The sequence below is a fragment of the Ochotona princeps genome, chromosome 4, assembly GCF_030435755.1.
Source record: "Ochotona princeps isolate mOchPri1 chromosome 4, mOchPri1.hap1, whole genome shotgun sequence".
Classification (NCBI taxonomy): Eukaryota; Metazoa; Chordata; class Mammalia; order Lagomorpha; family Ochotonidae; genus Ochotona; species Ochotona princeps.
In genome coordinates, this window is record NC_080835.1 from 101,252,423 (window position 1) to 101,324,511 (window position 72,089).

Below are 72,089 nucleotides of genomic sequence, written 5' to 3' on the forward strand. Positions count from 1 at the left end.
CACATATGTCTGAAAGTGGATATGACACCTAGGGAACTCAGGGCGGTGGTGAATTGCAACTGCCCGAAGCAGCAGCACAACTCTTCCAGTGCCAAAACAACGCCACCTGCCTAATTCACTTCACATACCATCAGCTGTGCTAGCAGCTATCTAGGAAACCCTGTTTCGTCACTTCCGGTCCAATGCCCTTTGAGCCCAGTGGGATGGAATCAAGCCGGTTGAGCACCCGCACTAAACTAACATGGAGCTCCTCACTCAAGGCGCTCAAAACTCCACAGCCAAACACAGGTTCAGTGCAAAAGCCATTTCCCGCTGCCATGGAAACCAAGTGCTCTGGCACCACATATGTCTGAAAGTGGATATGACACCTAGGGAACTCAGGGCGGTGGTGAATGGCAACTGCCCGAAGCAGCAGCACAGCTCTTCCAGTGCCAAAACAACTCCACCTGCCTCATTCACTTCACATACCATCAGCTGTGCTACCAGCTATCTAGGAAACCCTGTTTGGTCACTTCCGGTCCAATGCCCATTGAGCCCAGTGGAATGGAATCAAGCAGGTTGAGCACCCACACTAAACTAACATGGAGCTCCTCACTCAAGGCGCTCAAAACTCCACAGCCAAACACAAGTTCAGCGCCCAAGCCATTTCCCGCTGCCATGGAAACCAAGTGCTCTGGCACCACATATGTCTGAAAGTGGATATGACACATAGGGATCAGTGAGTTGGTGAATGGTAACTGCCCGAAGCAGCAGCACAGCTCCTCCAGTGAAAAAACAACTCCACCTGCCTCATGAACTTCACATACCATCAGCTGTGCTAGCAGCTATCTAGGAAACCCTGTTTGGTCACTTCCGGTCCAATGCCCATTGAGCCCAGTGGGATGGAATCAAGCAGGTGGAGCACCCACACTAAACTAACATGGAGCTCTTCACTCAAGGCACTCAAAACTCCACAGAGAAGCACAAGTTCAGTGCAACAGCCATTTCCCGCTGCCATGGAAACCAAGTGCTCTGGCACCACATATGTCTGAAAGTGGATATGACACCTAGGGAACTCAGGGCGGTGGTGAATGGCAACTCTCCCAAGCAGCAGCACAGCTCCTCCAGTGCCAAAACAACTCCACCTGCCTCATTCACTTCACATACCATCAGCTGTGCTAGCAGCTATCTAGGAAACCCTGTTTGGTCACTTCCGGTCCAATGCCCTTTGAGCCCAGTGGGATGGAATCAAGCAGGTTGAGCACCCACACTAAACTAACATGGGCTCCTCACTCAAGGCGCTCAAAACTCCACAGCCAAACACAAGTTCAGCGCCCAAGCCATTTCCCGCTGCCATGGAAACCAAGTGCTCTGGCACCACATATGTCTGAAAGTGGATATGACACCTAGGGAACTCAGGGCGGTGGTGAATGGCAACTGACCGAAGCAGCACAGCTCCTCCAGTGCCAAAACAAATCCACCTGCCTCATTCATTTCACATACCATCAGCTGTGGTAGCAGCTATCTAGGAAACCCTGTTTGGTCACTTCCGGTCCAATGCCCATTGAGTCCAGTGTGATGGAATCAAGCAGGTTGAGCACACACTAAACTAACATGGGCTCATCACTCAAGGTGCTCAAAACTCCACAGCCAAACACAAGTTCATCGCCCAAGCCATTTCCCGCTGCCATGGAAACCAAGTGCTCTGGCAGAACATATGTCTGAAAGTGGATATGACAACTAGGGAACTCAGGGCGGTGGTGAATGTCAACTGCCCGAAGCAGCAGCACAGCTCCTCCATGGCCAAAACAACTCCACCTGCCTCATGAACTTCACATACCATCAGCTGTGCTAGCAGCTATCTAGGAAACCCTGTTTGGTCACTTCCGGTCCAATGCCCATTGAGCCCAGTGGGATGGAATCAAGCAGGTGGAGCACCCACACTAAACTAACATGGGCTCCTCACTCAAGGCGCTCAAAACTCCACAGCCAAACACGAGTTCAGCGCCCAAGCCATTTCCCGCTGCCATGGAAACCAAGTACTCTGGCACCACATATGTCTGAAAGTGGATATGACACCTAGGGAACTCAGGGCGGTGGTGAATTACAACTGCCCGAAGCAGCAGCACAGCTCTTCCAGTGCCAAAACAACTCCACCTGCCTCATTCACTTCACATACCATCAGCTGTGCTAGCAGCTATCTAGGAAACCCTGTTTGGTCACTTCCGGTCCAATGCCCTTTGAGCCCAGTGGGATGGAATCAAGCAGGTTGAGCACCCACACTAAACTAACATGGAGCTCCTCATTCAAGGCGCTCAAAACTCCACAGCCAAACACAAGTTCAGTGCAAAAGCCATTTCCCGCTGCCATGGAAACCAACTGCTCTGGCACCACATATGTCTGAAATTGGATATGACACATAGGGATTAGTGAGGTGGTGAATGGAAACTGCCTGAAGCAGCAGCACAGCTCTTCCAGTGCCAAAACAACTCCACCTGCCTCATTCACTTCACATACCATCAGCTGTGCTAGCAGCTATCTAGGAAACCCTGTTTGGTCACTTCCGGTCCAATGCCCATTGAGCCCAGTGGGATGGAATCAAGCAGGTTGAGCACCCACACTAAACTAACATGGAGCTCCTCACTCAAGGCACTCAAAACTCCACAGCCAAACACAAGTTCAGTGTAAAAGCCATTTCCTGCTGCCATGGAAACCAAGTGCTCTGGCAGCACATATGTCTGAAAGTGGATATGACACCTAGGGAACTCAGGGCGGTGGTGAATGGCAACTGCCCGAAGCAGCAGCACAGCTCCTCCAGTGCCAAAACAAATCCACCTGCCTCATTCATTTCACATACCATCAGCTGTGCTAGCAGCTATCTAGGAAACCCTGTTTGGTCACTTCCGGTCCAATGCCCATTGAGCCCAGTGGGATGGAATCAAGCAGGTTGAGCACCCACACTAAACTAACATGGGCTCCTCACTCAAGGCACTCAAAACTCCACAGCCAAACACAAGTTCAGTGCAACAGCCATTTCCCACTGCCATGGAAACCAAGTGCTCTGGCACCACATATGTCTGAAAGTGGATATGACACCTAGGGAACTCAGGGCGGTGGTGAATTGCAACTGCCCGAAGCAGCAGCACAACTCTTCCAGTGCCAAAACAACGCCACCTGCCTAATTCACTTCACATACCATCAGCTGTGCTAGCAGCTATCTAGGAAACCCTGTTTGGTCACTTCCGGTCCAAAGTCCATTGAGCCCAGTGGGATGGAATCAAGCAGGTTGAGCACCCACACTAAACTAACATGGAGCTCCTCACTCAAGGCGCTCAAAACTCCACAGCCAAACACAAGTTAAGCACCCAAGCCATTTCCCGCTGCCATGGAAACCAAGTGCTCTGGCACCACATATGTCTGAAAGTGGATATGACACCTAGGGAACTCACGGCGGTGGTGAATGGCAACTGCCCGAAGCAGCAGCACAGCTCTTCCAGTGCCAAAACAACTCCACCTGCCTCATGAACTTCACATACCATCAGCTGTGCTAGCAGCTATCTAGGAAACCCTGTTTGGTCACTTCCTGTCCAATGCCCATTGAGCCCAGTGGGATGGAATCAAGCAGGTTGAGCACCCACACTAAACTAACATGGAGCTCCTCACTCAAGGCACTCAAAACTCCACAGCCAAGCACAAGTTCAGTGCAAAAGCCATTTCCCGCTGCCATGGAAACCAAGTGCTCTGGCACCACATATGTCTGAAAGTGGATTAGACAACTAGGGAACTCACGGCGGTGGTGAATGGCAACTGCCCGAAGCAGCAGCACAGCTCTTCCAGTGCCAAAACAACTCCACCTGCCTCATTCACTTCACATACCATCAGCTGTGCTAGCAGCTATCAAGGAAACCCTGTTTGGTCACTTCCGGTCCAATGCCCATTGAGCCCAGTGGGATGGAATCAAGCAGGTTGAGCACCCACACTAATCTCACATGGAGTTCGTCACTCAAGGCACTCAAAACTCCAGAGCCAAACACAAGTTCAGCGCCCCAGCCATTTCCCGCTGCCATGGAAACCAAGTGCTCTGGCACCACATATGTCTGAAAGTGGATAAGACACCTAGGGAACTCAGGGCGGTGGTGAATGGCAACTGCCCGAAGCAGCAGCACAGCTCTTCCAGTGCCAAAACAACTCCACCTGCCTCATTCACTTCACATACCATCAGCTGTGCTAGCAGCTATCTAGGAAACCCTGTTTGGTCACTTCCGGGCGAAAGTCCATTGAGCCCAGTGGGATGGAATCAAGCAGGTTGAGCACCCACACTAAATTAACATGGAGCTCCTCACTCAAGGCGCTCAAAACTCCACAGTCAAGCACAACTTCAGCGCCCAAGCGATTTCCCCCTGCCATGGAAACCAAGTGCTCTGGCACCACATATGTCTGAAAGTGGATATGACACCTAGGGAACTCAGGGCGGTGGTGAATGGCAACTGCCCGAAGCAGCAGCACAGCTCTTCCAGTGCCAAAACAACTCCACCTGCCTCATTTACTTCACATACCATCAGCTGTGCTAGCAGCTATCAAGGAAACCCTGTTTGGTCACTTCCGGTCCAATGCCCATTGAGCCCAGTGGGATGGAATCAAGCAGGTTGAGCACCCACACTAAACTAACATGGAGCTCCTCACTCAAGGCGCTCAAAACTCCACAGCCAAACACAAGTTAAGCACCCAAGCCATTTCCCGCTGCCATGGAAACCAAGTGCTCTGGCACCACATATGTCTGAAAGTGGATATGACACCTAGGGAACTCACGGCGGTGGTGAATGGCAACTGCCCGAAGCAGCAGCACAGCTCTTCCAGTGCCAAAACAACTCCACCTGCCTCATGAACTTCACATACCATCAGCTGTGCTAGCAGCTATCTAGGAAACCCTGTTTGGTCACTTCCGGTCCAATGCCCATTGAGCCCAGTCGGATGGAATCAAGCAGGTTGAGCACCCACACTAAACTAACATGGGCTCCTCACTCAAGGCACTCAAAACTCCACAGCCAAACACAAGTTCTTCGCCCAAGCCATTTCCCGCTGCCATGGAAACCAATTGCTCTGGCACCACATATGTCTGAAAGTGGATATGACACCTAGGGAACTCAGGGCGGTGGTGAATGGCAACTGCCCGAAGCAGCAGCACAGCTCTTCCAGTGCCAAAACAACTCCACCTGCCTCATTCACTTCACATACCATCAGCTGTGCTAGCAGCTATCTAGGAAACCCTGTTTGGTCACTTCCGGTCCAATGCCCATTGAGCCCAGTCGGATGGAATCAAGCAGGTGGAGCACCCACACTAAACTAACATGGAGCTCCTCACTCAAGGCGCTCAACACTCCACAGCCAAACACAAGTTCAGCACCCAAGCCATTTCCCGCTGCCATGGAAACCAAGTGCTCTGGCACCACATATGTCTGAAAGTGGATATGACACCTAGGGAACTCAGGGCGGTGGTGAATGGCAACTGCCCGAAGCAGCAGCACAGCTCTTCCAGTGCCAAAACAACTCCACCTGCCTCATGAACTTCACATACCATCAGCTGTGCTAGCAGCTATCAAGGAAACCCTGTTTGGTCACTTCCGGTCCAATGCCCATTGAGCCCAGTCGGATGGAATCAAGCAGGTGGAGCACCCACACTAAACTAACATGGAGCTCCTCACTCAAGGCGCTCAAAACTCCACAGCCAAACACAACTTCAGCGCCCAAGCGATTTCCCGCTGCCATGGAAACCAAGTGCTCTGGCACCACATATGTCTGAAAGTGGATATGACACCTAGGGAACTCACGGCGGTGGTGAATGGCAACTGCCCGAAGTAGCAGCAGCACAGCTCTTCCAGTGCCAAAACAACTCCACCTGCCTCATGAACTTCACATACCATCAGCTGTGCTAGCAGCTATCTAGGAAACCCTGTTTGGTCACTTCCGGTCCAATGCCCATTGAGCCCAGTCGGATGGAATCAAGCAGGTTGAGCACCCACACTAAACTAACATGGGCTCCTCACTCAAGGCACTCAAAACTCCACAGCCAAACACAAGTTCTTCGCCCAAGCCATTTCCCGCTGCCATGGAAACCAAGTGCTCTGGCACCACATATGTCTGAAAGTGGATATGGCACCTAGGGAACTCAGGGCGGTGGTGAATGGCAACTGCCCGAAGCAGCAGCACAGCTCTTCCAGTGCCAAAACAAATCCACCTGCCTCATTCACTTCACATACCATCAGCTGTGCTAGCAGCTATCTAGGAAACCCTGTTTGGTCACTTCCGGTCCAATGCCCATTAAGTCCAGTGGGATGGAATCAAGCAGGTTGAGCACCCACACTAAACTAACATGGAGCTCCTCATTCAAGGCGCTCAAAACTCCACAGCCAAACACAAGTTCAGTGCCCAAGCCATTTCCCGCTGCCATGGAAACCAATTGCTCTGGCACCACATATGTCTGAAAGTGGATATGACACCTAGGGAACTCAGGGCGGTGGTGAATGGCAACTGCCCGAAGCAGCAGCACAGCTCTTCCAGTGCCAAAACAACTCCACCTGCCTCATTCACTTCACATACCATCAGCTGTGCTAGCAGCTATCAAGGAAACCCTGTTTGGTCACTTCCGGTCCAATGCCCATTGAGCCCAGTGGGATGGAATCAAGCAGGTTGAGCACCCACACTAAACTAACATGGAGCTCCTCACTCAAGGCGCTCAAAACTCCACAGCCAAACACAAGTTAAGCACCCAAGCCATTTCCCGCTGCCATGGAAACCAAGTGCTCTGGCACCACATATGTCTGAAAGTGGATATGACACCTAGGGAACTCACGGCGGTGGTGAATGGCAACTGCCCGAAGCAGCAGCACAGCTCTTCCAGTGCCAAAACAACTCCACCTGCCTCATGAACTTCACATACCATCAGCTGTGCTAGCAGCTATCTAGGAAACCCTGTTTGGTCACTTCCTGTCCAATGCCCATTGAGCCCAGTGGGATGGAATCAAGCAGGTTGAGCACCCACACTAAACTAACATGGAGCTCCTCACTCAAGGCACTCAAAACTCCACAGCCAAGCACAAGTTCAGTGCAAAAGCCATTTCCCGCTGCCATGGAAACCAAGTGCTCTGGCACCACATATGTCTGAAAGTGGATTAGACAACTAGGGAACTCACGGCGGTGGTGAATGGCAACTGCCCGAAGCAGCAGCACAGCTCTTCCAGTGCCAAAACAACTCCACCTGCCTCATTCACTTCACATACCATCAGCTGTGCTAGCAGCTATCAAGGAAACCCTGTTTGGTCACTTCCGGTCCAATGCCCATTGAGCCCAGTGGGATGGAATCAAGCAGGTTGAGCACCCACACTAATCTCACATGGAGTTCGTCACTCAAGGCACTCAAAACTCCAGAGCCAAACACAAGTTCAGCGCCCCAGCCATTTCCCGCTGCCATGGAAACCAAGTGCTCTGGCACCACATATGTCTGAAAGTGGATAAGACACCTAGGGAACTCAGGGCGGTGGTGAATGGCAACTGCCCGAAGCAGCAGCACAGCTCTTCCAGTGCCAAAACAACTCCACCTGCCTCATTCACTTCACATACCATCAGCTGTGCTAGCAGCTATCTAGGAAACCCTGTTTGGTCACTTCCGGGCGAAAGTCCATTGAGCCCAGTGGGATGGAATCAAGCAGGTTGAGCACCCACACTAAATTAACATGGAGCTCCTCACTCAAGGCGCTCAAAACTCCACAGTCAAGCACAACTTCAGCGCCCAAGCGATTTCCCCCTGCCATGGAAACCAAGTGCTCTGGCACCACATATGTCTGAAAGTGGATATGACACCTAGGGAACTCAGGGCGGTGGTGAATGGCAACTGCCCGAAGCAGCAGCACAGCTCTTCCAGTGCCAAAACAACTCCACCTGCCTCATTTACTTCACATACCATCAGCTGTGCTAGCAGCTATCAAGGAAACCCTGTTTGGTCACTTCCGGTCCAATGCCCATTGAGCCCAGTGGGATGGAATCAAGCAGGTTGAGCACCCACACTAAACTAACATGGAGCTCCTCACTCAAGGCGCTCAAAACTCCACAGCCAAACACAAGTTAAGCACCCAAGCCATTTCCCGCTGCCATGGAAACCAAGTGCTCTGGCACCACATATGTCTGAAAGTGGATATGACACCTAGGGAACTCACGGCGGTGGTGAATGGCAACTGCCCGAAGCAGCAGCACAGCTCTTCCAGTGCCAAAACAACTCCACCTGCCTCATTCACTTCACATACCATCAGCTGTGCTAGCAGCTATCTAGGAAACCCTGTTTGGTCACTTCCTGTCCAATGCCCATTGAGCCCAGTGGGATGGAATCAAGCAGGTTGAGCACCCACACTAAACTAACATGGAGCTCCTCACTCAAGGTGCTCAAAACTCCACAGCCACACACAAGTTCAGCGCCCAAGCGATTTCCAGCTGCCATGGAAACCAAGTGCTCTGGCACCACATATGTCTGAAAGTGGATATGACACCTAGGGAACTCAGGGCGGTGGTGAATGGCAACTGCCCGAAGCAGCAGCACAGCTCCTCCAGTGCCAAAACAACTCCACCTGCCTCATTCACTTCACATACCATCAGCTGTGCTAGCAGCTATCTAGGAAACCAGGTTTGGTCACTTCCGGTCCAATGCCCATTGAGCCCAGTGGGATGGAATCAAGCAGGTGGAGCACCCACACTAAACTAACATGGGCTCCTCACTCAAGGCACTCAAAACTCCACAGCCAAACACAAGTTCTTCGCCCAAGCCATTTCCCGCTGCCATGGAAACCAAGTGCTCTGGCACCACATATGTCTGAAAGTGGTTATGACACCTAGGGAACTCACGGCGGTGGTGAATGGCAACTGCCCGAAGCAGCAGCACAGCTCTTCCAGTGCCAAAACAACTCCACCTGCCTCATTCACTTCACATACCATCAGCTGTGCTAGCAGCTATCTAGGAAACCCTGTTTGGTCACTTCCGGTCCAATGCCCATTGAGCCCAGTGGGATGGAATCAAGCAGGTGGAGCACCCACACTAAACTAACATGGAGCTCCTCACTCAAGGCGCTCAAAACTCCACAGCCAAACACAAGTTCAGCGCCCCAGCCATTTCCCGCTGCCATGGAAACCAAGTGCTCTGGCACCACATATGTCTGAAAGTGGATATGGCACCTAGGGAACTCAGGGCGGTGGTGAATGGCAACTGCCCGAAGCAGCAGCACAGCTCCTCCAGTGCCAAAACAAATCCACCTGCCTCATTCACTTCACATACCATCAGCTGTGCTAGCAGCTATCTAGGAAACCCTGTTTGGTCACTTCCGGTCCAATCCCCATTAAGTCCAGTGGGATGGAATCAAGCAGGTTGAGCACCCACACTAAACTAACATGGAGCTCCTCACTCAAGGCGCTCAAAACTCCACAGCCAAACACAAGTTCAGCGCAAAAGCCATTTCCCGCTGCCATGGAAACCAAGTGCTCTGTCACCACATATGTCTGAAAGTGGATATGACACCTAGGCAACTCACGGCGGTGGTGAATGGCAACTGCCCTAAGCAGCAGCACAGCTCTTCCAGTGCCAAAGCAACTCCACCTGCCTCATTCACTTCACATACCATCAGCTGTGCTAGCAGCTATCTAGGAAACCCTGTTTCGTCACTTCCGGTCCAATGCCCATTGAGCCCAGTGGGATGGAATCAAGCAGGTTGAGCACCCACACTAAACTAACATGGGCTCGTCACTCAAGGCGCTCAAAACTCCACAGCCAAACACAAGTTCAGCGCAAAAGCCATTTCCCGCTGCCATGGAAACCAAGTGCTCTGGCACCACATATGTCTGAAAGTGGATATGACACCTAGGGAACTCACGGCGGTGGTGAATGGCAACTGCCCGAAGCAGCAGCACAGCTCTTCCAGTGCCAAAACAACTCCACCTGCCTCATTCACTTCACATACCATCAGCTGTGCTAGCAGCTATCTAGGAAACCCTGTTTGGTCACTTCCGGTCCAATGCCCATTGAGCCCAGTGGGATGGAATCAAGCAGGTTGAGCACCCACACTAATCTCACATGGAGTTCGTCACTCAAGGCACTCAAACTCCAGAGCCAAGCACAAGTTCAGCGCCCAAGCCATTTCTCGCTGCCATGGAAACCAAGTGCTCTGGCACCACATATGTCTGAAAGTGGATATGACACCTAGGGAACTCAGGGCGGTGGTGAATGGCAACTGCCCGAAGCAGCAGCACAGCTCTTCCAGTGCCAAAACAACTCCACCTGCCTCATTCACTTCACATACCATCAGCTGTGCTAGCAGCTATCAAGGAAACCCTGTTTGGTCACTTCCGGTCCAATGCCCATTGAGCCCAGTGGGATGGAATCAAGCAGGTTGAGCACCCACACTAAACTAACATGGAGCTCCTCACTCAAGGCGCTCAAAACTCCACAGTCAAGCACAACTTCAGCGCCCAAGCGATTTCCAGCTGCCATGGAAACCAAGTGCTCTGGCACCACATATGTCTGAAAGTGGATATGACACCTAGGGAACTCAGGGCGGTGGTGAATGGCAACTGCCCGAAGCAGCAGCACAGCTCTTCCAGTGCCAAAACAACTCCACCTGCCTCATTCACTTCACATACCATCAGCTGTGCTAGCAGCTATCTAGGAAACCCTGTTTGGTCACTTCCTGTCCAATGCCCATTGAGCCCAGTGGGATGGAATCAAGCAGGTTGAGCACCCACACTAAACTCACATGGAGCTCCTAACTCAAGGCACTCCAAACTCCACAGCCAAACACAAGTGCAGTGCCAAAGCCATTTCCCGCTGCCATGTAAACCAAGTGCTCTGGCACCACATATGTCTGAAAGTGGATATGACACCTAGGGAACTCAGGGCGGTGGTGAATGGCAACTGCCCGAAGCAGCAGCACAGCTCCTCGAGTGCCAAAACAACTCCACCTGCCTCATTCACTTCACATACCATCAGCTGTGCTAGCAGCTATCTAGGAAACCCTGTTTGGTCACTTCCGGTCCAATGCCCATTGAGCCCAGTGGGATGGAATCAAGCAGGTGGAGCACCCATACTAAACTAACATGGGCTCGTCACTCAAGGCGCTCAAAACTCCACAGCCAAACACAAGTTCAGCGCCCAAGCGATTTCCAGCTGCCATGGAAACCAAGTGCTCTGGCACCACATATGTCTGAAAGTGGATATGACACCTAGGGAACTCAGGGCAGTGGTGAATGGCAACTGCCCGAAGCAGCAGCACAGCTCTTCCAGTGCCAAAACAACTCCACCTGCCTCATTCACTTCACATACCATCAGCTGTGCTAGCAGCTATCAAGGAAACGCTGTTTGGTCACTTCCGGTCCAATGCCCATTGAGCCCAGTGGGATGGAATCAAGCAGGTTGAGCACCCACACTAATCTCACATGGAGTTCGTCACTCAAGGCACTCAAAACTCCAGAGCCAAGCACAAGTTCAGCGCCCCAGCCATTTCTCGCTGCCATGGAAACCAAGTGCTCTGGCACCACATATGTCTGAAAGTGGCTATGACACCTAGGGAACTCAGGGCGGTGGTGAATGGCAACTGCCCGAAGCAGCAGCACAGCTCTTCCAGTGCCAAAACAACTCCACCTGCCTCATTCACTTCACATACCATCAGCTGTGCTAGCAGCAATCAAGGAAACCCTGTTTGGTCACTTCCGGTCCAATGCCCATTGAGCCCAGTGGGATGGAATCAAGCAGGTTGAGCACCCACACTAAACTAACATGGAGCTCCTCACTCAAGGCGCTCAAAACTCCACAGCCAAACACAAGTTCTTCGCCCCAGCCATTTCCCGCTGCCATGGAAACCAAGTGCTCTGGCACCACATATGTCTGAAAGTGGATATGACACCTAGGGAACTCACGGCGGTGGTGAATGGCAACTGCCCTAAGCAGCAGCACAGCTCTTCCAGTGCCAAAACAACTCCACCTGCCTCATTCACTTCACATACCATCAGCTGTGCTAGCAGCTATCTAGGAAACCCTGTTTGGTCACTTCCGGTCCAATGCACATTGAGCCCAGTGGGATGGAATCAAGCAGGTGGAGCACCCATACTAAACTAACATGGGCTCGTCACTCAAGGCGCTCAAAACTCCACAGCCAAACACAAGTTCAGCGCCCAAGCGATTTCCAGCTGCCATGGAAACCAAGTGCTCTGGCACCACATATGTCTGAAAGTGGATATGACACCTAGGGAACTCAGGGCGGTGGTGAATGGCAACTGCCCGAAGCAGCAGCACAGCTCTTCCAGTGCCAAAACAACTCCACCTGCCTCATTCACTTCACATACCATCAGCTGTGCTAGCAGCTATCAAGGAAACGCTGTTTGGTCACTTCCGGTCCAATGCCCATTGAGCCCAGTGGGATGGAATCAAGCAGGTTGAGCACCCACACTAAACTAACATGGAGCTCCTCACTCAAGGCACTCAAAACTCCAGAGCCAAGCACAAGTTCAGCGCCCAAGCCATTTCTCGCTGCCATGGAAACCAAGTGCTCTGGCACCACATATGTCTGAAAGTGGATATGACACCTAGGGAACTCACGGCGGTGGTGAATGGAAACTGCCCGAAGCAGCAGCACAGCTCTTCCAGTGCCAAAACAACTCCACCTGCCTCATTCACTTCACATACCATCAGCTGTGCTAGCAGCAATCAAGGAAACCCTGTTTGGTCACTTCCGGTCCAATGCCCATTGAGCCCAGTGGGATGGAATCAAGCAGGTTGAGCACCCACACTAAACTAACATGGAGCTCCTCACTCAAGGCGCTCAAAACTCCACAGCCAAGCACAACTTCAGCGCCGAAGCCATTTCCAGCTGCCATGGAAACCAAGTGCTCTGGCACCACATATGTCTGAAAGTGGATATGACACCTAGGGAACTCAGGGCAGTGGTGAATGGCAACTGCCCGAAGCAGCAGCACAGCTCTTCCAGTGCCAAAACAACTCCACCTGCCTCATTCACTTCACATACCATCAGCTGTGCTAGCAGCTATCTAGGAAACCCTGTTTGGTCACTTCCGGTCCAATGCCCATTGAGCCCAGTGGGATGGAATCAAGCAGGTTGAGCACCCACACTAATCTCACATGGAGTTCGTCACTCAAGGCACTCAAAACTCCAGAGCCAAGCACAAGTTCAGCGCCCCAGCCATTTCTCGCTGCCATGGAAACCAAGTGCTCTGGCACCACATATGTCTGAAAGTGGATATGACACCTAGGGAACTCAGGGCGGTGGTGAATGGCAACTGCCCGAAGCAGCAGCACAGCTCTTCCAGTGCCAAAACAACTCCACCTGCCTCATGAACTTCACATACCATCAGCTGTGCTAGCAGCTATCTAGGAAACCCTGTTTCGTCACTTCCGGACCAAAGTCCATTGAGCCCAGTGGGATGGAATCAAGCAGGTTAAGCACCCACACTAAACTAACATGGAGCTCCTCACTCAAGGCGCTCAAAACTCCACAGCCAAACACAAGTTCAGCGCCCAAGCCATTTCCCGCTGCCATGGAAACCAAGTGCTCTGGCACCACATATGTCTGAAAGTGGATATGACACCTAGGGAACTCAGGGCGGTGGTGAATGGCAACTGCCCGAAGCAGCAGCACAGCTCTTCCAGTGCCAAAACAACTCCACCTGCCTCATTCACTTCACATACCATCAGCTGTGCTAGCAGCTATCTAGGAAACCCTGTTTGGTCACTTCCGGACCAAAGTCCATTGAGCCCAGTGGGATGGAATCAAGCAGGTTGAGCACCCACACTAAACTAACATGGGTTGCTCACTCAAGGCACTCAAAACTCCACAGCCAAACACAAGTTCAGTGCTGAAGCCGTTTCCCGCTGCCATGGAAACCAAGTGCTCTGGCACCACATATGTCTGAAAGTGGATATGACACCTAGGGAACTCACGGCGGTGGTGAATGGCAACTGCCCGAAGCAGCAGCACAGCTCTTCCAGTGCCAAAACAACTCCACCTGCCTCATTCACTTCACATACCATCAGCTGTGCTAGCAGCTATCAAGGAAACCCTGTTTGGTCACTTCCGGTCCAATGCCCATTGAGCCCAGTCGGATGGAATCAAGCAGGTTGAGCACCCACACTAATCTCACATGGAGTTCGTCACTCAAGGCACTCAAAACTCCAGAGCCAAACACAAGTTCAGCGCCCCAGCCATTTCCCGCTGCCATGGAAACCAAGTGCTCTGGCACCACATATGTCTGAAAGTGGATAAGACACCTAGGGAACTCAGGGCGGTGGTGAATGGCAACTGCCCGAAGCAGCAGCACAGCTCTTCCAGTGCCAAAACAACTCCACCTGCCTCATTCACTTCACATACCATCAGCTGTGCTAGCAGCTATCTAGGAAACCCTGTTTGGTCACTTCCGGGCGAAAGTCCATTGAGCCCAGTGGGATGGAATCAAGCAGGTTGAGCACCCACACTAAATTAACATGGAGCTCCTCACTCAAGGCGCTCAAAACTCCACAGTCAAGCACAACTTCAGCGCCCAAGCGATTTCCCCCTGCCATGGAAACCAAGTGCTCTGGCACCACATATGTCTGAAAGTGGATATGACACCTAGGGAACTCAGGGCGGTGGTGAATGGCAACTGCCCGAAGCAGCAGCACAGCTCTTCCAGTGCCAAAACAACTCCACCTGCCTCATTTACTTCACATACCATCAGCTGTGCTAGCAGCTATCAAGGAAACCCTGTTTGGTCACTTCCGGTCCAATGCCCATTGAGCCCAGTGGGATGGAATCAAGCAGGTTGAGCACCCACACTAAACTAACATGGAGCTCCTCACTCAAGGCGCTCAAAACTCCACAGCCAAACACAAGTTCTTCGCCCAAGCCATTTCCCGCTGCCATGGAAACCAAGTGCTCTGGCACCACATATGTCTGAAAGTGGTTATGACACCTAGGGAACTCAGGGCGGTGGTGAATGGCAACTGCCCGAAGCAGCAGCACAGCTCTTCCAGTGCCAAAACAACTCCACCTGCCTCATGAACTTCACATACCATCAGCTGTGCTAGCAGCTATCTAGGAAACCCTGTTTGGTCACTTCCGGTCCAATGCCCATTGAGCCCAGTGGGATGGAATCAAGCAGGTGGAGCACCCACACTAAACTAACATGGAGCTCCTCACTCAAGGCGCTCAAAACTCCACAGCCAAACACAAGTTCAGCGCCCAAGCGATTTCCCGCTGCCATGGAAACCAAGTGCTCTGGCACCACATATGTCTGAAAGTGGATATGGCACCTAGGGAACTCAGGGCGGTGGTGAATGGCAACTGCCCGAAGCAGCAGCACAGCTCCTCCAGTGCCAAAACAAATCCACCTGCCTCATTCACTTCACATACCATCAGCTGTGCTAGCAGCTATCTAGGAAACCCTGTTTGGTCACTTCCGGTCCAATCCCCATTAAGTCCAGTGGGATGGAATCAAGCAGGTTGAGCACCCACACTAAACTAACATGGAGCTCCTCACTCAAGGCGCTCAAAACTCCACAGCCAAACACAAGTTCAGCGCAAAAGCCATTTCCCGCTGCCATGGAAACCAAGTGCTCTGTCACCACATATGTCTGAAAGTGGATATGACACCTAGGGAACTCACGGCGGTGGTGAATGGCAACTGCCCTAAGCAGCAGCACAGCTCTTCCAGTGCCAAAACAACTCCACCTGCCTCATTCACTTCACATACCATCAGCTGTGCTAGCAGCTATCTAGGAAACCCTGTTGGGTCACTTCCGGTCCAATGCCCATTGAGCCCAGTGGGATGGAATCAAGCAGGTTGAGCACCCACACTAAACTAACATGGGCTCGTCACTCAAGGCGCTCAAAACTCCACAGCCAAACACAAGTTCAGCGCCCAAGCCATTTCCCGCTGCCATGGAAACCAAGTGCTCTGGCACCACATATGTCTGAAAGTGGATATGACACCTAGGGAACTCACGGCGGTGGTGAATGGCAACTGCCCGAAGCAGCAGCACAGCTCTTCCAGTGCCAAAACAACTCCACCTGCCTCATTCACTTCACATACCATCAGCTGTGCTAGCAGCTATCAAGGAAACCCTGTTTGGTCACTTCCGGTCCAATGCCCATTGAGCCCAGTGGGATGGAATCAAGCAGGTTGAGCACCCACACTAATCTCACATGGAGTTCGTCACTCAAGGCACTCAAAACTCCAGAGCCAAGCACAAGTTCAGCGCCCAAGCCATTTCTCGCTGCCATGGAAACCAAGTGCTCTGGCACCACATATGTCTGAAAGTGGATATGACACCTAGGGAACTCAGGGCGGTGGTGAATGGCAACTGCCCGAAGCAGCAGCACAGCTCTTCCAGTGCCAAAACAACTCCACCTGCCTCATTCACTTCACATACCATCAGCTGTGCTAGCAGCTATCAAGGAAACCCTGTTTGGTCACTTCCGGTCCAATGCCCATTGAGCCCAGTGGGATGGAATCAAGCAGGTTGAGCACCCACACTAAACTAACATGGAGCTCCTCACTCAAGGCGCTCAAAACTCCACAGCCAAGCACAACTTCAGCGCCCAAGCGATTTCCAGCTGCCATGGAAACCAAGTGCTCTGGCACCACATATGTCTGAAAGTGGATATGACACCTAGGGAACTCAGGGCGGTGGTGAATGGCAACTGCCCGAAGCAGCAGCACAGCTCTTCCAGTGCCAAAACAACTCCACCTGCCTCATTCACTTCACATACCATCAGCTGTGCTAGCAGCTATCTAGGAAACCCTGTTTGGTCACTTCCTGTCCAATGCCCATTGAGCCCAGTGGGATGGAATCAAGCAGGTTGAGCACCCACACTAAACTCACATGGAGCTCCTAACTCAAGGCACTCCAAACTCCACAGCCAAACACAAGTGCAGTGCCAAAGCCATTTCCCGCTGCCATGTAAACCAAGTGCTCTGGCACCACATATGTCTGAAAGTGGATATGACACCTAGGGAACTCAGGGCGGTGGTGAATGGCAACTGCCCGAAGCAGCAGCACAGCTCCTCCAGTGCCAAAACAACTCCACCTGCCTCATTCACTTCACATACCATCAGCTGTGCTAGCAGCTATCTAGGAAACCCTGTTTGGTCACTTCCGGTCCAATGCCCATTGAGCCCAGTGGGATGGAATCAAGCAGGTGGAGCACCCACACTAAACTAACATGGGCTCGTCACTCAAGGCGCTCAAAACTCCACAGCCAAACACAAGTTCAGCGCCCAAGCGATTTCCAGCTGCCATGGAAACCAAGTGCTCTGGCACCACATATGTCTGAAAGTGGATATGACACCTAGGGAACTCAGGGCGGTGGTGAATGGCAACTGCCCGAAGCAGCAGCACAGCTCTTCCAGTGCCAAAACAACTCCACCTGCCTCATTCACTTCACATACCATCAGCTGTGCTAGCAGCAATCAAGGAAACCCTGTTTGGTCACTTCCGGTCCAATGCCCATTGAGCCCAGTGGGATGGAATCAAGCAGGTTGAGCACCCACACTAAACTAACATGGAGCTCCTCACTCAAGGCGCTCAAAACTCCACAGCCAAACACAAGTTCTTCGCCCCAGCCATTCCCCGCTGCCATGGAAACCAAGTGCTCTGGCACCACATATGTCTGAAAGTGGATATGACACCTAGGGAACTCACGGCGGTGGTGAATGGCAACTGCCCTAAGCAGCAGCACAGCTCTTCCAGTGCCAAAACAACTCCACCTGCCTCATTCACTTCACATACCATCAGCTGTGCTAGCAGCTATCTAGGAAACCCTGTTTGGTCACTTCCGGTACAATGCACATTGAGCCCAGTGGGATGGAATCAAGCAGGTGGAGCACCCATACTAAACTAACATGGGCTCGTCACTCAAGGCGCTCAAAACTCCACATCCAAACACAAGTTCAGCGCCCAAGCGATTTCCAGCTGCCATGGAAACCAAGTGCTCTGGCACCACATATGTCTGAAAGTGGATATGACACCTAGGGAACTCAGGGCGGTGGTGAATGGCAACTGCCCGAAGCAGCAGCACAGCTCTTCCAGTGCCAAAACAACTCCACCTGCCTCATTCACTTCACATACCATCAGCTGTGCTAGCAGCTATCAAGGAAACGCTGTTTGGTCACTTCCGGTCCAATGCCCATTGAGCCCAGTGGGATGGAATCAAGCAGGTTGAGCACCCACACTAAACTAACATGGAGCTCCTCACTCAAGGCACTCAAAACTCCAGAGCCAAGCACAAGTTCAGCGCAAAAGCCATTTCTCGCTGCCATGGAAACCAAGTGCTCTGGCACCACATATGTCTGAAAGTGGATATGACACCTAGGGAACTCACGGCGGTGGTGAATGGAAACTGCCCGAAGCAGCAGCACAGCTCTTCCAGTGCCAAAACAACTCCACCTGCCTCATTCACTTCACATACCATCAGCTGTGCTAGCAGCAATCAAGGAAACCCTGTTTGGTCACTTCCGGTCCAATGCCCATTGAGCCCAGTGGGATGGAATCAAGCAGGTTGAGCACCCACACTAAACTAACATGGAGCTCCTCACTCAAGGCGCTCAAAACTCCACAGCCAAGCACAACTTCAGCGCCGAAGCCATTTCCAGCTGCCATGGAAACCAAGTGCTCTGGCACCACATATGTCTGAAAGTGGATATGACACCAAGGAACTCAGGGCAGTGGTGAATGGCAACTGCCCGAAGCAGCAGCACAGCTCTTCCAGTGCCAAAACAACTCCACCTGCCTCATTCACTTCACATACCATCAGCTGTGCTAGCAGCTATCTAGGAAACCCTGTTTGGTCACTTCCGGTCCAATGCCCATTGAGCCCAGTGGGATGGAATCAAGCAGGTTGAGCACCCACACTAATCTCACATGGAGTTCGTCACTCAAGGCACTCAAAACTCCAGAGCCAAGCACAAGTTCAGCGCCCCAGCCATTTCTCGCTGCCATGGAAACCAAGTGCTCTGGCACCACATATGTCTGAAAGTGGATATGACACCTAGGGAACTCAGGGCGGTGGTGAATGGCAACTGCCCGAAGCAGCAGCACAGCTCTTCCAGTGCCAAAACAACTCCACCTGCCTCATTCACTTCACATACCATCAGCTGTGCTAGCAGCTATCTAGGAAACCCTGTTTCGTCACTTCCGGACCAAAGTCCATTGAGCCCAGTGGGATGGAATCAAGCAGGTGGAGCACCCACACTAAACTAACATGGAGCTCCTCACTCAAGGCGCTCAAAACTCCACAGCCAAACACAAGTTCAGCGCCCAAGCCATTTCCCGCTGCCATGGAAACCAAGTGCTCTGGCACCACATATGTCTGAAAGTGGATATGACACCTAGGGAACTCAGGGCGGTGGTGAATGGAAACTGCCCGAAGCAGCAGCACAGCTCTTCCAGTGCCAAAACAACTCCACCTGCCTCATTCACTTCACATACCATCAGCTGTGCTAGCAGCTATCTAGGAAACCCTGTTTGGTCACTTCCGATCCAATGCCCATTGAGCCCAGTGGGATGGAATCAAGCAGGTTGAGCACCCACACTAAACTAACATGGGTTGCTCACTCAAGGCACTCAAAACTCCACAGCCAAACACAAGTTCAGTGCTGAAGCCGTTTCCCGCTGCCATGGAAACCAAGTGCTCTGGCACCACATATGTCTGAAAGTGGATATGACACCTAGGGAACTCAGTGCGGTGGTGAATGGCAACTGCCCGAAGCAGCAGCACAGCTCTTCCAGTGCCAAAACAACTCCACCTGCCTCATTCACTTCACATACCATCAGCTGTGCTAGCAGCTATCTAGGAAAACCTGTTTGGTCACTTCCGGTCCAATGCCCATTGAGCCCAGTGGGATGGAATCAAGCAGGTGGAGCACCCACACTAAACTAACATGGAGCTCCTCACTCAAGGCGCTCAAAACTCCACAGCCAAACACAAGTTCAGCTCCCCAGCCATTTCCCGCTGCCATGGAAACCAAGTGCTCTGGCACCACATATGTCTGAAAGTGGATATGACACCTAGGGAACTCAGGGCGGTGGTGAATGGCAACTGCCCGAAGCAGCAGCACAGCTCTTCCAGTGCCAAAACAACTCCACCTGCCTCATTCACTTCACATACCATCAGCTATGCTAGCAGCTATCAAGGAAACCCTGTTTGGTCACTTCCGGTCCAATGCCCATTGAGCCCAGTGGGATGGAATCAAGCCGGTTGAGCACCCACACTAATCTCACATGGAGTTCGTCACTCAAGGCACTCAAAACTCCAGAGCCAAGCACAAGTTCAGCGCCCAAGCCATTTCCCGCTGCCATGGAAACCAAGTGCTCTGGCACCACATATGTCTGAAAGTGGATATGACACCTAGGGAACTCAGGGCGGTGGTGAATGGCAACTGCCCGAAGCAGCAGCACAGCTCTTCCAGTGCCAAAACAACTCCACCTGCCTCATTCACTTCACATACCATCAGCTGTGCTAGCAGCTATCTAGGAAACCCTGTTTGGTCACTTCCGGTCCAATGCCCATTGAGCCCAGTGGGATGGAATCAAGCAGGTTGAGCACCCACACTAAACTAACATGGAGCTCCTCACTAAAGGCGCTCAAAACTCCACAGCCAAACACAAGTTCAGTGCAAAAGCCATTTCCCGCTGCCATGGAAACCAAGTGCTCTGGCACCACATATGTCTGAAAGTGGATATGACACATAGGGATCAGTGAGTTGGAGATGGTAACTACCCGAAGCAGCAGCACAGCTCCTCCAGTGCCAAAACAACTCCACCTGCCTCATTCACTTCACATACCATCAGCTGTGCTAGCAGCTATCTAGGAAACCAGGTTTGGTCACTTCCGGTCCAATGCCCATTGAGCCCAGTGGGATGGAATCAAGCAGGTTGAGCACCCACACTAAACTAACATGGAGCTCCTCACTCAAGGCGCTCAAAACTCCACAGCCAAACACAAGTTCAGCGCAAAAGCCATTTCCCGCTGCCATGGAAACCAAGTGCTCTGGCACCACATATGTCTGAAAGTGGATATGACACCTAGGGAACTCAGGGCGGTGGTGAATGGCAACTGCCCGAAGCAGCAGCACAGCTCTTCCAGTGCCAAAACAACTCCACCTGCCTCATTCACTTCACATACCATCAGCTGTGCTAGCAGCTATCTAGGAAACCCTGTTTGGTCACTTCCGGTCCAATGCCCATTGAGCCCAGTGGGATGGAATCAAGCAGGTTGAGCACCCACACTAAACTAACATGGAGCTCCTCACTAAAGGCGCTCAAAACTCCACAGCCAAACACAAGTTCAGTGCAAAAGCCATTTCCCGCTGCCATGGAAACCAAGTGCTCTGGCACCACATATGTCTGAAAGTGGATATGACACATAGGGATCAGTGAGTTGGAGATGGTAACTACCCGAAGCAGCAGCACAGCTCCTCCAGTGCCAAAACAACTCCACCTGCCTCATTCACTTCACATACCATCAGCTGTGCTAGCAGCTATCTAGGAAACCAGGTGTGGTCACTTCCGGTCCAATGCCCATTGAGCCCAGTGGGATGGAATCAAGCAGGTTGAGCACCCACACTAAACTAACATGGAGCTCCTCACTCAAGGCGCTCAAAACTCCACAGCCAAACACAAGTTCAGCGCCCAAGCCATTTCCCGCTGCCATGGAAACCAAGTGCTCTGGCACCACATATGTCTGAAAGTGGATATGACACCTAGGGAACTCACGGCGGTGGTGAATGGCAACTGCCCGAAGCAGCAGCACAGCTCTTCCAGTGCCAAAACAACTCCACCTGCCTCATTCACTTCACATACCATCAGCTGTGCTAGCAGCTATCTAGGAAACCTGTTTGGTCACTTCCGGTCCAATGCCCATTGAGCCCAATGGGATGGAATCAAGCAGGTTGAGCACCCACACTAAACTAACATGGAGCTCCTCACTCAAGGCACTGAAAAATACATAGCCAAGCACAAGTTCAGTGCCCAAGCCATTTCCCGCTGCCATGGAAACCAAGTGCTCTGGCACCACATATGTCTGAAAGTGGATATGACACCTAGGGAACTCAGGGCGGTGGTGAATGGCAACTGCCCGAAGCAGCAGCACAGCTCTTCCAGTGCCAAAACAACTCCACCTGCCTCATTCACTTCACATACCATCAGCTGTGCTAGCAGCTATCTAGGAAACCCAGTTTGGTCACTTCCGGTCCAATGCCCATTGAGCCCAGTCGGATGGAATCAAGCAGGTTGAGCACCCACACTAAACTAACATGGGCTCCTCACTCAAGGCGCTCAAAACTCCACAGCCAAACACAAGTTCAGCGCCCAAGCCATTTCCCTCTGCCATGGAAACCAAGTGCTCTGGCAGAACATATGTCTGAAAGTGGATATGACACCTAGGGAACTCAGGGCGGTGGTGAATGGCAACTGCCTGAAGCAGCAGCACAGCTCTTCCAGTGCCAAAACAACTCCACCTGCCGCATGAACTTCACATACCATCAGCTGTGCTAGCAGCTATCTAGGAAACCCTGTTTGGTCACTTCCGGTCCAATGGCATTGAGCCCAGTGGGATGGAATCAAGCAGGTTGAGCACCCACACTAAACTAACATGGAGCTCCTGACTCAAGGCGCTCAAAACTCCACAGCCAAGCACAAGTTCAGCGCCCAAGCCATTTCCAGCTGCCATGGAAACCAAGTGCTCTGGCACCACATATGTATGAAAGTGGATATGACACCTAGGGAACTCAGGGCGGTGGTGAATGGCAACTGCCCGAAGCAGCAGCACAGCTCTTCCAGTGCCAAAACAACTCCACCTGCCTCATTCACTTCACATACCATCAGCTGTGCTAGCAGCTATCTAGGAAACCCTGTTTGGTCACTTCCGGTCCAATGGCCATTGAGCCCAGTGGGATGGAATCAAGCAGGTTGAGCACCCACACTAAACTAACATGGAGCTCCTCACTCAAGGTGTTCAAAACTGCACAGCCAAGCACAATTTCAGTGCAAAAGCCATTTCCCGCTGCCATGGAAACCAAGTGCTTTGGCACCACATATGTTTGAAAGTGGATATGACACCTAGGGAACTCAGGACGGTGGTGAATGGCAACTGCCCGAAGCAGCAGCACAGCTCTTCCAGTGCCAAAACAACTCCACCTGCCTCATTCACTTCACATACCATCAGCTGTGCTAGCAGCTATCTAGGAAACCCTGTTTGGTCACTTCCGGTCCAATGGCCATTGAGCCCAGTGGGATGGAATCAAGCAGGTTGAGCACCCACACTAAACTAACATGGAGCTCCTCACTCAAGGCGCTCAAAACTCCACAGCCAAGCACAAGTTCAGCGCCCCAGCCATTTCCCGCTGCCATGGAAACCAAGTGCTCTGGCACCACATATGTCTGAAAGTGGATATGACACATAGGGATCAGTGAGTTGGTGAATGGCAACTGCCCGAAGCAGCAGCACAGCTCCTCCAGTGCCAAAACAACTCCACCTGCCTCATTCACTTCACATACCATCAGCTGTGCTAGCAGCTATCTAGGAAACCCTGTTTGGTCACTTCCGGTCCAATGCCCATTGAGCCCAGTGGGATGGAATCAAGCAGGTTGAGCACCCACACTAAACTCACATGGAGCTCCTAACTCAAGGCACTCCAAACTCCACAGCCAAACACAAGTGCAGTGCCAAAGCCATTTCCCGCTGCCATGTAAACCAAGTGCTCTGGCACCACATATGTCTGAAAGTGGATATGACACCTAGGGAACTCAGGGCGGTGGTGAATGGCAACTGCCCGAAGCAGCAGCACAGCTCCTCCAGTGCCAAAACAACTCCACCTGCCTCATGAACTTCACATACCATCAGCTGTGCTAGCAGCTATCTAGGAAACCCTGTTTCGTCACTTCCGGTCCAATGCCCATTGAGCCCAGTGGGATGGAATCAAGCAGGTTGAGCACCCACACTAAACTAACATGGAGCTCCTCACTCAAGGTGTTCAAAACTGCACAGCCAAACACAAGTTCAGTGCAAAAGCCATTTCCCGCTGCCATGGAAACCAAGTGCTTTGGCACCACATATGTCTGAAAGTGGATATGACACCTAGGGAACTCAGGACGGTGGTGAATGGCAACTGCCCGAAGCAGCAGCACAGCTCTTCCAGTGCCAAAACAACTCCACCTGCCTCATTCACTTCACATACCATCAGCTGTGCTAGCAGCTATCTAGGAAACCCTGTTTGGTCACTTCCGGTCCAATGCCCATTGAGCCCAGTGGGATGAAATCAAGCAGGTTGAGCACCCACACTAAACTAACATGGAGCTCCTGACTCAAGGCGCTCTAAACTCCACAGCCAAACACAAGTTCAGCGCCCAAGCCATTTCCCGCTGCCATGGAAACCAAGTGCTCTGGCACCACATATGTCTGAAAGTGGATATGACACCTAGGGAACTCAGGGCGGTGGTGAATGGCACCTGCCCGAAGCAGCAGCACAGCTCCTCCAGTGCCAAAACAAATCCACCTGCCTCATTCACTTCACATACCATCAGCTGTGCTAGCAGCTATCTAGGAAACCCTGTTTGGTCACTTCCGGTCCAATGCCCATTGAGTCCAGTGGGATGGAATCAAGCAGGTTGAGCACCCACACTAAACTAACATGGAGCTCCTCACTCAAGGCACTCAAAACTCCACAGCCAAACACAAGTTCAGCGCCCAAGCCATTTCCCGCTGCCATGGAAACCAAGTGCTCTGGCACCACATATGTCTGAAAGTGGATATGACACCTAGGGAACTCAGGGCGGTGGTGAATGGCAACTGCCCGAAGCAGCAGCACAGCTCTTCCAGTGCCAAAACAACTCCACCTGCCTCATTCACTTCACATACCATCAGCTGTGCTAGCAGCTATCTAGGAAACCTGTTTGGTCACTTCCAGACCAATGCCCATTGAGCCCAATGGGATGGAATCAAGCAGGTTGAGCACCCACACTAAACTAACATGGAGCTCCTCACTCAAGGCACTGAAAAATACATAGCCAAGCACAAGTTCAGTGCCCAAGCCATTTCCCGCTGCCATGGAAACCAAGTGCTCTGGCACCACATATGTCTGAAAGTGAATATGACACCTAGGGAACTCAGGGCGGTGGTGAATGGCAACTGCCCGAAGCAGCAGCACAGCTCTTCCAGTGCCAAAACAACTCCACCTGCCTCATGAACTTCACATACCATCAGCTGTGCTAGCAGCTATCAAGGAAACCCTGCTTGGTCACTTCCGGTCCAATGCCCATTGAGCCCAGTGGGATGGAATCAAGCAGGTTGAGCACCCACACTAAACTCACATGGAGCTCCTCACTCAAGGCGCTCAAAACTCCACAGCCAAACACAAGTTCAGTGCAAAAGCCATTTCCCGCTGCCATGGAAACCAAGTGCTCTGGCACCACATATGTCTGAAAGTGGATATGACACCTAGGGAACTCACGGCGGTGGTGAATGGAAACTGCCCGAAGCAGCAGCACTCTCCTCCAGTGCCAAAACAACTCCACATGCCTCATTCACTTCACATACCATGAGCTGTGCTACCAGCGTACTAGGAAGCCCTGTTTGGTCACTTCCGGATGAAAGTTCATTGAGCCCAGTGGGATGGAATCAAGCAGGTGGAGCACCCACACTAAACTAACATGAAGCTCCTCACTAAAGGCGCTGAAAATCCCACAGCCAAGCACAAGTTCAGCGCCCCAGCCATTTCTCGCTGCCATGGAAACCAAGTGCTCTGGCACCACATATGTCTGAAAGTGGATATGACACATAGGGATCAGTGAGTTGGTGAATGGTAACTGCCCGAAGCAGCAGCACAGCTCCTCCAGTGCCAAAACAACTCCACCTGCCTCATTCACTTCACATACCATCAGCTGTGCTAGCAGCTATCTAGGAAACCCTGTTTGGTCACTTCCGGGCGAAAGTCCATTGAGCCCAGTGGGATGGAATCAACCAGGTGGAGCACCCACACTAAACTAACATGGAGCTCCTCATTCAAGGCGCTCATAACTCCACAGCCAAACACAAGTTCAGCGCCCAAGCGATTTCCCGCTGCCATGGAAACCAAGTGCTCTGGCACCACATATGTCTGAAAGTGGATATGACACCTAGGGAACTCAGGGCGGTGGTGAATGGCAACTGCCCGAAGCAGCAGCACAGCTCTTCCAGTGCCAAAACAACTCCACCTGCCTCATGAACTTCACATACCATCAGCTGTGCTAGCAGCTATCTAGGAAACCAGGTTTGGTCACTTCCGGTCCAATGCCCATTGAGCCCAGTGGGATGGAATCAAGCAGGTGGAGCACCCACACTAAACTCTCAGGGAGCTCCTAACTCAAGGCACTCAAAACTCCACAGCCAAACAGAAGTTCAGTGCCCCAGCCATTTCCCGCTGCCATGGAAACCAAGTGCTCTGGTAGCACATATGTCTGAAAGTGGATATGACACCTAGGGAACTCAGGGCGGTGGTGAATGGCAACTGCCCGAAGCAGCAACACAGCTCTTCCAGTACCAAAACAACTCCACCTGCCTCAAGAACTTCACATAGCATCAGCTGTGCTAGCAGCTATCTAGGAAACCCTGTTTGGTCACTTCCGGTCCAATGCCCATTGAGTCCAGTGGGATGGAATCAAGCAGGTGGAGCACCCACACTAAACTAACATGGAGCTCCTCACTCAAGGCGCTCAAAACTCCACAGCCAAGCACATGGTCAGCGCCCCAGCCATTTCCCGCTGCCATGGAAACCAAGTGCTCTGGCACCACATATGTCTGAAAGTGGATATGTAACATAGGGATCATGAGTTGGTGAATGGCAGCTGCCCGAAGCAGCAGCACAGCTCCTCCAGTGCCAAAACAACTCCACCTGCCTCATGAACTTCACATACCATCAGCTGTGCTAGCAGCTATCTAGGAAACCCTGTTTCGTCACTTCCGGTCCAATGCCCATTGAGCCCAGTGGGATGGAAGCAACCAGGTGGAGCACCCACACTAAACTAACATGGAGCTCCTCACTCAAGGTGCTCAAAACTCCACAGCCAAACACAAGTTCAGCGCCCAAGCCATTTCCCGCTGCCATGGAAACCAAGTGCTCTGGCACCACATATGTCTGAAAGTGGATATGACACCTAGGGAACTCAGGGCGGTGGTGAATGGCAACTGCCCGAAGCAGCAGCACAGCTCCTCCAGTGCCAAAACAACTCCACCTGCCTCATTCACTTCACATACCATCAGCTGTGCTAGCAGCTATCTAGGAAACCCTGTTTGGTCACTTCCGGTCCAATGCCCATTGAGCCCAGTGGGATGGAATCAACCAGGTGGAGCACCCACACTAAACTAACATGGAGCTCCTCACTCAAGGTGCTCAAAACTCCACAGCCAAACACAAGTTCAGCGCCCCAGCCATTTCCCGCTGCCATGGAAACCAAGTGCTCTGGCACCACATATGTCTGAAAGTGGATATGACACCTAGGGAACTCAGGGCGGTGGTGAATGGAAACTGCCCGAAGCAGCAGCACACTCCTCCAGGGCCAAAACAACTCCACCTTCCTCATGAACTTCACATACCATCAGCTGTGCTAGCAGCTATCAAGGAAACCCTGTTTGGTCACTTCCAGTCCAATGCCCATTGGGCCCAGTGGGATGGAATCAAGCAGGTGGAGCACCCACACTAAACTAACATTGAGCTCATAACTCAAGGCACTCAAAACTCCACAGCCAAACACAAGTTCAGTGCAAAAGCCATTTCCCGCTGCCATGGAAAGCAAGTGCTCTGGCACCACATATGTCTGAAAGTGGATATGACACCTAGGGAACTCAGGGCGGTGGTGAATGGCAACTGCCCGAAGCAGCAGCACACTCCTCCAGTGCCAAAACAACTCCACCTGCCTCATGAACTTCACATACCATCAGCTGTGCTAGCAGCTATCTAGGAAACCCTGTTTAGTCACTTCCGGTCCAAAGGCCATTGAGCCCAGTGGGATGGAATCAAGCAGGTTGAGCACCCACACTAAACTAACATGGAGCTCCTCACTCAAGGCACTCAAAACTCCACAGCCAAACACAAGTTCAGTGCAAAAGCCATTTCCCGCTGCCATGGAAGCCAAGTGCTCTGGCACCACATATGTCTGAAAGTGGATATGACACCTAGGGAACTCAGGGCGGTGGTGAATGGCAATTGCCCGAAGCAGCAGCACAGATCTTCCAGTGCCAAAACAAATCCACCTGCCTCATGAACTTCACATACCATCAGCTGTGCTAGCAGCTATCTAGGAAGCCCTGTTTGGTCACTTCCGGGCGAAAGTCCATTGAGCCCAGTGGGATGGAATCAAGCAGGTGGAGCACCCACACTAAACTAACATGGAGCTCCTCACTCAAGGCGCTGAGAACCCCACAGCCAAGCACAAGTTCAGCGCCCCAGCCATTTCCCGCTGCCACGGAAACCAAGTGCTCTGGCACCACATATGTCTGAAAGTGGATATGACACCTAGGGAACTCAGGGCGGTGGTGAATGGCAACTGCCCGAAGCAGCAGCACAGCTCCTCCAGTGCCAAAACAACTCCACCTGCCTCATTCACTTCACATACCATCAGCTGTGCTAGCAGCTATCTAGGAAACCCTGTTTGGTCACTTCCGGTCCAATGCCCATTGAGCCCAGTGGGATGGAATCAACCAGGTGGAGCACCCACACTAAACTAACATGGAACTCCTCACTCAAGGTGCTCAAAACTCCACAGCCAAACACAAGTTCAGCACCCAAGCCATTTCCCGCTGCCATGGAAACCAAGTGCTCTGGCACCACATATGTCTGAAAGTGGATATGACACCTAGGGAACTCAGGGCGGTGGTGAATGGCAATTGCCCAAAGCAGCAGCACAGCTCTTCCAGTGCCAAAACAACTCCACCTGCCTCATTCACTTCACATACCATCAGCTGTGATAGCAGCTATCAAGGAAACCCTGTTTGGTCACTTCCAGTCCAATGGCCATTGGGCCCCGTGGGATGGAATCAAGCAGGTGGAGCACCCACACTAAACTCACATTGAGCTCCTAACTCAAGGCACTCAAAACTCCACAGCCAAACACAAGTTCATCGCCCAAGCCATTTCCCGCTGCCATGGAAACCAAGTGCTCTGGCACCACATATGTCTGAAAGTGGATATGACACCTAGGGAACTCAGGGCGGTGGTGAATGGCAACTGCCCGAAGCAGCAGCACACTCCTCCAGTGCCAAAACAACTCCACCTGCCTCATTCACTTCACATACCATCAGCTGTGCTAGCAGCTATCTAGGAAACCCTGTTTCGTTACTTCCTGTCCAATGCCCATTGAGCCCAGTGGGATGGAATCAACCAGGTGAGCACCCACACTAAACTAACATGGAGCTCCTCACTCAAGGCGCTCAAAACTCCACAGCCAAACACAAGTTCAGCGCCCAAGCCATTTCCCGCTGCCATGGAAACCAAGTGCTCTGGCACCACATATGTCTGAAAGTGGATATGACACCTAGGGAACTCAGGGCGGTGGTGAATGGCAACTGCCCGAAGCAGCAGCACAGCTCTTCCAGTGCCAAAACAACTCCACCTGCCTCATTCACTTCACATACCATCAGCTGTGCTAGCAGCGTACTAGGAAACCCTGTTTCGTCACGTCCGGACCAAAGTCCATTGAGCCCAGTGGGATGGAATCAAGCAGGTTGAGCACCCACACTAAACTAACATGGAGCTCCTCACTCAAGGCGCTCAAAACTCCACAGCCAAACACAAGTTCAGTGCAAAAGCCATTTCCCGCTGCCATGGAAACCAAGTGCTCTGGCACCACATATGTCTGAAAGTGGATATGACACATAGGGATCAGTGACTTGGAGATGGTAACTACCCGAAGCAGCAGCACAGCTTCTCCAGTGCCAAAACAACTCCACCTGCCTCATTCACTTCACATACCATCAGCTGTGCTAGCAGCTATCTAGGAAACCAGGTTTGGTCACTTCCGGTCCAATGCCCATTGAGCCCAGTGGGATGGAATCAAGCAGGTTGAGCACCCACACTAAACTAACATGGAGCTCCTCACTCAAGGCGCTGAGAACCCCACAGCCAAGCACAAGTTCCGCGCCCCAGCCATTTCCCGCTGCCACGGAAACCAAGTGCTCTGGCACCACATATGTCTGAAAGTGGATATGACACCTAGGGAACTCAGGGCGGTGGTGAATGGCAACTGCCCGAAGCAGCAGCACAGCTCCTCCAGTGCCAAAACAACTCCACCTGCCTCATTCACTTCACATACCATCAGCTGTGCTAGCAGCTATCTAGGAAACCCTGTTTGGTCACTTCCGGTCCAATGCCCATTGAGCCCAGTGGGATGGAATCAACCAGGTGGAGCACCCACACTAAACTAACATGGAACTCCTCACTCAAGGTGCTCAAAACTCCACAGCCAAACACAAGTTCAGCACCCAAGCCATTTCCCGCTGCCATGGAAACCAAGTGCTCTGGCACCACATATGTCTGAAAGTGGATATGACACCTAGGGAACTCAGGGCGGTGGTGAATGGCAATTGCCCAAAGCAGCAGCACAGCTCTTCCAGTGCCAAAACAACTCCACCTGCCTCATTCACTTCACATACCATCAGCTGTGATAGCAGCTATCAAGGAAACCCTGTTTGGTCACTTCCAGTCCAATGGCCATTGGGCCCCGTGGGATGGAATCAAGCAGGTGGAGCACCCACACTAAACTCACATTGAGCTCCTAACTCAAGGCACTCAAAACTCCACAGCCAAACACAAGTTCATCGCCCAAGCCATTTCCCGCTGCCATGGAAACCAAGTGCTCTGGCACCACATATGTCTGAAAGTGGATATGACACCTAGGGAACTCAGGGCGGTGGTGAATGGCAACTGCCCGAAGCAGCAGCACACTCCTCCAGTGCCAAAACAACTCCACCTGCCTCATTCACTTCACATACCATCAGCTGTGCTAGCAGCTATCTAGGAAACCCTGTTTCGTTACTTCCTGTCCAATGCCCATTGAGCCCAGTGGGATGGAATCAACCAGGTGAGCACCCACACTAAACTAACATGGAGCTCCTCACTCAAGGCGCTCAAAACTCCACAGCCAAACACAAGTTCAGCGCCCAAGCCATTTCCCGCTGCCATGGAAACCAAGTGCTCTGGCACCACATATGTCTGAAAGTGGATATGACACCTAGGGAACTCAGGGCGGTGGTGAATGGCAACTGCCCGAAGCAGCAGCACAGCTCTTCCAGTGCCAAAACAACTCCACCTGCCTCATTCACTTCACATACCATCAGCTGTGCTAGCAGCGTACTAGGAAACCCTGTTTCGTCACGTCCGGACCAAAGTCCATTGAGCCCAGTGGGATGGAATCAAGCAGGTTGAGCACCCACACTAAACTAACATGGAGCTCCTCACTCAAGGCGCTCAAAACTCCACAGCCAAACACAAGTTCAGTGCAAAAGCCATTTCCCGCTGCCATGGAAACCAAGTGCTCTGGCACCACATATGTCTGAAAGTGGATATGACACATAGGGATCAGTGACTTGGAGATGGTAACTACCCGAAGCAGCAGCACAGCTCCTCCAGTGCCAAAACAACTCCACCTGCCTCATTCACTTCACATACCATCAGCTGTACTAGCAGCTATCTAGGAAACCAGGTTTGGTCACTTCCGGTCCAATGCCCATTGAGCCCAGTGGGATGGAATCAAGCAGGTTGAGCACCCACACTAAACTAACATGGAGCTCCTCACTCAAGGCGCTCAAAACTCCACAGCCAAACACAAGTTCAGCGCCCAAGCCATTTCCCGCTGCCATGGAAACCAAGTGCTCTGGCACCACATATGTCTGAAAGTGGATATGACACCTAGGGAACTCACGGCGGTGGTGAATGGCAACTGCCCGAAGCAGCAGCACAGCTCTTCCAGTGCCAAAACAACTCCACCTGCCTCATGAACTTCACATACCATCAGCTGTGCTAGCAGCTATCTAGGAAACCTGTTTGGTCACTTCCGGTCCAATGCCCATTGAGCCCAATGGGATGGAATCAAGCAGGTTGAGCACCCACACTAAACTAACATGGAGCTCCTCACTCAAGGCACTGAAAAATACATAGCCAAGCACAAGTTCAGTGCCCAAGCCATTTCCCGCTGCCATGGAAACCAAGTGCTCTGGCACCACATATGTCTGAAAGTGGATATGACACCTAGGGAACTCAGGGCGGTGGTGAATGGCAACTGCCTGAAGCAGCAGCACAGCTCTTCCAGTGCCAAAATAACTCCACCTGCCTCATTCACTTCACATAATATCAGCTGTGCTACCAGTTATCTAGGAAACCCTGTTCGTCACTTCCGGTCCAAAGGCCATTGAGCCCAGTGGGATGGAATCAAGCAGGTTGAGCACCCACACTAAACTAACATGGAGCTCCTCACTCAAGGTGCTCAAAACTCCACAGCCAAACACAAGTTCAGCGCCCAAGCCATTTCCCGCTGCCATGGAAACCAACTGCTCTGGCACCACATATGTCTGAAAGTGGATATGGCACCAAGGGAACTCAGGGCGGTGGTGAATGGCAACTGCCCGAAGCAGCAGCACAGCTCCTCCAGTGCCAAAACAACTCCACCTGCCTCATTCACTTCACATACCATCAGCTGTGCTAGCAGCTATCTAGGAAACCCTGTTTGGTCACTTCCGGTCCAATGGCCATTGAGCCCAGTGGGATGGAATCAAGCAGGTTGAGCACCCACACTAAACTAACATGGAGCTCCTCACTCAAGGAGCTCAAAACTCCACAGCCAAACACAAGTTCAGCGCCCAAGCCATTTCCCGCTGCCATGGAAACCAAGTGCTCTGGCACCACATATGTCTGAAAGTGGATATGGCACCTAGGGAACTCAGGGCGGTGGTGAATGGCAACTGCCCGAAGCAGCAGCACAGCTCCTCCAGTGCCAAAACAACTCCACCTGCCTCATTCACTTCACATACCATCAGCTGTGCTAGCAGCTATCTAGGAAGCCCTGTTTGGTCACTTCCGGTCCAATGCCCATTGAGCCCAGTCGGATGGAATCAAGCAGGTTGAGCACCCACACTAAACTAACATGGAGCTCCTCACTCAAGGTACTCAAAACTCCACAGAAAAGCACAAGTTCAGTGCAAAAGCCATTTCCCGCTGTCATGGAAACCAAGTGCTCTGGCAGCACATATGTCTGAAAGTGGATATGACACCTAGGGAACTCAGGGCGGTGGTGAATGGAAACTGCCCGAAGCAGCAGCACAGCTCTTCCAGTGCCAAAACAACTCCACCTGCCTCATTCACTTCACATACCATCAGCTGTGCTAGCAGCTATCAAGGAAACCCTGTTTGGTCACTTCCTGTCCAATGCCCATTGAGCCCAGTGGGATGGAATCAAGCAGGTTGAGCACCCACACTAAACTAACATGGAGCTCCTCACTCAAGGCGCTCAAAACTCCACAGCCAAACACAAGTTCAGCACCCAAGCCATTTCCCGCTGCCATGGAAACCAAGTGCTCTGGCACCACATATGTCTGAAAGTGGATATGACACCTAGGGAACTCAGGGCGGTGGTGAATGGCAACTGCCCGAAGCAGCAGCACAGCTCTTCCAGTGCCAAAACAACTCCACCTGCCTCATTCACTTCACATACCATCAGCTGTGCTAGCAGCGTTCTAGGAAACCCTGTTTGGTCACTTCCGGTCCAATGCCCATTGAGCCCAGTGGGATGGAATCAAGCAGGTGGAGCACCCACACTAAACTAACATGGAGCTCCTCACTCAAGGCACTCAAAACTCCACAGAAAAGCACAAGTTCAGTGCAAAGGCCATTTCCCGCTGCCATGGAAACCAAGTGCTCTGGCAGCACATATGTCTGAAGGTGGATATGACACCTAGGGAACTCAGGGCGGTGGTGAATGGCAACTGCCCGAAGCAGCAGCACAGCTCTTCCAGTGCCAAAACAACTCCACCTGCCTCATGAACTTCACATACCATCAGCTGTGCTAGCAGCTATCAAGGAAACCCTGTTTGGTCACTTCCTGTCCAATGGCCATTGAGCCCAGTGGGATGGAATCAAGCAGGTTGAGCACCCACACAAAACTAACATGGAGCTCCTCACTCAAGGCACTCAAAACTCCACAGCCAAACACAAGTTCAGCACCCAAGCCATTTCCCGCTGCCATGGAAACCAAGTGCTCTGGCACCACATATGTCTGAAAGTGGATATGACACCTAGGGAACTCAGGGCGGTGGTGAATGGTAACTGCCCGAAGCAGCAGCACAGCTCCTCAAGTGCCAAAACAACTCCACCTGCCTCATGAACTTCACATACCATCAGCTGTGCTAGCAGCTATCTAGGAAACCCTGTTTGGTCACTTCCGGTCCAATGGCATTGAGCCCAGTGGGATGGAATCAAGCATGTTGAGCACCCACACTAAACTAACATGGAGCTCCTCACTCAAGGTGCTCAAAACTCCAAAGCCAAACACAAGTTCAGTGCCCAAGCCATTTCCCACTGCCATGGAAACCAAGTGCTCTGGCACCACATATGTATGAAAGTGGATATGACACCTAGGGAACTCAGGGCGGTGGTGAATGGAAACTGCCCGAAGCAGCAGCACAGCTCTTCCAGTGCCAAAACAACTCCACCTGCCTCATTCACTTCACATACCATCAGCTGTGCTAGCAGCATTCTAGGAAACCCTGTTTGGTCACTTCCGGTCCAATGGCCATTGAGCCCAGTGGGATGGAATCAAGCAGGTTGAGCACCCACACTAAACTAACATGGAGCTCCTCACTCAAGGTGTTCAAAACTGCACATCCAAACACAAATTCAGTGCAAAAGCCATTTCCCGCTGCCATGGAAACCAAGTGCTCTGGCACCACATATGTCTGAAAGTGGATATGACACCTAGGGAACTCACGGCGGTGGTGAATGGCAACTGCCCGAAGCAGCAGCACAGCTCTTCCAGTGCCAAAACAACTCCACCTGCCTCATGAACTTCACATACCATCAGCTGTGCTAGCAGCTATCTAGGAAACCCTGTTTGGTCACTTCCGGTCCAATGCCCATTGAGCCCAGTGGGATGGAATCAAGCAGGTTGAGCACCCACACTAAACTAACATGGAGCTCCTCACTCAAGGCGCTCAAAACTCCACAGCCAAGCACAAGTTCAGCGCCCCAGCCATTTCCCGCTGCCATGGAAACCAAGTGCTCTGGCACCGCATATGTCTGAAAGTGGATATGACACCTAGGGAACTCAGGGCGGTGGTGAATGGCAACTGCCCGAAGCAGCAGCACAGCTCCTCCAGTGCCGAAACAACTCCACCTGCCTCATGAACTTCACATACCATCAGCTGTGCTAGCAGCTATCTAGGAAACCCTGTTTGGTCACTTCCGGTCCAATGCCCATTGAGCCCAGTGGGATGGAATCAACCAGGTGGAGCACCCACACTAAACTAACATGGAGCTCCTCACTCAAGGCGCTCAAAACTCCACAGCCAAACACAAGTGCAGTGCCAAAGCCATTTCCCGCTGCCATGGAAACCAAGTGCTCTGGCACCACATATGTCTGAAAGTGGATATGACACCTAGGGAACTCAGGGCGGTGGTGAATGGAAACTGCCCGAAGCAGCAGCACAGCTCCTCGAGTGCCAAAACAACTCCACCTGCCTCATGAACTTCACATACCATCAGCTGTGCTAGCAGCTATCTAGGAAACCCTGTTTGGTCACTTCCGGTCCAATGCCCATTGAGCCCAGTGGGATGGAATCAAGCAGGTTGAGCACCCACACTAAACTAACATGGAGCTCCTCACTCAAGGCGCTCAAAACTCCACAGCCAAACACAAGTTCAGTGCAAAAGCCATTTCCCGCTGCCATGGAAACCAAGTGCTCTGGCACCACATATGTCTGAAAGTGGATATGACACCTAGGGAACTCACGGCGGTGGTGAATGGCACCTGCCCGAAGCAGCAGCACAGCTCCTCCAGTGCCAAAACAAATCCACCAGCCTCATTCACTTCACATACCATCAGCTGTGCTAGCAGCTATCTAGGAAACCCTGTTTGGTCACTTCCGGTCCAATGCCCATTGAGTCCAGTGGGATGGAATCAAGCAGGTTGAGCACCCACACTAAACTAACATGGAGCTCCTCACTCAAGGCGCTCAAAACTCCACAGCCAAACACAAGTTCAGCGCCCAAGCCATTTCCCGCTGCCATGGAAACCAAGTGCTCTGGCACCACATATGTCTGAAAGTGGATATGACACCTAGGGAACTCAGGGCGGTGGTGAATGGCACCTGCCCGAAGCAGCAGCACAGCTCCTCCAGTGCCAAAACAACTCCACCTGCCTCATTCACTTCACATACCATCAGCTGTGCTAGCAGCTATCGAGGAAACCCTGTTTGGTCACTTCCGGTCCAATGCCCATTGAGTCCAGTGGGATGGAAACAACCAGGTGGAGCACCCACACTAAACTAACATGGAGCTCCTGACTCAAGGCGCTCAAAACTCCACAGCCAAACACAAGTTCAGTGCCCAAGCCATTTCCCGCTGCCATGGAAACCAAGTGCTCTGGCACCACATATGTCTGAAAGTGGATATGACACCTAGGGAACTCAGGGCGGTGGTGAATGGCAACTGCCCGAAGCAGCAGCACAGCTCTTCCAGTGCCAAAACAACTCCACCTGCCTCATGAACTTCACATACCATCAGCTGTGCTAGCAGCTATCTAGGAAACCCTGTTTGGTCACTTCCAGTCCAATGCCCATTGAGCCCAGTGGGATGGAATCAAGCAATTTGAGCACCCACACTAAACTAACATGGAGCTCCTCACTCAAGGCGCTCAAAACTCCACAGCCAAACACAAGTTCAGTGCCCAAGGCATTTCCCGCTGCCATGGAAACCAAGTGCTCTGGCACCACATATGTCTGAAAGTGGATATGACACATAGGGAACTCACGGCGGTGGTGAATGGCAACTGCCCGAAGCAGCAGCACAGCTCTTCCAGTGCCAAAACAACCCCACCTGCCTCATTCACTTCACATACCATCAGCTGTGCTAGCAGCTATCTAGGAAACCCTGTTTGGTCACTTCCGGTCCAATGCCCATTGAGCCCAGTGGGATGGAATCAAGCAGGTTGAGCACCCACACTAAACTAACATGGAGCTCCTCACTCAAGGCGCTCAAAACTCCACAGCCAAGCACAAGTTCAGCGCCCCAGCCATTTCCCGCTGCCATGGAAACCAAGTGCTCTGGCACCACATATGTCTGAAAGTGGATATGACACCTAGGGATCAGTGAGTTGGTGAATGGTAACTGCCCGAAGCAGCAGCACAGCTCCTCCAGTGCCAAAACAACTCCACCTGCCTCATTCACTTCACATACCATCAGCTGTGCTAGCAGCGTACTAGGAAACCCTGTTTGGTCACTTCCGGTCCAATGCCCATTGAGCCCAGTGGGATGGAATCAAGCAGGTTGAGCACCCACACTAAACTAACATGGAGCTCCTCATTCAAGGCGCTCAAAACTCCACAGCCAAGCACAAGTTCAGCGCCCCAGCCATTTCCCGCTGCCATGGAAACCAAGTGCTCTGGCACCACATATGTCTGAAAGTGGATATGACACATAGGGATCATGAGTTGGTGAATGGCAGCTGCCCGAAGCAGCAGCACAGCTCCTCCAGTGCCAAAACAACTCCACCTGCCTCATGAACTTCACATACCATCAGCTGTGCTAGCAGCTATCTAGGAAGCCCTGTTTGGTCACTTCCGGGCGAAAGTCCATTGAGCCCAGTGGGATGGAATCAAGCAGGTGGAGCACCCACACTAAACTCACATGGAGCTCCTCACTAAAGGCGCTGAAAACCCCACAGCCAAGCACAAGTTCAGCGCCCCAGCCATTTCCCGCTGCCATGGAAACCAAGTGCTCTGGCACCACATATGTCTGAAAGTGGATATGACACCTAGGGAACTCAGGGCGGTGGTGAATGGCAACTGCCCGAAGCAGCAGCACAGCTCCTCCAGTGCCGAAACAACTCCACCTGCCTCATGAACTTCACATACCATCAGCTGTGCTAGCAGCTATCTAGGAAACCCTGTTTGGTCACTTCCGGTCCAATGCCCATTGAGCCCAGTGGGATGGAATCAACCAGGTGGAGCACCCACACTAAACTAACATGGAGCTCCTCACTCCAGGCACTCAAAACTCCACAGCCAAACACAAGTTCAGCGCCCCAGCCATTTCCCGCTGCCATGGAAACCAAGTGCTCTGGCACCACATATGTCTGAAAGTGGATATGACACCTAGGGAACTCAGGGCGGTGGTGAATGGAAACTGCCCGAAGCAGCAGCACACTCCTCCAGGGCCAAAACAACTCCACCTGCCTCATGAACTTCACATACCATCAGCTGTGCTAGCAGCTATCAAGGAAACCCTGTTTGGTCACTTCCAGTCCAATGCCCATTGAGCCCAGTGGGATGGAATCAAGCAGGTGGAGCACCCACACTAAACTAACATTGAGCTCCTAACTCAAGGCACTCAAAACTCCACAGCCAAACACAAGTTCAGTGCAAAAGCCATTTCCCGCTGCCATGGAAACCAAGTGCTCTGGCACCACATATGTCTGAAAGTGGATATGACACCTAGGGAACTCAGGGCGGTGGTGAATGGCAACTGCCCGAAGCAGCAGCACACTCCTCCAGTGCCAAAACAACTCCACCTGCCTCATTCACTTCACATACCATCAGCTGTGCTAGCAGCTATCTAGGAAACCCTGTTTCGTCACTTCCTGTCCAATGCCCATTGAGCCCAGTGGGATGGAATCAACCAGGTGAGCACCCACACTAAACTAACATGGAGCTCCTCACTCAAGGCACTCAAAACTCCACAGCCAAACACAAGTTCAGTGCCCAAGCCATTTCCCGCTGCCATGGAAACCAAGTGCTCTGGCACCACATATGTCTGAAAGTGGATATGACACCTAGGGAACTCAGGGCGGTGGTGAATGGAAACTGCCCGAAGCAGCAGCACAGCTCTTCCAGTGCCAAAACAACTCCACCTGCCTCATGAACTTCACATACCATCAGCTGTGCTAGCAGCTATCAAGGAAACCCTGTTTGGTCACTTCCTGTCCAATGCCCATTGAGCCCAGTGGGATGGAATCAAGCAGGTTGAGCACCCACACTAAACTAACATGGAGCTCCTCACTCAAGGCACTCAAAACTCCACAGCCAAACACAAGTTCAGCACCCAAGCCATTTCCCGCTGCCATGGAAACCAAGTGCTCTGGCACCACATATGTCTGAAAGTGGATATGACACCTAGGGAACTCAGGGCGGTGGTGAATGGTAACTGCCCGAAGCAGCAGCACAGCTCCTCAAGTGCCAAAACAACTCCACCTGCCTCATGAACTTCACATAGCATCAGCTGTGCTAGCAGCTATCTAGGAAACCCTGTTTGGTCACTTCCGGTCCAATGGCCATTGAGCCCAGTGGGATGGAATCAAGCAGGTTGAGCACCCACACTAAACTAACATGGAGCTCCTCATTCAAGGCGCTCAAAACTCCACAGCCAAGCACAAGTTCAGCGCCCCAGCCATTTCCCGCTGCCATGGAAACCAAGTGCTCTGGCACCACATATGTCTGAAAGTGGATATGACACCTAGGGAACTCAGGGCGGTGGTGAATGGAAACTGCCCGAAGCAGCAGCACAGCTCTTCCAGTGCCAAAACAACTCCACCTGCCCCATTCACTTCACATACCATCAGCTGTGCTAGCAGCTATCTAGGAAACCCTGTTTGGTCACTTCCGGGCGAAAGTCCATTGAGCCCAGTGGGATGGAATCAACCAGGTGGAGCACCCACACTAAACTAACATGGAGCTCCTCATTCAAGGCGCTCATACCTCCACAGCCAAACACAAGTTCAGCGCCCAAGCCATTTCCCGCTGCCATGGAAACCAAGTGCTCTGGCACCACATATGTCTGAAAGTGGATATGACACATAGGGATCATGAGTTGGTGAATGGCAGCTGCCCGAAGCAGCAGCACAGCTCCTCCAGTGCCAAAACAACTCCACCTGCCTCATGAACTTCACATACCATCAGCTGTGCTAGCAGCTATCTAGGAAGCCCTGTTTGGTCACTTCCGGGCGAAAGTCCATTGAGCCCAGTGGGATGGAATCAAGCAGGTGGAGCACCCACACTAAACTAACATGGAGCTCCTCACTAAAGGCGCTGAAAACCCAACAGCCAAGCACAAGTTCAGCGCCCCAGCCATTTCCCGCTGCCATGGAAACCAAGTGCTCTGGCACCACATATGTCTGAAAGTGGATATGACACCTAGGGAACTCAGGGCGGTGGTGAATGGCAACTGCCCGAAGCAGCAGCACAGCTCCTCCAGTGCCGAAACAACTCCACCTGCCTCATGAACTTCACATACCATCAGCTGTGCTAGCAGCTATCTAGGAAACCCTGTTTGGTCACTTCCGGTCCAATGCCCATTGAGCCCAGTGGGATGGAATCAAGCAGGTTGAGCACCCACACTAAACTAACATGGAGCTCCTCACTCAAGGTGCTCAAAACTCCACAGCCAAACACAAGTTCAGCGCCCCAGCCATTTCCCGCTGCCATGGAAACCAAGTGCTCTGGCACCACATATGTCTGAAAGTGGATATGACACCTAGGGAACTCAGGGCGGTGGTGAATGGAAACTGCCCGAAGCAGCAGCACACTCCTCCAGGGCCAAAACAACTCCACCTGCCTCATGAACTTCATATACCATCAGCTGTGCTAGCAGCTATCAAGGAAACCCTGTTTGGTCACTTCCAGTCCAATGGCCATTGAGCCCAGTGGGATGGAATCAAGCAGGTTGAGCACCCACACTAAACTAACATTGAGCTCCTAACTCAAGGCACTCAAAACTCCACAGCCAAACACAAGTTCAGTGCAAAAGCCATTTCCCGCTGCCATGGAAACCAAGTGCTCTGGCACCACATATGTCTGAAAGTGGATATGACACCTAGGGAACTCAGGGCGGTGGTGAATGGCAACTGCCCGAAGCAGCAGCACACTCCTCCAGTGCCAAAACAACTCCACCTGCCTCATTCACTTCACATACCATCAGCTGTGCTAGCAGCTATCTAGGAAACCCTGTTTCGTCACTTCCTGTCCAATACCCATTGAGCCCAGTGGGATGGAATCAACCAGGTGAGCACCCACACTAAACTAACATGGAGCTCCTCACTAAAGGCGCTCAAAACTCCACAGCCAAACACAAGTTCAGCGCCCAAGCCATTTCCCGCTGCCATGGAAACCAAGTGCTCTGGCACCACATATGTCTGAAAGTGGATATGACACCTAGGGAACTCAGGGCGGTGGTGAATGGCAACTGCCCGAAGCAGCAGCACAGCTCTTCCAGTGCCAAAACAACTCCACCTGCCTCATGAACTTCACATACCATCAGCTGTGCTAGCAGCTATCTAGGAAACCCTGTTTGGTCACTTCCTGTCCAATGCCCATTGAGCCCAGTGGGATGGAATCAAGCAGGTGGAGCACCCACACTAAACTAACATGGAGCTCCTCACTAAAGGCGCTGAAAACCCCACAGCCAAGCAGAAGTTCAGCGCCCCAGCCATTTCCCGCTGCCATGGAAACCAAGTGCTCTGGCACCACATATGTCTGAAAGTGGATATGACACATAGGGATCATGAGTTGGTGAATGGCAGCTGCCCGAAGCAGCAGCACAGCTCCTCCAGTGCCAAAACAACTCCACCTGCCTCATGAACTTCACATACCATCAGCTGTGCTAGCAGCTATCTAGGAAACCCTGTTTCGTCACTTCCGGTCCAATGCCCATTGAGCCCAGTGGGATGGAAGCAACCAGGTGGAGCACCCACACTAAACTAACATGGAGCTCCTCACTCAAGGTGCTCAAAACTCCACAGCCAAACACAAGTTCAGCGCCCAAGCCATTTCCCGCTGCCATGGAAACCAAGTGCTCTGGCAGCACATATGTCTGAAAGTGGATATGACACCTAGGGAACTCAGGGCCGTGGTGAATGGCAATTGCCCGAAGCAGCAGCACAGCTCTTCCAGTGCCAAAACAACTCCACCTGCCTCATTCACTTCACATACCATCAGCTGTGCTAGCAGCTATCTAGGAAGCCCTATTTGGTCACTTCCGGGCGAAAGTCCATTGAGCCCAGTGGGATGGAATCAAGCAGGTTGAGCACCCACACTAAACTAACATGGAGCTCCTCACTAAAGGCGCTGAAAACCCCACAGCCAAGCACAAGTTCAGCGCCCCAGCCATTTCCCGCTGCCATGGAAACCAAGTGCTCTGGCACCACATATGTCTGAAAGTGGATATGACACATAGGGATCATGAGTTGGTGAATGGCAGCTGCCCGAAGCAGCAGCACAGCTCCTCCAGTGCCAAAACAACTCCACCTGCCTCATGAACTTCACATACCATCAGCTGTGCTAGCAGCTATCTAGGAAGCCCTGTTTGGTCACTTCCGGGCGAAAGTCCATTGAGCCCAGTGGGATGGAATCAAGCAGGTGGAGCACCCACACTAAACTAACATGGAGCTCCTCACTAAAGGCGCTGAAAACCCCACAGCCAAGCACAAGTTCAGCGCCCCAGCCATTTCCCGCTGCCATGGAAACCAAGTGCTCTGGCACCACATATGTCTGAAAGTGGATATGACACCTAGGGAACTCATGGCGGTGGTGAATGGCAACTGCCCGAAGCAGCAGCACAGCTCCTCCAGTGCCGAAACAACTCCACCTGCCTCATGAACTTCACATACCATCAGCTGTGCTAGCAGCTATCTAGGAAACCCTGTTTGGTCACTTCCGGTCCAATGCCCATTGAGCCCAGTGGGATGGAATCAACCAGGTGGAGCACCCACACTAAACTAACATGGAGCTCCTCACTCAAGGTGCTCAAAACTCCACAGCCAAACACAAGTTCAGCGCCCCAGCCATTTCCCGCTGCCATGGAAACCAAGTGCTCTGGCACCACATATGTCTGAAAGTGGATATGACACCTAGGGAACTCAGGGCGGTGGTGAATGGCAACTGCCCGAAGCAGCAGCACAGCTCCTCCAGTGCCGAAACAACTCCACCTGCCTCATGAACTTCACATACCATCAGCTGTGCTAGCAGCTATCTAGGAAACCCTGTTTGGTCACTTCCGGTCCAATGCCCATTGAGCCCAGTGGGATGGAATCAACCAGGTGGAGCACCCACACTAAACTAACATGGAGCTCCTCACTCCAGGCACTCAAAACTCCACAGCCAAACACAAGTTCAGCGCCCCAGCCATTTCCCGCTGCCATGGAAACCAAGTGCTCTGGCACCACATATGTCTGAAAGTGGATATGACACCTAGGGAACTCAGGGCGGTGGTGAATGGAAACTGCCCGAAGCAGCAGCACACTCCTCCAGGGCCAAAACAACTCCACCTGCCTCATGAACTTCACATACCATCAGCTGTGCTAGCAGCTATCAAGGAAACCCTGTTTGGTCACTTCCAGTCCAATGCCCATTGAGCCCAGTGGGATGGAATCAAGCAGGTGGAGCACCCACACTAAACTAACATTGAGCTCCTAACTCAAGGCACTCAAAACTCCACAGCCAAACACAAGTTCAGTGCAAAAGCCATTTCCCGCTGCCATGGAAACCAAGTGCTCTGGCACCACATATGTCTGAAAGTGGATATGACACCTAGGGAACTCAGGGCGGTGGTGAATGGCAACTGCCCGAAGCAGCAGCACACTCCTCCAGTGCCAAAACAACTCCACCTGCCTCATTCACTTCACATACCATCAGCTGTGCTAGCAGCTATCTAGGAAACCCTGTTTCGTCACTTCCTGTCCAATGCCCATTGAGCCCAGTGGGATGGAATCAACCAGGTGAGCACCCACACTAAACTAACATGGAGCTCCTCACTCAAGGCACTCAAAACTCCACAGCCAAACACAAGTTCAGTGCCCAAGCCATTTCCCGCTGCCATGGAAACCAAGTGCTCTGGCACCACATATGTCTGAAAGTGGATATGACACCTAGGGAACTCAGGGCGGTGGTGAATGGCAACTGCCCGAAGCAGCAGCACAGCTCTTCCAGTGCCAAAACAACTCCACCTGCCTCATGAACTTCACATACCATCAGCTGTGCTAGCAGCTATCAAGGAAACCCTGTTTGGTCACTTCCTGTCCAATGCCCATTGAGCCCAGTGGGATGGAATCAAGCAGGTTGAGCACCCACACTAAACTAACATGGAGCTCCTCACTCAAGGCACTCAAAACTCCACAGCCAAACACAAGTTCAGCACCCAAGCCATTTCCCGCTGCCATGGAAACCAAGTGCTCTGGCACCACATATGTCTGAAAGTGGATATGACACCTAGGGAACTCAGGGCGGTGGTGAATGGTAACTGCCCGAAGCAGCAGCACAGCTCCTCAAGTGCCAAAACAACTCCACCTGCCTCATGAACTTCACATAGCATCAGCTGTGCTAGCAGCTATCTAGGAAACCCTGTTTGGTCACTTCCGGTCCAATGGCCATTGAGCCCAGTGGGATGGAATCAAGCAGGTTGAGCACCCACACTAAACTAACATGGAGCTCCTCATTCAAGGCGCTCAAAACTCCACAGCCAAGCACAAGTTCAGCGCCCCAGCCATTTCCCGCTGCCATGGAAACCAAGTGCTCTGGCACCACATATGTCTGAAAGTGGATATGACACCTAGGGAACTCAGGGCGGTGGTGAATGGAAACTGCCCGAAGCAGCAGCACAGCTCTTCCAGTGCCAAAACAACTCCACCTGCCCCATTCACTTCACATACCATCAGCTGTGCTAGCAGCTATCTAGGAAACCCTGTTTGGTCACTTCCGGGCGAAAGTCCATTGAGCCCAGTGGGATGGAATCAACCAGGTGGAGCACCCACACTAAACTAACATGGAGCTCCTCATTCAAGGCGCTCATACCTCCACAGCCAAACACAAGTTCAGCGCCCAAGCCATTTCCCGCTGCCATGGAAACCAAGTGCTCTGGCACCACATATGTCTGAAAGTGGATATGACACATAGGGATCATGAGTTGGTGAATGGCAGCTGCCCGAAGCAGCAGCACAGCTCCTCCAGTGCCAAAACAACTCCACCTGCCTCATGAACTTCACATACCATCAGCTGTGCTAGCAGCTATCTAGGAAGCCCTGTTTGGTCACTTCCGGGCGAAAGTCCATTGAGCCCAGTGGGATGGAATCAAGCAGGTGGAGCACCCACACTAAACTAACATGGAGCTCCTCACTAAAGGCGCTGAAAACCCAACAGCCAAGCACAAGTTCAGCGCCCCAGCCATTTCCCGCTGCCATGGAAACCAAGTGCTCTGGCACCACATATGTCTGAAAGTGGATATGACACCTAGGGAACTCAGGGCGGTGGTGAATGGCAACTGCCCGAAGCAGCAGCACAGCTCCTCCAGTGCCGAAACAACTCCACCTGCCTCATGAACTTCACATACCATCAGCTGTGCTAGCAGCTATCTAGGAAACCCTGTTTGGTCACTTCCGGTCCAATGCCCATTGAGCCCAGTGGGATGGAATCAAGCAGGTTGAGCACCCACACTAAACTAACATGGAGCTCCTCACTCAAGGTGCTCAAAACTCCACATTCAAACACAAGTTCAGCGCCCCAGCCATTTCCCGCTGCCATGGAAACCAAGTGCTCTGGCACCACATATGTCTGAAAGTGGATATGACACCTAGGGAACTCAGGGCGGTGGTGAATGGAAACTGCCCGAAGCAGCAGCACACTCCTCCAGGGCCAAAACAACTCCACCTGCCTCATGAACTTCACATACCATCAGCTGTGCTAGCAGCTATCAAGGAAACCCTGTTTGGTCACTTCCAGTCCAATGGCCATTGAGCCCAGTGGGATGGAATCAAGCAGGTTGAGCACCCACACTAAACTAACATTGAGCTCCTAACTCAAGGCACTCAAAACTCCACAGCCAAACACAAGTTCAGTGCAAAAGCCATTTCCCGCTGCCATGGAAACCAAGTGCTCTGGCACCACATATGTCTGAAAGTGGATATGACACCTAGGGAACTCAGGGCGGTGGTGAATGGCAACTGCCCGAAGCAGCAGCACACTCCTCCAGTGCCAAAACAACTCCACCTGCCTCATTCACTTCACATACCATCAGCTGTGCTAGCAGCTATCTAGGAAACCCTGTTTCGTCACTTCCTGTCCAATACCCATTGAGCCCAGTGGGATGGAATCAACCAGGTGAGCACCCACACTAAACTAACATGGAGCTCCTCACTAAAGGCGCTCAAAACTCCACAGCCAAACACAAGTTCAGCGCCCAAGCCATTTCCCGCTGCCATGGAAACCAAGTGCTCTGGCACCACATATGTCTGAAAGTGGATATGACACCTAGGGAACTCAGGGCGGTGGTGAATGGCAACTGCCCGAAGCAGCAGCACAGCTCTTCCAGTGCCAAAACAACTCCACCTGCCTCATGAACTTCACATACCATCAGCTGTGCTAGCAGCTATCTAGGAAACCCTGTTTGGTCACTTCCTGTCCAATGCCCATTGAGCCCAGTGGGATGGAATCAAGCAGGTGGAGCACCCACACTAAACTAACATGGAGCTCCTCACTAAAGGCGCTGAAAACCCCACAGCCAAGCAGAAGTTCAGCGCCCCAGCCATTTCCCGCTGCCATGGAAACCAAGTGCTCTGGCACCACATATGTCTGAAAGTGGATATGACACATAGGGATCATGAGTTGGTGAATGGCAGCTGCCCGAAGCAGCAGCACAGCTCCTCCAGTGCCAAAACAACTCCACCTGCCTCATGAACTTCACATACCATCAGCTGTGCTAGCAGCTATCTAGGAAACCCTGTTTCGTCACTTCCGGTCCAATGCCCATTGAGCCCAGTGGGATGGAAGCAACCAGGTGGAGCACCCACACTAAACTAACATGGAGCTCCTCACTCAAGGTGCTCAAAACTCCACAGCCAAACACAAGTTCAGCGCCCAAGCCATTTCCCGCTGCCATGGAAACCAAGTGCTCTGGCAGCACATATGTCTGAAAGTGGATATGACACCTAGGGAACTCAGGGCCGTGGTGAATGGCAATTGCCCGAAGCAGCAGCACAGCTCTTCCAGTGCCAAAACAACTCCACCTGCCTCATTCACTTCACATACCATCAGCTGTGCTAGCAGCTATCTAGGAAGCCCTATTTGGTCACTTCCGGGCGAAAGTCCATTGAGCCCAGTGGGATGGAATCAAGCAGGTTGAGCACCCACACTAAACTAACATGGAGCTCCTCACTAAAGGCGCTGAAAACCCCACAGCCAAGCACAAGTTCAGCGCCCCAGCCATTTCCCGCTGCCATGGAAACCAAGTGCTCTGGCACCACATATGTCTGAAAGTGGATATGACACATAGGGATCATGAGTTGGTGAATGGCAGCTGCCCGAAGCAGCAGCACAGCTCCTCCAGTGCCAAAACAACTCCACCTGCCTCATGAACTTCACATACCATCAGCTGTGCTAGCAGCTATCTAGGAAGCCCTGTTTGGTCACTTCCGGGCGAAAGTCCATTGAGCCCAGTGGGATGGAATCAAGCAGGTGGAGCACCCACACTAAACTAACATGGAGCTCCTCACTAAAGGCGCTGAAAACCCCACAGCCAAGCACAAGTTCAGCGCCCCAGCCATTTCCCGCTGCCATGGAAACCAAGTGCTCTGGCACCACATATGTCTGAAAGTGGATATGACACCTAGGGAACTCATGGCGGTGGTGAATGGCAACTGCCCGAAGCAGCAGCACAGCTCCTCCAGTGCCGAAACAACTCCACCTGCCTCATGAACTTCACATACCATCAGCTGTGCTAGCAGCTATCTAGGAAACCCTGTTTGGTCACTTCCGGTCCAATGCCCATTGAGCCCAGTGGGATGGAATCAACCAGGTGGAGCACCCACACTAAACTAACATGGAGCTCCTCACTCAAGGTGCTCAAAACTCCACAGCCAAACACAAGTTCAGCGCCCCAGCCATTTCCCGCTGCCATGGAAACCAAGTGCTCTGGCACCACATATGTCTGAAAGTGGATATGACACCTAGGGAACTCAGGGCGGTGGTGAATGGAAACTGCCCGAAGCAGCAGCACACTCCTCCAGGGCCAAAACAACTCCACCTGCCTCATGAACTTCACATACCATCAGCTGTGCTAGCAGCTATCAAGGAAACCCTGTTTGGTCACTTCCAGTCCAATGCCCATTGAGCCCAGTGGGATGGAATCAAGCAGGTGGAGCACCCACACTAAACTAACATTGAGCTCCTAACTCACGGCACTCAAAACTCCACAGCCAAACACAAGTTCAGTGCCCAAGCCATTTCCCGCTGCCATGGAAACCAAGTGCTCTGGCACCACATATGTCTGAAAGTGGATATGACACCTAGGGAACTCAGGGCGGTGGTGAATGGCAACTGCCCGAAGCAGCAGCACACTCCTCCAGTGCCAAAACAACTCCACCTGCCTCATTCACTTCACATACCATCAGCTGTGCTAGCAGCTATCTAGGAAACCCTGTTTCGTCACTTCCTATCCAATACCCATTGAGCCCAGTGGGATGGAATCAACCAGGTGAGCACCCACACTAAACTAACATGGAGCTCCTCACTCAAGGCGCTCAAAACTCCACAGCCAAACACAAGTTCAGCGCCCAAGCCATTTCCCGCTGCCATGGAAACCAAGTGCTCTGGCACCACATATGTCTGAAAGTGGATATGACACCTAGGGAACTCAGGGCGGTGGTGAATGGCAACTGCCCGAAGCAGCAGCACAGCTCTTCCAGTGCCAAAACAACTCCACCTGCCTCATTCACTTCACATACCATCAGCTGTGCTAGCAGCTATCAAGGAAACCCTGTTTGGTCACTTCCTGTCCAATGCCCATTGAGCCCAGTGGGATGGAATCAAGCAGGTTGAGCACCCACACTAAACTAACATGGAGCTCCTCACTCAAGGCACTGAAAACTCCACAGCCAAACACAAGTTCAGCACCCAAGCCATTTCCCGCTGCCATGGAAACCAAGTGCTCTGGCACCACATATGTCTGAAAGTGGATATGACACCTAGGGAACTCAGGGCGGTGGTGAATGGCAACTGCCCGAAGCAGCAGCACAGCTCCTCAAGTGCCAAAACAACTCCACCTGCCTCATGAACTTCACATACCATCAGCTGTGCTAGCAGCTATCTAAGAAACCCTGTTTGGTCACTTCCGGTCCAATGCCCTTTGAGCCCAGTGGGATGGAATCAAGCATGTTGAGCACCCACACTAAACTAACATGGAGCTCCTCACTCAAGGTGCTCAAAACTCCAAAGCCAAACACAAGTTCAGTGCCAAAGCCATTTCCCGCTGCCATGGAAACCAAGTGCTCTGGCACCACATATGTATGAAAGTGGATATGACACCTAGGGAACTCAGGGCGGTGGTGAATGGAAACTGCCCGAAGCAGCAGCACAGCTCTTCCAGTGCCAAAACAACTCCACCTGCCTCATTCACTTCACATACCATCAGCTGTGCTAGCAGCTATCTAGGAAACCCTGTTTGGTCACTTCCGGGCGAAAGTCCATTGAGCCCAGTGGGATGGAATCAACCAGGTGGAGCACCCACACTAAACTAACATGGAGCTCCTCACTAAAGGCGCTGAAAACCCCACAGCCAAGCACAAGTTCAGCGCCCCAGCCATTTCCCGCTGCCATGGAAACCAAGTGCTCTGGCACCACATATGTCTGAAAGTGGATATGACACATAGGGATCATGAGTTGGTGAATGGCAGCTGCCCGAAGCAGCAGCACAGCTCCTCCAGTGCCAAAACAACTCCACCTGCCTCATGAACTTCACATACCATCAGCTGTGCTAGCAGCTATCTAGGAAAACCTGTTTCGTCACTTCCGGTCCAATGCCCATTGAGCCCAGTGGGATGGAAGCAACCAGGTGGAGCACCCACACTAAACTAACATGGAGCTCCTCACTCAAGGTGCTCAAAACTCCACAGCCAAACACAAGTTCAGCGCCCAAGCCATTTCCCGCTGCCATGGAAACCAAGTGCTCTGGCAGCACATATGTCTGAAAGTGGATATGACACCTAGGGAACTCAGGGCCGTGGTGAATGGCAATTGCCCGAAGCAGCAGCACAGCTCTTCCAGTGCCAAAACAACTCCACCTGCCTCATTCACTTCACATACCATCAGCTGTGCTAGCAGCTATCTAGGAAGCCCTGTTTGGTCACTTCCGGTCCAATGCCCATTGAGCCCAGTGGGATGGAATCAAGCAGGTGGAGCACCCACACTAAACTAACATGGAGCTCCTCACTAAAGGCGCTGAAAACCCCACAGCCAAGCACAAGTTCAGCGCCCCAGCCATTTCCCGCTGCCATGGAAACCAAGTGCTCTGGCACCGCATATGTCTGAAAGTGGATATGACACCTAGGGAACTCAGGGCGGTGGTGAATGGCAACTGCCCGAAGCAGCAGCACAGCTCCTCCAGTGCCAAAACAAATCCACCTGCCTCATGAACTTCACATACCATCAGCTGTGCTAGCAGCTATCTAGGAAACCCTGTTTGGTCACTTCCGGTCCAATGCCCATTGAGCCCAGTGGGATGGAATCAACCAGGTGGAGCACCCACACTAAACTAACATGGAGCTCCTCACTCAAGGTGCTCAAAACTCCACAGCCAAACACAAGTTCAGCGCCCCAGCCATTTCCCGCTGCCATGGAAACCAAGTGCTCTGGCACCACATATGTCTGAAAGTGGATATGACACCTAGGGAACTCAGGGCGGTGGTGAATGGAAACTGCCCGAAGCAGCAGCACACTCCTCCAGGGCCAAAACAACTCCACCTGCCTCATGAACTTCACATACCATCAGCTGTGCTAGCAGCTATCAAGGAAACCCTGTTTCGTCACTTCCAGTCCAATGCCCATTGAGCCCAGTGGGATGGAATCAAGCAGGTGGAGCACCCACACTAAACTAACATGGAGCTCCTAACTCAAGGCACTCAAAACTCCACAGCCAAACACAAGTTCAGTGCCCAAGGCATTTCCCGCTGCCATGGAAACCAAGTGCTCTGGCACCACATATGTCTGAAAGTGGATATGACACCTAGGGAACTCAGGGCGGTGGTGAATGGCAACTGCCCGAAGCAGCAGCACACTCCTCCAGTGCCAAAACAACTCCACCTGCCTCATTCACTTCACATACCATCAGCTGTTCTAGCAGCTATCTAGGAAACCCTGTTTGGTCACTTCCTGTCCAATGCCCATTGAGCCCAGTGGGATGGAATCAACCAGGTGAGCACCCACACTAAACTAACATGGAGCTCCTCACTCAAGGCGCTCAAAACTCCACAGCCAAACACAAGTTCAGCGCCCAAGACATTTCCCGCTGCCATGGAAACCAAGTGCTCTGGCACCACATATGTCTGAAAGTGGATATGACACCTAGGGAACTCAGGGCGGTGGTGAATGGCAACTGCCCGAAGCAGCAGCACAGCTCTTCCAGTGCCAAAACAACTCCACCTGCCTCATGAACTTCACATACCATCAGCTGTGCTAGCAGCTATCAAGGAAACCCTGTTTGGTCACTTCCTGTCCAATGCCCATTGAGCCCAGTGGGATGGAATCAAGCAGGTTGAGCACCCACACTAAACTAACATGGAGCTCCTCACTCAAGGCACTCAAAACTCCACAGCCAAACACTAGTTCAGCACCCAAGCCATTTCCCGCTGCCATGGAAACCAAGTGCTCTGGCACCACATATGTCTGAAAGTGGATATGACACCTAGGGAACTCAGGGCGGTGGTGAATGGTAACTGCCCGAAGCAGCAGCACAGCTCCTCAAGTGCCAAAACAACTCCACCTGCCTCATGAACTTCACATACCATCAGCTGTGCTAGCAGCTATCTAGGAAACCCTGTTTGGTCACTTCCGGTCCAATGGCATTGAGCCCAGTGGGATGGAATCAAGCATGTTGAGCACCCACACTAAACTAACATGGAGCTCCTCACTCAAGGTGCTCAAAACTCCAAAGCCAAACACAAGTTCAGTGCCCAAGCCATTTCCCGCTGCCATGGAAACCAAGTGCTCTGGCACCACATATGTATGAAAGTGGATATGACACCTAGGGAACTCAGGGCGGTGGTGAATGGAAACTGCCCGAAGCAGCAGCACAGCTCTTCCAGTGCCAAAACAACTCCACCTGCCTCATTCACTTCACATACCATCAGCTGTGCTAGCAGCGTTCTAGGAAACCCTGTTTGGTCACTTCCGGTCCAATGCCCATTGAGCCCAGTGGGATGGAATCAAGCAGGTTGAGCACCCACACTAAACTAACATGGAGCTCCTCACTCAAGCTGTTCAAAACTGCACATCCAAACACAAATTCAGCGCCCCAGCCATTTCCCGCTGCCATGGAAACCAAGTGCTCTGGCACCACATATGTCTGAAAGTGGATATGACACCTAGGGAACTCAGGGCGGTGGTGAATGGCAACTGCCCGAAGCAGCAGCACAGCTCTTCCAGTGCCAAAACAACTCCACCTGCCTCATGAACTTCACATACCATCAGCTGTGCTAGCAGCTATCTAGGAAACCCTGTTTGGTCACTTCCGGTCCAATGCCCATTGAGCCCAGTGGGATGGAATCAACCAGGTGAGCACCCACACTAAACTAACATGGAGCTCCTCACTCAAGGCGCTCAAAACTCCACAGCCAAACACAAGTTCAGTGCCCCAGCCATTTCCCGCTGCCATGGAAACCAAGTGCTCTGGCACCACATATGTCTGAAAGTGGATATGACACCTAGGGAACTCAGGGCGGTGGTGAATGGCAACTGCCCGAAGCAGCAGCACACTCCTCCAGTGCCAAAACAACTCCACCTGCCTCATTCACTTCACATACCATCAGCTGTTCTAGCAGCTATCTAGGAAACCCTGTTTGGTCACTTCCGGTCCAATGCCCATTGAGCCCAGTGGGATGGAATCAACCAGGTGAGCACCCACACTAAACTAACATGGAGCTCCTCACTCAAGGCGCTCAAAACTCCACAGCCAAACACAAGTTCAGCGCCCAAGCCATTTCCCGCTGCCATGGAAACCAAGTGCTCTGGCACCACATATGTCTGAAAGTGGATATGACACCTAGGGAACTCAGGGCGGTGGTGAATGGCAACTGCCCGAAGCAGCAGCACAGCTCTTCCAGTGCCAAAACAACTCCACCTGCCTCATGAACTTCACATACCATCAGCTGTGCTAGCAGCTATCAAGGAAACCCTGTTTCGTCACTTCCGGTCCAATGCCCATTGAGCCCAGTGGGATGGAATCAAGCAGGTTGAGCACCCACACTAAACTAACATGGAGCTCCTCACTCAAGGCACTCAAAACTCCACAGCCAAACACAAGTTCAGCGCCCAAGCCATTTCCCGCTGCCATGGAAACCAAGTGCTCTGGCACCACATATGTCTGAAAGTGGATATGACACCTAGGGAACTCAGGGCGGTGGTGAATGGCAACTGCCCGAAGCAGCAGCACAGCTCTTCCAGTGCCAAAACAACCCCACCTGCCTCATTCACTTCACATACCATCAGCTGTGCTAGCAGCTATCTAGGAAACCCTGTTTGGTCACTTCCGGTCCAATGCCCATTGAGCCCAGTGGGATGGAATCAAGCAGGTTGAGCACCCACACTAAACTAACATGGAGCTCCTGACTCAAGGCGCTCAAAACTCCACAGCCAAACACAAGTTCAGCTCCCCAGCCATTTCCCGCTGCCATGGAAACCAAGTGCTCTGGCACCACATATGTCTGAAAGTGGATATGACACCTAGGGAACTCACGGCGGTGGTGAATGGCAACTGCCTGAAGCAGCAGCACAGCTCTTCCAGTGCCAAAACAACTCCACCTGCCTCATTCACTTCACATACCATCAGCTGTGCTAGCAGCTATCTAGGAAACCCTGTTTGGTCACTTCCGGTCCAATGCCCATTGAGCCCAGTGGGATGGAATCAAGCAGGTTGAGCACCCACACTAAACTAACATGGAGCTCCTCACTCAAGGCGCTGAAAACTCCACAGCCAAACACAAGTTCAGCGCCTAAGCCATTTCCCGCTGCCATGGAAACCAAGTGCTCTGGCACCACATATGTCTGAAAGTGGATATGACACCTAGGGAACTCAGGGCGGTGGTGAATGGCAACTGCCCGAAGCAGCAGCACAGCTCTTCCAGTGCCAAAACAACCCCACCTGCCTCATTCACTTCACATACCATCAGCTGTGCTAGCAGCTATCTAGGAAACCCTGTTTGGTCACTTCCGGTCCAATGCCCATTGAGCCCAGTGGGATGGAATCAAGCAGGTTGAGCACCCACACTAAACTAACATGGAGCTCCTCACTCAAGGCGCTCAAAACTCCACAGCCAAACACAAGTTCAGTGCCCAAGGCATTTCCCGCTGCCATGGAAACCAAGTGCTCTGGCACCGCATATGTCTGAAAGTGGATATGACACCTAGGGAACTCAGTGCGGTGGTGAATGGCAACTGCCCGAAGCAGCAGCACAGCTCTTCCAGTGCCAAAACAACTCCACCTGCCTCATTCACTTCACATACCATCAGCTGTGCTAGCAGCTATCTAGGAAACCCTGTTTGGTCACTTCCGGTCCAATGCCCATTGAGTCCAGTGGGATGGAATCAAGCAGGTTGAGCACCCACACTAAACTAACATGGAGCTCCTCACTCAAGGCACTCAAAACTCCACAGCCAAACACAAGTTCAGCGCCCAAGCCATTTCCCGCTGCCATGGAAACCAAGTGCTCTGGCACCACATATGTCTGAAAGTGGATATGACACCTAGGGAACTCACGGCGGTGGTGAATGGCAACTGCCCGAAGCAGCAGCACAGCTCTTCCAGTGCCAAAACAACTCCACCTGCCTCATGAACTTCACATACCATCAGCTGTGCTAGCAGCTATCTAGGAAACCCTGTTTGGTCACTTCCGGTCCAATGCCCATTGAGCCCAGTGGGATGGAATCAAGCAGGTTGAGCACCCACACTAAACTAACATGGAGCTCCTCACTCAAGGCACTGAAAAATACATAGCCAAGCACAAGTTCAGTGCCCAAGCCATTTCCCGCTGCCATGGAAACCAAGTGCTCTGGCACCACATATGTCTGAAAGTGAATATGACACCTAGGGAACTCAGGGCGGTGGTGAATGGCAACTGCCCGAAGCAGCAGCACAGCTCTTCCAGTGCCAAAACAACTCCACCTGCCTCATCAACTTCACATACCATCAGCTGTGCTAGCAGCTATCTAGGAAACCCTGTTTGGTCACTTCCGGTCCAATGCCCATTGAGCCCAGTGGGATGGAATCAAGCAGGTTGAGCACCCACACTAAACTAACATGGAGCTCCTCACTCAAGGCGCTCAAAACTCCACAGCCAAACACAAGTTCAGTGCAAAAGCCATTTCCCGCTGCCATGGAAACCAAGTGCTCTGGCACCACATATGTCTGAAAGTGGATATGACACCTAGGGAACTCAGGACGGTGGTGAATGGCAACTGCCCGAAGCAGCAGCACAGCTCTTCCAGTGCCAAAACAACTCCACCTGCCTCATTCACTTCACATACCATCAGCTGTGCTAGCAGCTATCTAGGAAACCCTGTTTGGTCACTTCCGGTCCAATGCCCATTGAGCCCAGTGGGATGGAATCAAGCAGGTTGAGCACCCACACTAAACTAACATGGAGCTCCTCACTCATGGCGCTCAAAACTCCACAGCCAAGCACAAGTTCAGCGCCCCAGCCATTTCCCGCTGCCATGGAAACCAAGTGATCTGGCACCACATATGTCTGAAAGTGGATATGACAACTAGGGAACTCAGGGCGGTGGTGAATGGAAACTGCCCGAAGCAGCAGCACTCTCCTCCAGTGCCAAAACAACTCCACCTGCCTCATTCACTTCACATACCATGAGCTGTGCTACCAGCTATCTAGGAAGCCCTGTTTGGTCACTTCCGGACGAAAGTCCATTGAGCCCAGTGGGATGGAATCAACCAGGTGGAGCACCCACACTAAACTAACATGGAGCTCCTCATTCAAGGCGGTCATACCTCCACAGCCAAACACAAGTTCAGCGCCCAAGCGATTTCCCCCTGCCATGGAAACCAAGTGCTCTGGCACCACATATGTCTGAAAGTGGATATGACACCTAGGGAACTCAGGGCGGTGGTGAATGGCAACTGCCCGAAGCAGCAGCACAGCTCCTCCAGGGCCGAAACAACTCCACCTGCCTCATTCACTTCACATACCATCAGCTGTGCTAGCAGCTATCTAGGAAACCCTGTTTGGTCACTTCCGGTCCAATGCCCATTGAGCCCAGTGGGATGGAATCAACCAGGTGGAGCACCCACACTAAACTAACATGGAGCTCCTCACTCAAGGTGCTCAAAACTCCACAGCCAAACACAAGTTCAGCGCCCCAGCCATTTCCCGCTGCCATGGAAACCAAGTGCTCTGGCACCACATATGTCTGAAAGTGGATATGACACCTAGGGAACTCAGGGCGGTGGTGAATGGAAACTGCCCGAAGCAGCAGCACACTCCTCCAGGGCCAAAACAACTCCACCTGCCTCATGAACTTCACATACCATCAGCTGTGCTAGCAGCTATCAAGGAAACCCTGTTTAGTCACTTCCAGTCCAATGCCCATTGAGCCCAGTGGGATGGAATCAAGCAGGTGGAGCACCCACACTAAACTAACATTGAGCTCCTAACTCAAGGCACTCAAAACTCCACAGCCAAACACAAGTTCAGTGCAAAAGCCATTTCCCGCTGCCATGGAAACCAAGTGCTCTGGCACCACATATGTCTGAAAGTGGATATGACACCTAGGGAACTCAGGGCGGTGGTGAATGGCAACTGCCCGAAGCAGCAGCACACTCCTCCAGTGCCAAAACAACTCCACCTGCCTCATTCACTTCACATACCATCAGCTGTGCTAGCAGCTATCAAGGAAACCCTGTTTCGTCACTTCCTGTCCAATACCCATTGAGCCCAGTGGGATGGAATCAACCAGGTGAGCACCCACACTAAACTAACATGGAGCTCCTCACTCAAGGCGCTCAAAACTCCACAGCCAAGCACAAGTTCAGCGCCCCAGCCATTTCCCGCTGCCATGGAAACCAAGTGCTCTGGCACCACATATGTCTGAAAGTGGATATGACACCTAGGGAACTCAGGGCGGTGGTGAATGGAAACTGCCCGAAGCAGCAGCACAGCTCTTCCAGTGCCAAAACAACTCCACCTGCCTCATTCACTTCACATACCATCAGCTGTGCTAGCAGCTATCTAGGAAACCCTGTTTGGTCACTTCCTGTCCAATGCCCATTGAGCCCAGTGGGATGGAATCAAGCAGGTTGAGCACCCACACTAAACTAACATGGAGCTCCTCACTCATGGCGCTCAAAACTCCACAGCCAAGCACAAGTTCAGCGCCCCAGCCATTTCCCGCTGCCATGGAAACCAAGTGCTCTGGCACCACATATGTCTGAAAGTGGATATGACAACTAGGGAACTCAGGGCGGTGGTGAATGGAAACTGCCCGAAGCAGCAGCACTCTCCTCCAGTGCCAAAACAACTCCACCTGCCTCATTCACTTCACATACCATGAGCTGTGCTACCAGCTATCTAGGAAGCCCTGTTTGGTCACTTCCGGACGAAAGTCCATTGAGCCCAGTGGGATGGAATCAACCAGGTGGAGCACCCACACTAAACTAACATGGAGCTCCTCATTCAAGGCGCTCATACCTCCACAGCCAAACACAAGTTCAGCGCCCAAGCGATTTCCCGCTGCCATGGAAACCAAGTGCTCTGGCACCACATATGTCTGAAAGTGGATATGACACATAGGGATCATGTGTTGGTGAATGGCAATTGCCCGAAGCAGCAGCACAGCTCCTCCAGTGCCAAAACAACTCCACCTGCCTCATTCACTTCACATACCATCAGCTGTGCTAGCAGCTATCTAGGAAGCCCTGTTTGGTCACTTCCGGGCGAAAGTCCATTGAGCCCAGTGGGATGGAATCAAGCAGGTGGAGCACCCACACTAAACTAACATGGAGCTCCTCACTAAAGGCGCTGAAAACCCCACAGCCAAGCACAAGTTCAGCGCCCCAGCCATTTCCCGCTGCCATGGAAACCAAGTGCTCTGGCACCACATATGTCTGAAAGTGGATATGACACCTAGGGAACTCAGGGCGGTGGTGAATGGCAACTGCCCGAAGCAGCAGCACAGCTCCTCCAGTGCCGAAACAACTCCACCTGCCTCATTCACTTCACATACCATCAGCTGTGCTAGCAGCTATCTAGGAAGCCCTGTTTGGTCACTTCCGGGCGAAAGTCCATTGAGCCCAGTGGGATGGAATCAAGCAGGTGGAGCACCCACACTAAACTAACATGGAGCTCCTCACTAAAGGCGCTGAAAACCCCACAGCCAAGCACAAGTTCAGTGCCCAAGCCATTTCCCGCTGCCATGGAAACCAAGTGCTCTGGCACCACATATGTCTGAAAGTGGATATGACACCTAGGGAACTCACGGCGGTGGTGAATGGCAACTGCCCGAAGTAGCAGCACAGCTCCTCCAGGGCCGAAACAACTCCACCTGCCTCATGAACTTCACATACCATCAGCTGTGCTAGCAGCTATCTAGGAAACCCTGTTTGGTCACTTCCGGTCCAATGCCCATTGAGCCCAGTGGGATGGAATCAAGCAGGTGGAGCACCCACACTAAACTAACATGGAGCTCCTCACTCAAGGTGCTCAAAACTCCACAGCCAAACACAAGTTCAGCGCCCCAGCCATTTCCCGCTGCCATGGAAACCAAGTGCTCTGGCACCACATATGTCTGAAAGTGGATATGACACCTAGGGAACTCAGGGCGGTGGTGAATGGAAACTGCCCGAAGCAGCAGCACACTCCTCCAGGGCCAAAACAACTCCACCTGCCTCATGAACTTCACATACCATCAGCTGTGCTAGCAGCTATCAAGGAAACCCTGTTTCGTCACTTCCTGTCCAATACCCATTGAGCCCAGTGGGATGGAATCAACCAGGTGAGCACCCACACTAAACTAACATGGAGCTCCTCACTCATGGCGCTCAAAACTCCACAGCCAAGCACAAGTTCAGCGCCCCAGCCATTTCCCGCTGCCATGGAAACCAAGTGCTCTGGCACCACATATGTCTGAAAGTGGATATGACACCTAGGGAACTCAGGGCGGTGGTGAATGGCAACTGCCCGAAGCAGCAGCACAGCTCTTCCAGTGCCAAAACAACTCCACCTGCCTCATTCACTTCACATACCATCAGCTGTGCTAGCAGCTATCTAGGAAACCCTGTTTGGTCACTTCCTGTCCAATGCCCATTGAGCCCAGTGGGATGGAATCAAGCAGGTTGAGCACCCACACTAAACTAACATGGAGCTCCTCACTCATGGCGCTCAAAACTCCACAGCCAAGCACAAGTTCAGCGCCCCAGCCATTTCCCGCTGCCATGGAAACCAAGTGCTCTGGCACCACATATGTCTGAAAGTGGATATGACAACTAGGGAACTCAGGGCGGTGGTGAATGGAAACTGCCCGAAGCAGCAGCACTCTCCTCCAGTGCCAAAACAACTCCACCTGCCTCATTCACTTCACATACCATGAGCTGTGCTACCAGCTATCTAGGAAGCCCTGTTTGGTCACTTCCGGACGAAAGTCCATTGAGCCCAGTGGGATGGAATCAACCAGGTGGAGCACCCACACTAAACTAACATGGAGCTCCTCATTCAAGGCGCTCATACCTCCACAGCCAAACACAAGTTCAGCGCCCAAGCGATTTCCCGCTGCCATGGAAACCAAGTGCTCTGGCACCACATATGTCTGAAAGTGGATATGACACATAGGGATCATGAGTTGGTGAATGGCAATTGCCCGAAGCAGCAGCACAGCTCCTCCAGTGCCAAAACAACTCCACCTGCCTCATTCACTTCACATACCATCAGCTGTGCTAGCAGCTATCTAGGAAGCCCTGTTTGGTCACTTCCGGGCGAAAGTCCATTGAGCCCAGTGGGATGGAATCAAGCAGGTGGAGCACCCACACTAAACTAACATGGAGCTCCTCACTAAAGGCGCTGAAAACCCCACAGCCAAGCACAAGTTCAGCGCCCCAGCCATTTCCCGCTGCCATGGAAACCAAGTGCTCTGGCACCACATATGTCTGAAAGTGGATATGACACCTAGGGAACTCAGGGCGGTGGTGAATGGCAACTGCCCGAAGCAGCAGCACACTCCTCCAGTGCCAAAACAACTCCACCTGCCTCATTCACTTCACATACCATCAGCTGTGCTAGCAGCTATCAAGGAAACCCTGTTTCGTCACTTCCTGTCCAATACCCATTGAGCCCAGTGGGATGGAATCAACCAGGTGAGCACCCACACTAAACTAACATGGAGCTCCTCACTCAAGGCGCTCAAAACTCCACAGCCAAGCACAAGTTCAGCGCCTAAGCCATTTCCCGCTGCCATGGAAACCAAGTGCTCTGGCACCACATATGTCTGAAAGTGGATATGACACCTAGGGAACTCAGGGCGGTGGTGAATGGAAACTGCCCGAAGCAGCAGCACAGCTCTTCCAGTGCCAAAACAACTCCACCTGCCTCATTCACTTCACATACCATCAGCTGTGCTAGCAGCTATCTAGGAAACCCTGTTTGGTCACTTCCTGTCCAATGCCCATTGAGCCCAGTGGGATGGAATCAAGCAGGTTGAGCACCCACACTAAACTAACATGGAGCTCCTCACTCATGGCGCTCAAAACTCCACAGCCAAGCACAAGTTCAGCGCCCAAGCCATTTCCCGCTGCCATGGAAACCAAGTGCTCTGGCACCACATATGTCTGAAAGTGGATATGACAACTAGGGAACTCAGGGCGGTGGTGAATGGAAACTGCCCGAAGCAGCAGCACTCTCCTCCAGTGCCAAAACAACTCCACCTGCCTCATTCACTTCACATACCATCAGCTGTGCTACCAGCTATCTAGGAAGCCCTGTTTGGTCACTTCCGGACGAAAGTCCATTGAGCCCAGTGGGATGGAATCAACCAGGTGGAGCACCCACACTAAACTAACATGGAGCTCCTCATTCAAGGCGCTCATACCTCCACAGCCAAACACAAGTTCAGCGCCCAAGCGATTTCCCGCTGCCATGGAAACCAAGTGCTCTGGCACCACATATGTCTGAAAGTGGATATGACACATAGGGATCATGAGTTGGTGAATGGCAATTGCCCGAAGCAGCAGCACAGCTCCTCCAGTGCCAAAACAACTCCACCTGCCTCATTCACTTCACATACCATCAGCTGTGCTAGCAGCTATCTAGGAAGCCCTGTTTGGTCACTTCCGGGCGAAAGTCCATTGAGCCCAGTGGGATGGAATCAAGCAGGTGGAGCACCCACACTAAACTAACATGGAGCTCCTCACTAAAGGCGCTGAAAACCCCACAGCCAAGCACAAGTTCAGCGCCCCAGCCATTTCCCGCTGCCATGGAAACCAAGTGCTCTGGCACCACATATGTCTGAAAGTGGATATGACACCTAGGGAACTCAGGGCGGTGGTGAATGGCAACTGCCCGAAGCAGCAGCACAGCTCCTCCAGTGCCGAAACAACTCCACCTGCCTCATTCACTTCACATACCATCAGCTGTGCTAGCAGCTATCTAGGAAGCCCTGTTTGGTCACTTCCGGGCGAAAGTCCATTGAGCCCAGTGGGATGGAATCAAGCAGGTGGAGCACCCACACTAAACTAACATGGAGCTCCTCACTAAAGGCGCTGAAAACCCCACAGCCAAGCACAAGTTCAGTGCCCAAGCCATTTCCCGCTGCCATGGAAACCAAGTGCTCTGGCACCACATATGTCTGAAAGTGGATATGACACCTAGGGAACTCAGGGCGGTGGTGAATGGCAACTGCCCGAAGCAGCAGCACAGCTCCTCCAGGGCCGAAACAACTCCACCTGCCTCATGAACTTCACATACCATCAGCTGTGCTAGCAGCTATCTAGGAAACCCTGTTTGGTCACTTCCGGTCCAATGCCCATTGAGCCCAGTGGGATGGAATCAACCAGGTGGAGCACCCACACTAAACTAACATGGAGCTCCTCACTCAAGGTGCTCAAAACTCCACAGCCAAACACAAGTTCAGCGCCCCAGCCATTTCCCGCTGCCATGGAAACCAAGTGCTCTGGCACCACATATGTCTGAAAGTGGATATGACACCTAGGGAACTCAGGGCGGTGGTGAATGGAAACTGCCCGAAGCAGCAGCACACTCCTCCAGGGCCAAAACAACTCCACCTGCCTCATGAACTTCACATACCATCAGCTGTGCTAGCAGCTATCAAGGAAACCCTGTTTGGTCACTTCCAGTCCAATGCCCATTGAGCCCAGTGGGATGGAATCAAGCAGGTGGAGCACCCACACTAAACTAACATTGAGCTCCTAACTCAAGGCACTCAAAACTCCACAGCCAAACACAAGTTCAGTGCAAAAGCCATTTCCCGCTGCCATGGAAACCAAGTGCTCTGGCACCACATATGTCTGAAAGTGGATATGACACCTAGGGAACTCAGGGCGGTGGTGAATGGCAACTGCCCGAAGCAGCAGCACACTCCTCCAGTGCCAAAACAACTCCACCTGCCTCATTCACTTAACATACCATCAGCTGTGCTAGCAGCTATCAAGGAAACCCTGTTTCGTCACTTCCTGTCCAATACCCATTGAGCCCAGTGGGATGGAATCAACTAGGTGAGCACCCACACTAAACTAACATGGAGCTCCTCACTCATGGCGCTCAAAACTCCACAGCCAAACACAAGTTCAGCGCCCCAGCCATTTCCCGCTGCCATGGAAACCAAGTGCTCTGGCACCACATATGTCTGAAAGTGGATATGACACCTAGGGAACTCAGGGCGGTGGTGAATGGAAACTGCCCGAAGCAGCAGCACAGCTCTTCCAGTGCCAAAACAACTCCACCTGCCTCATTCACTTCACATACCATCAGCTGTGCTAGCAGCTATCTAGGAAACCCTGTTTGGTCACTTCCTGTCCAATGCCCATTGAGCCCAGTGGGATGGAATCAAGCAGGTTGAGCACCCACACTAAACTAACATGGAGCTCCTCACTCATGGCGCTCAAAACTCCACAGCCAAGCACAAGTTCAGCGCCCCAGCCATTTCCCGCTGCCATGGAAACCAAGTGCTCTGGCACCACATATGTCTGAAAGTGGATATGACAACTAGGGAACTCAGGGCGGTGGTGAATGGAAACTGCCCGAAGCAGCAGCACTCTCCTCCAGTGCCAAAACAACTCCACCTGCCTCATTCACTTCACATACCATGAGCTGTGCTACCAGCTATCTAGGAAGCCCTGTTTGGTCACTTCCGGACGAAAGTCCATTGAGCCCAGTGGGATGGAATCAACCAGGTGGAGCACCCACACTAAACTAACATGGAGCTCCTCATTCAAGGCGCTCATACCTCCACAGCCAAACACAAGTTCAGCGCCCAAGCGATTTCCCGCTGCCATGGAAACCAAGTGCTCTGGCACCACATATGTCTGAAAGTGGATATGACACATAGGGATCATGAGTTGGTGAATGGCAATTGCCCGAAGCAGCAGCACAGCTCCTCCAGTGCCAAAACAACTCCACCTGCCTCATTCACTTCACATACCATCAGCTGTGCTAGCAGCTATCTAGGAAGCCCTGTTTGGTCACTTCCGGGCGAAAGTCCATTGAGCCCAGTGGGATGGAATCAAGCAGGTGGAGCACCCACACTAAACTAACATGGAGCTCCTCACTAAAGGCGCTGAAAACCCCACAGCCAAGCACAAGTTCAGTGCCCAAGCCATTTCCCGCTGCCATGGAAACCAAGTGCTCTGGCACCACATATGTCTGAAAGTGGATATGACACCTAGGGAACTCAGGGCGGTGGTGAATGGAAACTGCCCGAAGCAGCAGCACACTCCTCCAGGGCCAAAACAACTCCACCTGCCTCATGAACTTCACATACCATCAGCTGTGCTAGCAGCTATCAAGGAAACCCTGTTTGGTCACTTCCAGTCCAATGCCCATTGAGTCCAGTGGGATGGAATCAAGCAGGTGGAGCACCCACACTAAACTAACATTGAGCTCCTAACTCAAGGCACTCAAAACTCCACAGCCAAACACAAGTTCAGTGCAAAAGCCATTTCCCGCTGCCATGGAAACCAAGTGCTCTGGCACCACATATGTCTGAAAGTGGATATGACACCTAGGGAACTCAGGGCGGTGGTGAATGGCAACTGCCCAAAGCAGCAGCACACTCCTCCAGTGCCAAAACAACTCCACCTGCCTCATTCACTTCACATACCATCAGCTGTGCTAGCAGCTATCAAGGAAACCCTGTTTCGTCACTTCCTGTCCAATACCCATTGAGCCCAGTGGGATGGAATCAACCAGGTGAGCACCCACACTAAACTAACATGGAGCTCCTCACTCAAGGCGCTCAAAACTCCACAGCCAAGCACAAGTTCAGCGCCCCAGCCATTTCCCGCTGCCATGGAAACCAAGTGCTCTGGCACCACATATGTCTGAAAGTGGATATGACACCTAGGGAACTCAGGGCGGTGGTGAATGGAAACTGCCCGAAGCAGCAGCACAGCTCTTCCAGTGCCAAAACAACTCCACCTGCCTCATTCACTTCACATACCATCAGCTGTGCTAGCAGCTATCTAGGAAACCCTGTTTGGTCACTTCCTGTCCAATGCCCATTGAGCCCAGTGGGATGGAATCAAGCAGGTTGAGCACCCACACTAAACTAACATGGAGCTCCTCACTCATGGCGCTCAAAACTCCACAGCCAAGCACAAGTTCAGCGCCCCAGCCATTTCCCGCTGCCATGGAAACCAAGTGCTCTGGCACCACATATGTCTGAAAGTGGATATGACAACTAGGGAACTCAGGGCGGTGGTGAATGGAAACTGCCCGAAGCAGCAGCACTCTCCTCCAGTGCCAAAACAACTCCACCTGCCTCATTCACTTCACATACCATGAGCTGTGCTACCAGCTATCTAGGAAGCCCTGTTTGGTCACTTCCGGACGAAAGTCCATTGAGCCCAGTGGGATGGAATCAACCAGGTGGAGCACCCACACTAAACTAACATGGAGCTCCTCATTCAAGGCGCTCATACCTCCACAGCCAAACACAAGTTCAGCGCCCAAGCGATTTCCCGCTGCCATGGAAACCAAGTGCTCTGGCACCACATATGTCTGAAAGTGGATATGACACATAGGGATCATGAGTTGGTGAATGGCAAGAGCCCGAAGCAGCAGCACAGCTCCTCCAGTGCCAAAACAACTCCACCTGCCTCATTCACTTCACATACCATCAGCTGTGCTAGCAGCTATCTAGGAAGCCCTGTTTGGTCACTTCCGGGCGAAAGTCCATTGAGCCCAGTGGGATGGAATCAAGCAGGTGGAGCACCCACACTAAACTAACATGGAGCTCCTCACTAAAGGCGCTGAAAACCCCACAGCCAAGCACAAGTTCAGCGCCCCAGCCATTTCCCGCTGCCATGGAAACCAAGTGCTCTGGCACCACATATGTCTGAAAGTGGATATGACACCTAGGGAACTCAGGGCGGTGGTGAATGGCAACTGCCCGAAGCAGCAGCACACTCCTCCAGTGCCAAAACAACTCCACCTGCCTCATTCACTTCACATACCATCAGCTGTGCTAGCAGCTATCAAGGAAACCCTGTTTCGTCACTTCCTGTCCAATACCCATTGAGCCCAGTGGGATGGAATCAACCAGGTGAGCACCCACACTAAACTAACATGGAGCTCCTCACTCAAGGCGCTCAAAACTCCACAGCCAAGCACAAGTTCATCGCCTAAGCCATTTCCCGCTGCCATGGAAACCAAGTGCTCTGGCACCACATATGTCTGAAAGTGGATATGACACCTAGGGAACTCAGGGCGGTGGTGAATGGAAACTGCCCGAAGCAGCAGCACAGCTCTTCCAGTGCCAAAACAACTCCACCTGCCTCATGAACTTCACATACCATCAGCTGTGCTAGCAGCTATCTAGGAAACCCTGTTTGGTCACTTCCTGTCCAATGCCCATTGAGCCCAGTGGGATGGAATCAAGCAGGTTGAGCACCCACACTAAACTAACATGGAGCTCCTCACTCATGGCGCTCAAAACTCCACAGCCAAGCACAAGTTCAGCGCCCCAGCCATTTCCCGCTGCCATGGAAACCAAGTGCTCTGGCACCACATATGTCTGAAAGTGGATATGACAACTAGGGAACTCAGGGCGGTGGTGAATGGAAACTGCCCGAAGCAGCAGCACTCTCCTCCAGTGCCAAAACAACTCCACCTGCCTCATTCACTTCACATACCATCAGCTGTGCTACCAGCTATCTAGGAAGCCCTGTTTGGTCACTTCCGGACGAAAGTCCATTGAGCCCAGTGGGATGGAATCAACCAGGTGGAGCACCCACACTAAACTAACATGGAGCTCCTCATTCAAGGCGCTCATACCTCCACAGCCAAACACAAGTTCAGCGCCCAAGCGATTTCCCGCTGCCATGGAAACCAAGTGCTCTGGCACCACATATGTCTGAAAGTGGATATGACACATAGGGATCATGAGTTGGTGAATGGCAACTGCCCGAAGCAGCAGCACAGCTCCTCCAGTGCCAAAACAACTCCACCTGCCTCATTCACTTCACATACCATCAGCTGTGCTAGCAGCTATCTAGGAAGCCCTGTTTGGTCACTTCCGGGCGAAAGTCCATTGAGCCCAGTGGGATGGAATCAAGCAGGTGGAGCACCCACACTAAACTAACATGGAGCTCCTCACTAAAGGCGCTGAAAACCCCACAGCCAAGCACAAGTTCAGCGCCCCAGCCATTTCCCGCTGCCATGGAAACCAAGTGCTCTGGCACCACATATGTCTGAAAGTGGATATGACACCTAGGGAACTCAGGGCGGTGGTGAATGGCAACTGCCCGAAGCAGCAGCACAGCTCCTCCAGTGCCGAAACAACTCCACCTGCCTCATTCACTTCACATACCATCAGCTGTGCTAGCAGCTATCTAGGAAGCCCTGTTTGGTCACTTCCGGGCGAAAGTCCATTGAGCCCAGTGGGATGGAATCAAGCAGGTGGAGCACCCACACTAAACTAACATGGAGCTCCTCACTAAAGGCGCTGAAAACCCCACAGCCAAGCACAAGTTCAGTGCCCAAGCCATTTCCCGCTGCCATGGAAACCAAGTGCTCTGGCACCACATATGTCTGAAAGTGGATATGACACCTAGGGAACTCAGGGCGGTGGTGAATGGCAACTGCCCGAAGCAGCAGCACAGCTCCTCCAGGGCCGAAACAACTCCACCTGCCTCATGAACTTCACATACCATCAGCTGTGCTAGCAGCTATCTAGGAAACCCTGTTTGGTCACTTCCGGTCCAATGCCCATTGAGCCCAGTGGGATGGAATCAACCAGGTGGAGCACCCACACTAAACTAACATGGAGCTCCTCACTCAAGGTGCTCAAAACTCCACAGCCAAACACAAGTTCAGCGCCCCAGCCATTTCCCGCTGCCATGGAAACCAAGTGCTCTGGCACCACATATGTCTGAAAGTGGATATGACACCTAGGGAACTCAGGGCGGTGGTGAATGGAAACTGCCCGAAGCAGCAGCACACTCCTCCAGGGCCAAAACAACTCCACCTGCCTCATGAACTTCACATACCATCAGCTGTGCTAGCAGCTATCAAGGAAACCCTGTTTGGTCACTTCCAGTCCAATGCCCATTGAGCCCAGTGGGATGGAATCAAGCAGGTGGAGCACCCACACTAAACTAACATTGAGCTCCTAACTCAAGGCACTCAAAACTCCACAGCCAAACACAAGTTCAGTGCAAAAGCCATTTCCCGCTGCCATGGAAACCAAGTGCTCTGGCACCACATATGTCTGAAAGTGGATATGACACCTAGGGAACTCAGGGCGGTGGTGAATGGCAACTGCCCGAAGCAGCAGCACACTCCTCCAGTGCCAAAACAACTCCACCTGCCTCATTCACTTCACATACCATCAGCTGTGCTAGCAGCTATCAAGGAAACCCTGTTTCGTCACTTCCTGTCCAATACCCATTGAGCCCAGTGGGATGGAATCAACTAGGTGAGCACCCACACTAAACTAACATGGAGCTCCTCACTCATGGCGCTCAAAACTCCACAGCCAAGCACAAGTTCAGCGCCCCAGCCATTTCCCGCTGCCATGGAAACCAAGTGCTCTGGCACCACATATGTCTGAAAGTGGATATGACACCTAGGGAACTCAGGGCGGTGGTGAATGGAAACTGCCCGAAGCAGCAGCACAGCTCTTCCAGTGCCAAAACAACTCCACCTGCCTCATTCACTTCACATACCATCAGCTGTGCTAGCAGCTATCTAGGAAACCCTGTTTGGTCACTTCCTGTCCAATGCCCATTGAGCCCAGTGGGATGGAATCAAGCAGGTTGAGCACCCACACTAAACTAACATGGAGCTCCTCACTCATGGCGCTCAAAACTCCACAGCCAAGCACAAGTTCAGCGCCCCAGCCATTTCCCGCTGCCATGGAAACCAAGTGCTCTGGCACCACATATGTCTGAAAGTGGATATGACAACTAGGGAACTCAGGGCGGTGGTGAATGGAAACTGCCCGAAGCAGCAGCACTCTCCTCCAGTGCCAAAACAACTCCACCTGCCTCATTCACTTCACATACCATGAGCTGTGCTACCAGCTATCTAGGAAGCCCTGTTTGGTCACTTCCGGACGAAAGTCCATTGAGCCCAGTGGGATGGAATCAACCAGGTGGAGCACCCACACTAAACTAACATGGAGCTCCTCATTCAAGGCGCTCATACCTCCACAGCCAAACACAAGTTCAGCGCCCAAGCGATTTCCCGCTGCCATGGAAACCAAGTGCTCTGGCACCACATATGTCTGAAAGTGGATATGACACATAGGGATCATGAGTTGGTGAATGGCAATTGCCCGAAGCAGCAGCACAGCTCCTCCAGTGCCAAAACAACTCCACCTGCCTCATTCACTTCACATACCATCAGCTGTGCTAGCAGCTATCTAGGAAGCCCTGTTTGGTCACTTCCGGGCGAAAGTCCATTGAGCCCAGTGGGATGGAATCAAGCAGGTGGAGCACCCACACTAAACTAACATGGAGCTCCTCACTAAAGGCGCTGAAAACCCCACAGCCAAGCACAAGTTCAGTGCCCAAGCCATTTCCCGCTGCCATGGAAACCAAGTGCTCTGGCACCACATATGTCTGAAAGTGGATATGACACCTAGGGAACTCAGGGCGGTGGTGAATGGAAACTGCCCGAAGCAGCAGCACAGCTCCTCCAGGGCCGAAACAACTCCACCTGCCTCATGAACTTCACATACCATCAGCTGTGCTAGCAGCTATCTAGGAAACCCTGTTTGGTCACTTCCGGTCCAATGCCCATTGAGCCCAGTGGGATGGAATCAACCAGGTGGAGCACCCACACTAAACTAACATGGAGCTCCTCACTCAAGGTGCTCAAAACTCCACAGCCAAACACAAGTTCAGCGCCCCAGCCATTTCCCGCTGCCATGGAAACCAAGTGCTCTGGCACCACATATGTCTGAAAGTGGATATGACACCTAGGGAACTCAGGGCGGTGGTGAATGGAAACTGCCCGAAGCAGCAGCACACTCCTCCAGGGCCAAAACAACTCCACCTGCCTCATGAACTTCACATACCATCAGCTGTGCTAGCAGCTATCAAGGAAACCCTGTTTGGTCACTTCCAGTCCAATGCCCATTGAGCCCAGTGGGATGGAATCAAGCAGGTGGAGCACCCACACTAAACTAACATTGAGCTCCTAACTCAAGGCACTCAAAACTCCACAGCCAAACACAAGTTCATCGCCCAAGCCATTTCCCGCTGCCATGGAAACCAAGTGCTCTGGCACCACATATGTCTGAAAGTGGATATGACACCTAGGGAACTCAGGGCGGTGGTGAATGGCAACTGCCCAAAGCAGCAGCACACTCCTCCAGTGCCAAAACAACTCCACCTGCCTCATTCACTTCACATACCATCAGCTGTGCTAGCAGCTATCAAGGAAACCCTGTTTCGTCACTTCCTGTCCAATACCCATTGAGCCCAGTGGGATGGAATCAACCAGGTGAGCACCCACACTAAACTAACATGGAGCTCCTCACTCAAGGCGCTCAAAACTCCACAGCCAAGCACAAGTTCAGCGCCCCAGCCATTTCCCGCTGCCATGGAAACCAAGTGCTCTGGCACCACATATGTCTGAAAGTGGATATGACACCTAGGGAACTCAGGGCGGTGGTGAATGGAAACTGCCCGAAGCAGCAGCACAGCTCTTCCAGTGCCAAAACAACTCCACCTGCCTCATTCACTTCACATACCATCAGCTGTGCTAGCAGCTATCTAGGAAACCCTGTTTGGTCACTTCCTGTCCAATGCCCATTGAGCCCAGTGGGATGGAATCAAGCAGGTTGAGCACCCACACTAAACTAACATGGAGCTCCTCACTCATGGCGCTCAAAACTCCACAGCCAAGCACAAGTTCAGCGCCCCAGCCATTTCCCGCTGCCATGGAAACCAAGTGCTCTGGCACCACATATGTCTGAAAGTGGATATGACAACTAGGGAACTCAGGGCGGTGGTGAATGGAAACTGCCCGAAGCAGCAGCACTCTCCTCCAGTGCCAAAACAACTCCACCTGCCTCATTCACTTCACATACCATGAGCTGTGCTACCAGCTATCTAGGAAGCCCTGTTTGGTCACTTCCGGACGAAAGTCCATTGAGCCCAGTGGGATGGAATCAACCAGGTGGAGCACCCACACTAAACTAACATGGAGCTCCTCATTCAAGGCGCTCATACCTCCACAGCCAAACACAAGTTCAGCGCCCAAGCGATTTCCCGCTGCCATGGAAACCAAGTGCTCTGGCACCACATATGTCTGAAAGTGGATATGACACATAGGGATCATGAGTTGGTGAATGGCAATTGCCCGAAGCAGCAGCACAGCTCCTCCAGTGCCGAAACAACTCCACCTGCCTCATTCACTTCACATACCATCAGCTGTGCTAGCAGCTATCTAGGAAGCCCTGTTTGGTCACTTCCGGGCGAAAGTCCATTGAGCCCAGTGGGATGGAATCAAGCAGGTGGAGCACCCACACTAAACTAACATGGAGCTCCTCACTAAAGGCGCTGAAAACCCCACAGCCAAGCACAAGTTCAGTGCCCAAGCCATTTCCCGCTGCCATGGAAACCAAGTGCTCTGGCACCACATATGTCTGAAAGTGGATATGACACCTAGGGAACTCAGGGCGGTGGTGAATGGCAACTGCCCGAAGCAGCAGCACAGCTCCTCCAGGGCCGAAACAACTCCACCTGCCTCATGAACTTCACATACCATCAGCTGTGCTAGCAGCTATCAAGGAAACCCTGTTTGGTCACTTCCGGTCCAATGCCCATTGAGCCCAGTGGGATGGAATCAACCAGGTGGAGCACCCACACTAAACTAACATGGAGCTCCTCACTCAAGGTGCTCAAAACTCCACAGCCAAACACAAGTTCAGCGCCCCAGCCATTTCCCGCTGCCATGGAAACCAAGTGCTCTGGCACCACATATGTCTGAAAGTGGATATGACAACTAGGGAACTCAGGGCGGTGGTGAATGGAAACTGCCCGAAGCAGCAGCACACTCCTCCAGGGCCAAAACAACTCCACCTGCCTCATGAACTTCACATACCATCAGCTGTGCTAGCAGCTATCAAGGAAACCCTGTTTGG